Raw genomic sequence first — 69892 nt, forward strand, 5'->3', positions numbered from 1 at the left:
TAGGAATTCACATCTACCATCAACAAGACGCTCACAACTTGGTTCCAACATGCCACTGCATCCGCAAATTCGGAACATCTCCATGATTCATTTTGTTTATGGCAAATCTTACGTTCTACTCAGAGTATACTTGCCTTGTAAGGACCAAATCAAATGAATCTACATCACCTCCCAATATTCTACCAATATCATCTAAAATCACATATATCATGCGAGTATGGTTTTCAAAACCGAACTGGCCAGACATTCGAACCGAAAAAACTAGAAACCGGTTCCGTTTTTGTCAAAACCAGATTTTAACTAAAAATCGTTGATTTAGTCAATAAACCACTGATCCGGGCAATCAAACCGTTCGAACTGTTCAAGTATTTTAATCGTTTTTTATTTTTATAATTTTTTGTCAGAACAGGACCCGGGAATCGAACCCTAGGGTGTTGGAACGTGTCTTATTGTCAGACATCCCATGTCAAATCCGAATTCCTTTGGGACATAGAAAGCTGGACATTCACACGTATATTGCCAGCTGTTAGGTTTCAAAGGTGCAAATATCCATATTGTTTTCCTTCTACGCATTTATTTCATTTAACTTTTAACGAGCCAAAGTAAGTTGATCACGCTGACGCTATCACGCATCCACAAGCAATAGATCAAATCGTTAGCACACACTGACGCTGACGCCGAGCGGTAATAGGATCTGCTCCTCACAAACTGCACCCCGCACCAACCTCACAGGACATATCAGTCGTGCACCTTGAACACCTCCTACTTACGAATTTTTAATTCATGAGAGATGTTCCAGATGCACGGCTGATACGTTCTGTAAGGTCTGTGTAAGGCGTGCCTTGTAAGGAACAAATCCGACGAACAAGTACTTGACATGGGGATTGGTGCTTTCACGGATATTTTAGTCATTTGATTCAATGAGTCAACTCGTTGTCAGATTAGACCCGCAAATCTCTCTCCCAAGTCCCAAGTCACACCGAAACCGAACCCATCGCTGCCTTACTGTCGGAGATGGGCAACTGCAACGGCTTACCGTCCAACGGCGATCAACTCCAACCAGGCGGAGCAGCAAACTTGCATGCGCCACCCCCAACCAACAACGTCATTAACGTGCGCCCCGATGATAAACCTACGCCGCCTCCTTCCATCCTGCACCAAGGCCCACAGCAACCTCCGTCCTTCGTTCATCGTCCACTCTCAGGCACCGGCCGCGTCCTCGGCCGTCCGATGGAAGATGTACGGTCCACGTACATTTTCGGGCGCGAGATCGGCCGTGGTCAGTTCGGTGTCACCTACTTGGTCACACATAAGGAAACTAAACAGCAATACGCCTGTAAATCCATCGCCACTCGTAAGCTCGTCAATCGTGATGACATCGAGGACGTCCGCAGGGAGGTTCAGATCATGCACCACCTCACGGGGCATCGTAACATAGTGGAGCTGAAAGGGGCGTATGAGGACCGTCAGTCAGTGAATTTGGTGATGGAGCTATGTGAAGGTGGTGAGCTGTTCGATAGAATCATTGCCAAGGGTCATTACTCTGAACGAGCGGCTGCGGCGTTGTGTCGTCAGATCGTGACCGTGGTTCATAATTGCCACTCCATGGGGGTGATGCACCGGGATCTTAAACCTGAAAATTTTCTGTTTCTGAGTAAGGAGGAGGATTCCCCTTTGAAGGCCACAGATTTTGGGCTATCCGTTTTCTTTAAACCTGGTAATTTCTCCCCTTCTTTTCTCTCTATCGTAAGATCCACTTTTAGACTGCCTCTACGCATCCCCTCTCATGTTTTATGGATTTTATTGTAGCATTAAATTGCATATGTTTTATGCAAAACCCTGTTAAGATAATAATTAAAGCTACGGAGGTAAATGATGGTAGAGAGCAGAAGTGCTATTAAGCCTGGTTGAGAAAACCTACGGAAATATTATAGGACTTTATTCATTTATGTTCTTGACTCGTCTTATGAAAATAATGACGGAGTCGTTTCGATCTCGTAGCTCAATTAGCTGCTTGACTCGACTGATTATGGGATTTATACATATTATGGTACTCATATAACCTAATGTTTTACTATAATATTGAATTAGTGTAGCGACTTATAAAAAACGTAGCTAACTTGTCTGGTTGTCTTAATTCATCAATGCTTGGCATAAGTATTGAGCAAGTTTCCCTGCATGTTAAACAATATTTGGGATTATATCCCAATTGGACCTGCTAAGCCACTAAGGTGGTATCTGAAAACTGCTGAAATAGACGCTGAAAGTGGAATGCAGAAAAGATTCCAAATTTAGAAGTACCTTTTCAGCCTTCTAGTAACCTTCCACCTTGCTGAATGCTTAAGTACAATTGCACTCCTAGATTTAAGTTTTGGCGTTCAGCATCTATTTCAGTTGCTTTCAAAATACTACCTGAATGTACTATGCTAACCACTTTTCTATCAAAAGACTATAAAAGATTTGTCATCATACCTTTGATTTTTTTGTCAATGGGGCCACTTCAATTGACAAACCTTGGATCTAAGAATAGTTGATGCAGTAGCATCATTTAGAACCACCGAAGGTAATCCATATTCATGATTCAAAATGAGTCTTTAATGAAAGCAAGATAATGCTTTCCTGTTTCTTATAATGCTACTTACATGCATCTAGTTTCTTGTATATGCTGATCACTTAATTTCTGTTCTTTTAGTTTATTTCACGAATTGTTAGAGATGCCAAATGAAAATAGTGACACTTCATTCCATTTTAACTTTACATTCTTCATATGCTATGTCCACAAATGAATTTCAAGCATCCCAAGTTAACTATTAAGACATTTCATCTCGGGCTTAAAATATTATAAGCTATTATGATCCTTCCGGATGTTATGGAAAACCACTACTTTTTCTTTGCATGATTATTAGTGTTTCTAGTAGTTGCTTATTCTAAAAAATAAAAAATAAAAAAAGAAACTCATGATGCATTTCTAACCATTGCCATTTTTTTTACAATGTTTATGCGGTCCGCAGGGGAAGTATTCAGAGATCTTGTTGGAAGTGCATATTATGTAGCTCCAGAAGTGTTGCGACGAAACTATGGGGCTGAGGCTGATATTTGGAGTGCTGGAGTGATACTCTACATTCTTCTTAGTGGTGTCCCGCCTTTTTGGGGAGGTACCTACTCCATTCGTATTAATGAGGGAAAACATCCGTCATTTTCTGTTGATCCCATGCTTGCATCCTTGTGATTATTTGCAATCTCTTTGGTCTAAACCTTGTATTCCTTTTATTTTGTCTGGGGCGTGGAGCAAAAAAAATAGAATATTTAGAGGATCCATACTGGAACTATGGATTTAGAGCTCAGTTGTAAGAGAGGTCAATAATTAGGGTGGTTAGAAGTGTCCATTTAGGTTGGGCTATGTCCTTCACTTATCATGCCATGGCATGGGCCAACAAGTGAACGGCCACATGTACACTGAAAATAGGTTTGGTTAAGGATGATGAGTCTCTGGTCCTTTTATTCCTAAGTTTCAAATGCTAAATATCACCTAATTCTGAGTCAGGTGTTCTGATATTGTTTTTGATGACTTTTATTTTTTTATTGCAGAGAATGAGCAAGGTATTTTTGATGCTATTCTTCGAGGTCATATTGATTTCATGTCTGATCCTTGGCCTTCTATATCCAGTAGTGCTAAAGATCTTGTGAAGAAGATGCTAAAGCATGATCCAAAAGAGCGACTTTCTGCAGTGGAAGTTCTAAGTAAGTTTTAAGTCTTCAAAATCTGAAAGGATAAGCCAAATGTGTGTATTGGTTCAACTGTGGCCATGAGATGTCCAACATGCATACAATTCCCTGATAGCATATCTGTTATATAAATATTAATCTTTCTCAAATTACTATTACATTCATCATATAGTTAGAGGGAAGAAGCTGCCCTGTGGCACATGGAATGTCACACATGTGCTGATGGGTTGTGACCCACCATTAGATGGATCCCTGCTTAAAGTGATCTCTGAGGCAAAAGTTGGTGCGAGTTCGTGATCATAGCCATGTTATTTTTCACTTTCTTGTGGGTCATCTAAAAATGAATTGTCAAGAGGTGTCTCATTTTGAGGTTTCTAAAGCTAATACTCTAGTCCCTTGTTTTGGATTGGGAACTCATGTACTTTGGATTTGGTAAGGGCACAATATTCTTATCCAAGTGCAAGTAAGAAGGTTTGATAGGGGTTTATTCCATATAAAGGTCTCTTGATTGGATAGTTACAATAATCAAATCAGATAAGCTTTGGTTGTGTTCCCATTTTGACTCAACCTAAGTACCACATAGGTGATTTGACCTTAATGGATTTCGTTGGGCTGATTTAACTTCAGATGGTCATGCCACACTTTGAATTGGGTTAAGTGCATGGGGGTGTTGAGGAAAACGCCAAAAAGATGTTTCTTATATTTGGGGGTGTTTACATTCAGCTGTCCTATGTGACACCTACATGTTTGAATCTATAATAAAAAACTGTGCAGTTTGTTCTCATGTCATGATTTAAGTTCAAATAATGTAAGTCTCCTGGTTGGTCTCATTTTAAGTCTTAGTTTCACCTATATTTCACATGCACCATCTATTTGGGATGAGGGGTGGTTCTCCAAGTTTCTCCTTGAAGGTAATGTAATATGCATGTGCATACACACACACACACTAATACATTTCTTTATTTGAATTTAGTCTTATTGTTATTATTTTTGCATCTTTAAAATAAATATTAGCATATGCCTGTGAATATTCTGAAAATAATTCCTCTTTTATGTATTTTGGTTTTCTGAAAACGAGAAGCATAAAGTTTGACTGCCAGAAATTAAATGCAGGCCACCCATGGATCAGAGAAGATGGAGATGCATCTGACAAGCCAATTGATATTGCAGTTTTAACCAGAATGAAGCAGTTCAGGGCAATGAACAAACTCAAAAAAGTAGCTCTGAAGGTGATAGTAGATCCTTTTTATGCCTTTTCTGTTCAAAAGGACCTGGAACCTTCTATGAGCTTTTTCTTTGTGCCCCTCCTTCCTTTTTCTCTTCCAGGTTATTGCAGAAAATCTTTCTGAAGAGGAGATCATGGGGTTGAAAGAGATGTTCAAATCCATGGACACAGATAACAGTGGAACAATCACTTTTGAGGAATTGAAAGCGGGTCTTCCAAAACTTGGTAGCAAGCTTTCTGAGTCTGAAGTTAGACAGTTGATGGAGGCGGTAGGATCTCTTCAGTCTTTCCTTTTCAATTTATCTGGTGCTTCTGGCAGATGCTTGTCCTGTTTCTAGAACAACATAGAGAGAATATCATGTTAGACTTGAGGTCTAAAACCTAGCCTAAACCCTACTACCCAAATGAAAAGGTCAAACGATTTTATCTATTGATCTGACTATATGATAAGTTTGGTGGACTATAGCTGCAGAACTGCATTTGGACTCTGTTTTTGGTTGGTTGAATAAGCTCTTCTTTTGAAGTAGGTATTGCATTAGGAATATGTCATACTCTATTAAAGATGAATCACATTCAGAAGTTAGCCATGTAATATACAACGTAGATAGAAAAACTTAGTACATAACATGAGGGTTGTACATAGGCAGACAAATACACAAGAAATAGCAATATTTCAAGACGAAAGGACCTATGTAAAAAATTGGTCACTAGATCTCCCTGACACCATGAGTTTAAGAACTTTATACTTCATTTGAAGTTGTTTAGATGCTTTCTGATTGTGGCTCTTCCAGATATATCTATCCATATAGGACTGCATGTACAATTTGATTATTTGGTATGGTTAACAAAGTATTCTTGGCTCTTTCTCAGGCTGATGTGGATGGAAATGGAATCATTGACTATATTGAGTTTATAACAGCTACAATGCACATGAATAGAATGGAGAAGGAAGAGCATCTATATAAAGCCTTTGAGTATTTTGACAAAGACAAGAGCGGGTTCAGTTCTTTTCTCAAAACATTTATGTTTCTTCACTTTGTTATTATTACAGTGTTACATAAGTGTTTGTTAAATCATTTCTGGTGTTATTAGTGTTGTTTGTTTCTTGCCTATGCATGCATTTTTTATTTCTATTTTATTTATTGTCCTTTTAGGTACATTACAATGGAGGAATTGGAACAAGCCCTCACGAAGTACAATATGGGAGACATGAAAACCATAAAGGAAATAATTGCAGAAGTTGACACAGATCATGTATGGTTTGTTTACTTCAAATGTGTTTATTATTTTCAAATATATGTTAATGACCACGCATTCAGTATGCGGAAGCTATATAGGTACATGTTTTGTTTTAGATTCACTTTCCAAACATAAATTTTGAAAATATTAAAAGTAAAGAATTTACCAAAATAATAAAATTTTTAAATTAACTATCTTAATCTCCTATAATAAACTCTGATAAATCTCAGTGTACGAACATGTCTCCTCATAAAAACCCTCTCTCTTCGATAAAATCTCATAAAAACCCTCATAATAAAGTCTGATAAATCTCAATCTCCTATTAAAATCTATCATTACTCTTCTCTAATAAAACTCATTCTTAATTCTCCCCCCCCCTCCCTCTCTCTCTTCGATAGTCAATGTTTGTAACATCTCCCCTCCCCCCATTAAATCCACCAACCCTAGGGCAACCTTGAACATAGACCTTGGCTTGGAACCAAACTGATGTCAAAATCTTAATTTTCCAACCCAAACCTAATCAAAATTCTATATAACCTCATGCATTTGCATGGGTTTTCTTGCTAGTTATATAGTAAAGATGAATTAGCTCTCTGACTTCAACTAGGAAACATGATTATAGAGCTAGAGTGAGACCTACAGCACTCCAATATTTTGAATTAAATTTTATTTTTATCCCTTTTTCTGCATGGAGAGGCTTGCTTTGTGTTGGAAGGGAGTCTTTCTTGTCTGAGGGTTTTGCTTTAATATAAAAAGGTGATTTCCATGTGATAAAAAACCCAGCTGGGGAAAGAATAGGATGCTGATCTTTCTGAGGAGGTTGCAGTCTGAAAACCATAGGAACTATCAAATGCACAAATTACTATCTATTTACTATTTAGGCTAGTATTGCTGGTTAAATCACCATTGGTTTTGCTAGTTCGCGTGTAAAGAAAGTCCCAAAATTAATGGAAAAGTTGTGGAATAACATGCAAGAAAAAGCACTTGTTGGACAAATTATTCATGAGATGACAAGAAATAAGTTCTGCAACCATTTCTTTTAATATGTAAATCTCGCTTGTATTAGCTGGGTTTAATGGTGTTTAGATCTCTGTTATCTACTTCAGCCATGATATACACAAGTCAGAAATAACCCGAAAAGGTCTAATGGATGCCTTATCATTTAATAGTTCTAATTTGGTGATATTGTACTTTATTTATATTATCTCCTTTTCCCTCTTATGTTGCAGGATGGAAAGATTAACTATGACGAGTTTGTAGCCATGATGAAGAAAGGTAATCCCGAGTTGGTTACTAACAGACGCCGCAAATAAGTTAAAGTTTGGGTAGAAATTTTGCTAAGCTCACGTCAGTTGGCCTACATATTGTGTTTAAATTATTATGGCCACATGTTTTGCTGTATGATTTGTGGTTCCCTGCAGTCCAGTCCCTTTTGAAAGTTAGAGACCAGTCTTCTACATATCCATAGGATGGATTTATCCTTTTGTTTGGTGGTGAGGACAGGGAGAATTCAATGCCAGACTGGAAGATTTGAGTAAAATTCTAGCAAGGTAATGATCCCATACCTCATAACTGATAAAAAATGATCCCATACCTCATGAATTTTTGCTGTCTTCAACCGTGGGGCTGGTATAAGAAAACCAAAAAAGGGTTGTACAGTCCAATTTTATGATCCTTTTAAACTGTGCTAGAATTCATCCATGTATTTTGTACAATTACTGTTACTTTCTTTTGGTATAATCATTGTTTGTTGTTTCCTGGTTTCTTGTACTGGAAGTTGTCATATTTGTGTATGGGTGGTTCTACATGGCATGGCTAGAGCAGCAAATTGGAAACCCCACCGCATGCTTATTTCTTGTCCACGCCCCATTTTGCAGCAATCTCACTGATGGAGATCGAAGACAATCCAAGATTGTCAAACTCCATTTCTGAGGAGCAGCATACGTTAAATCTCAATAGCAGCTGAGTTCTAAAACAATGAACATGACATTGATAGAACAGAGCATAATGGCAGAAAAAACGATTTCAATGTAGCCCACTCCATATGACAAGGATGACGTTTTTCTAAGTATAGACTAGCCGTGAGGTTCACACGGTTTACTCAGCTTCACTATCCCACCATCCTGCTCATCCGTGGCACACATCATCACTGGCGGAGGCATGTTGCATCTCATCTGGTTGATCTAGAATATTCATTATTTACAAACAGTAAAGGATTCATATGGGTCCCAGTTAGAAAAATACTTGGCTCCTACCACGTTGGAGGATATCACCTCCTTATTTTTAGATTTAAACCCTAAACTTTAAATCTAAATCTTAAACCTGAAAGCATAAAATCTAAATTCTAAATCCTTAAATCTTAAAATCTAAAATCTGAACCCCTGAATCCTAAACTCTAAAATCATGCCGAAGAAGCTCTCAAACAGCCCAGACTTTTTTTTTTTTTCCAAACAGCCAAAGATTCCCAAATTCAAGAAAGGTTTGTCTGTTTGAAAAGGAAAAAAAGCCTTGGACTGTTTTGAAGTTTTATGTGCATGACAGATTAATATGGTAATGGGTAAATGAGTAATTTTACTTAAAAAGACAAATAAAGAACTAATTGGGGTTGCGTGTCATATATATGTAAGAATAAGAAGCTCCAAAACAGCCCAGGCCGTTTGTTACAAGGACCCAAGCTTTTCTATCAAGGAAAGAATTTTGGTGGGTTAGGAGGAATTCCAAGAGAATCATCATTGAAATGACTGCAAAGACTTGATCGAATGTCTGTGGAAGGAGATGGTAGATACTTTATTTGTTGAAAGATATTTCCATACCAGCTGATATTTTGTTTGTTTGTTTCCATTGTGCTCATAGAGTCTGTAATGAAGCTGCAAATTTTGCAATAGCCATGGGGGTTTCTCTGGATGATGACGAATGGTTTGGTTTCAGGCCTCCTTTCTCAGTAAATCCATGTTCTCAGAAAGGCTGCTGGTTTTCGGGGTATGACTGGTGTATGAGGCTTAAGGACTCTCTTAAATTAGCAGTCTGGAATTCTGGATATTTTACACGTAAAAACCTAGTATTAATGCCAATACTAACTATTGAAATTCATCAAAATTTACTTTGATTTTGATTGGTCGAACTCTCAGACATGAGAATGGGGCAAGTTTCAAAGTATCGATATGCCCAATACGCCGGTAGAGGCGTATCGGGCAGTATTGGTAGTTTTTTTTTTTTTTTCAAATCAAGTTCAGAAGGGCCATTTAAGGTTCATCCACCCCCTGGAGCAGTTAAAACCCTGATACACCCTCTGTAGGGGCATACCAGCTAATACGGGCCAATATGTATTGATACTTTTAACCTTGGAATTGAGATATAATATATTGATATCAGACAATCTCACGTTTGGGAGTTTGACCGATCAAATATAATACTAGACCCAAATTCATATTAAGGGTCTATTTGGGAGGGATGAAGCTTTGATTGAGTTTTTTTCTTTTTTTTTTGGCTGAAAGATGATTAATCTAGAATTTCCAGGTTTTTTCACCGAACATTGTTTATAGGTCATCCTGGTTGGGCATCTCTGAAAGCTCTGTCAAACACAAAAAGGCTTGGCTGTTCTTTCAAAGGTTTGTAACGAATTGGGATCTGCTCCTAGCAGAGCACGCCTCACACCGACCTCACAGCCACATCCCACCCTGCAATAAGAACATCTCTCCATGAATAATAATTACAAGTATAGGAGATGTTTTTGATGTACAGCCAAGATAGACTGTAAGGCCAGAGTGAGGCGTACTTTGTGAGGAGCATATCCGGGGTCGTTTGTAACAGCTAGTCTCTTGGAAGGATTTGGATTAACTGAACACTTTAGCTGTGTGATACCAATGATAATGCTCCACGTGTGTGATAAGAAACATAGGGCCCACAATGAGGGGTTGAATATTTGTTGGTCCTACTTATTTTATGACTGGTGTAGACAATAATAATGTTGGTAGATGGGAAAATTGAGACACTCGTATATAGTGGACAGAAAATGCTTTAGCTCTGAAAGCCATCATCATCATGATATAATATACTTATATGGTTGCTTCAATGTGAGTTACAAGCAGAGCATAAAAGAACCCTGTTAGCAATTATTGGGAACAATACCTGTTAATGGAAATTTGCTATAACTAGAGGAGCAGCATTCATTCAAGTTAGCATAATTTTTTACACCAATGTTGAGGAAAGTCCATTTTCCGTATAACATAAATTAGTAATCTTTGTTTTTTTTTCTTTGTTCCAAGGGGCTTCACAACGGGTAGTTCATCCCCAAAATCATAAACCCTCCAACCAAGGTGTAGGCAGGATTCTATCCCAAGTCTCCACTACAACAAGTAGGAGACCTTACCAACCAGCTGGTTGGCTCAATGCAATTAGGAATCCCCATTCAAATGGCTTATAGTAAGCTTTATTCATATGCAGCTTTACCCGTGTTTTTTTTTAGAAAATAATAAGCCTCATGAGCTATGATGTTTTCGGACATATCGATATCTTTTACAATGGCTACTTGGGTTTGGTCTATAAGATCCTCCAACCAAGGTTTCGGCAATTGTGGGAATTTGGCTTCGATCAGGGCTGATACGAAACCAAGATGGACGAATGGAGAAGATAATAACTTCTCTTGATATTCTATTGAATAGGCTACAACTCTATTTATAATAAAGATACATCGGCGACCCAAAGTAGGATACAATAAGGAAAAAAATAAGAGATAAGAAGATAAGATATGTACAGCTATATCTCCTAGTTTTGATAGAATACGCTAACACCCCCCCCCCCTCAAACTCAAGATGGTAATGTATCAATCATCTGGAGTTTGCCAACGAGAGCATGAAAGCGAAGAGGAGAGTGAGCTTTGGTGAATATATCTGCAGACTGATCCTGGGAAGGGACAAGAATAAGGCGAACAGTATCATCGAGCACATGATGACGAATAAAGTGACAATCAGTCTCAATATGCTTAGTGCGCTCATGAAACACAACATTGTGGGCAATCTGTATAGCGCTACGATTGTCACAGTGAAGAGGGGTTGCAGATGAATGAGTGATTCTCATGTCATGGAGTAACCATCGTAACCATAACAACTCGAAGGTGGTGTCAGCAAGAGCTTGATATTCAAATTCAGTACTGGAACAAGAGACAACCGTTTGCTTCTTACTATACCAAGATATAAGAGAATCTCCAAAAAAGAAGCAATAACTAGTAGTGGAGCGTCTATCAGTAGAATCACCGGCCCAATCAGCATCAGAATATGTGATCAAATGAAGAGAGGAAGAACTGGAGTAGTGAAGTCCATGAAACAAAGTGCCATTGACATAATGGATGATCCGAAGCACAGCATCATAATGAGTAGTGCGAGGGGCAGACATGAACTGACTCATAATATAGACAGCATATGCAATATCAAGACGAGTAACAGCAAGGTATACAAGACTGCCAACTAGTTGCCGATATAAGGTGCAGTCACTAAGAGGAGTATCATCAGTGACTAAAAAATGGGCATTAGGCTCAATTGGAGTGTTAACAGTCTTAGTATCAATGAGTCCTGCACGAGAAACAAGATCAATGGCATACTTGGCCTGAGACAGATAATATCCCGATTGGTCGAAAGAGACCCCAATGCCTAAAAAATAAGTTAGTTGACCAAGATCTTTCATTTCAAATTGTTTGCTAAGAAAGGTCTTAAGAGCGGAAATGCCCCGCAAATCATCGCCAGTAATGATCATGCCATCCACATAAAGGAGGAGAAGTGCATAACCCTGAGAGGTCTTTCGGATGAACAAGGCATGATCATAAGTTCTAGATTGAAAACCAAACTGACAAATAGTGGAGCTGAATTTGGAGAACCATGCTCGAGGCGCCTGCTTAAGTCCATATAGAGCCTTATGGAGACGACAAACCTGATTAGGGAGATGAGCATAACCAGGAGGGGGCTGCATATAAATTTCTTCAGAAAGATCACCATTGAGAAAAGCATTCTTAACATCCATCTGAAATAACTGCGAGTGCTTAGCTGCAGCAATCGCAATAAGTCTACGAACAAAAGTGAGACGGGCCACTTGGGCAAAAGTCTCCTCATAATCAATGTCATATTCCTATGTGAACCCTTTAGCTACCAATCTAGCTTTATACCTTTCAACTGAACCATCTACCCGAGTCTTGATTTTGTAGACCCATTGGCAACCAATCACGGATTTATCTGGAGGCTGGTCAACTAAATCCCAAGTATGAGTGCTTATAAGAGCTTGAATTTCTTCTGTCATTGCTTTCTGCCATAGAGGGTCAGTACTAGCCTCGCGATAGGTACAAGGCTCATATAAAGATACAATGGTAGAATAACAATGAAAATCACGAAGAATAATGGAAGGTTTAGTGACCCTACTAGAGCGATGAAGTGAAACATCAGAATGAGCAGGGTCGAATTCATTAGGAGGAATCAAGGGCTCGGAAGAAGGCAGAGATGGAGGATCCATAGCCAAGGTAGATGCATCAGGAGAGGTTACATGTTGTACAGTACTGTTAGAGCTGTCAGATGAAGAAGTAGTCGGACCTGCAAGTAAATCATTAGGAAAAAGCGAGATAGTAGGATCAGTAAAAAAATGTGAAGAGGTCATGGTAACTCGAAATGGGGAGAGGCTGGAGAACATTTTGTGTTCCCAAAAGGTAACATGACGAGATATGTGAAGTCGTTGGGAAAGAGGATCCCAACACCGATATCCTTTATGTTCAATACCATACCCGAGAAAACAACATAGACATGTTTTTTGTTCCAATTTTGGTATGTTCATGAGGTTGTAATAGAACAAAACAAGCACAACCAAATACACGAAGAGACTGATAATCAGGGCAATGGCCATATAATCGTTCATAAGGAGAAATGTTACCAATAACAGGAGAATGGATGCAATTGATGGTATAAACAGCAGTGATGGCTGCTTCTCCCAAAAAACATTCAGGATAAGAGGAAGAGATTAAAAGAGCTCGAACAGTGTCAAGAATATGCCTATGTTTTCGTTCTGCAAGCCCATTTTGTTGAGAGGTATCGGGACAAGATCTATGAATGATAGTTCTATTTTGTGAAAGAAATTGGATAAGGACAGAATCTCTATATTCCATGGCATTATCAGTGCAAAAAATCTTGATGATAGAGGAAAACTGAGTTTTGATCATGATGGCAAACTGAATATAAATTGCAGGTAATTCAGATTTATTACGCATGAGATAAATCCATGTATATCGAGAGAAACCATCAACAAATATCACAAAATAATACGAACCACCCATGGTATTATGAGGCGAAGGACCCCAAATATTAGAATGAATAAAATCAAAAGGTGCAGAAGAAACAGAATCACTTATATTAAAAGGCAAAGCATGATGTTTTGAAAGAGGACATGAAACACAATCAAAGTGTTGATTTAACAAGACCCAAACATCCATTAGAAATTAAAGATCCTAATTTAGAGGTAGAAATGTGACCAATGCAAGAATGCCAGACGCTAGAGGTGACAGCAGCAGCAAGAGATGGTAATTGAAGAGATGATAGCTCAAATAGTCTTCCAACCTTACGGCCTATCCTAATGATCTTCACTGTCCGTGGATCCTACACAGTACAACCACGACTTGAGAAATGTATTTCAAAACCAAGTTCACATAATTGTCCAACAAATATAAGATTTAAAGATAATTGATGTACCAAAAAGGTGTTAGGAAGTGACAAATGAGATGTTGAAACAATGTCTACACTTGAAAGTGAACAGTGATGAATTGGATGTCATATGATTGCAACAGGCAAAATCAAAATACCATGATGAGGTAGTATCTAGAGTGACGGGCAAGACTAATTTATAAGGCATACCAGAATCAGGCTGGAGCTAGTGAAGAAGAGCTTGAAGTTCTCTAAGAGAAAATTTTGGAGAGGTGTTATCAGAAGTATTCTTTGTGGCAGCAACTGCAGTAGAACTCAAAGCCGGAGAACCCATGGATGAGGACTTCTGTCCAGACGCCTTTTTGGCTTGCAAGCGGCGGCACTCAGAAATAGTGTGACCAGTCTTCTTGCAGTAATTGCAGAAAGTCCGTTTTGGAGATTTAGTTAAAGAAGTAGCAGACGTACCCGGAGTAGCAAGAACAACATCAGTAGATAATAAGGGTCGCTCATCTTGAAGTGTTTTTAGACGAGTCTCTTCAGAGAGCAAATCTTTGATCACAACTTCAAGAGAAGGCAATGGGCTACGATGAAGTAGAATACCACTAATAGGTTCATACTCATCCCTGAGAGTCATCAGAAGATGCCAAACACGTTGGCGATCGCGAAGCTTGGAATAAGTAGAAGCTGCAGAAGTACTATTCCATTCAGGTTCACACTGTGCTAACTAATCCCAAAGAACTTGTAATTCAGAGACATAACTATGAATGGTCTATCCAGGTTGTTGCTTCATACGATGAAGACGTCTATAGAGCTGAAATTGATGCACATCATCAGAAATAGAATAACGGGCTTGTAAGAAATCCCATACCTCTTTAGGAGAGTCATATATGTGAAATTCCAACTTGATGCTTGCAATACAAGTATTGAGAAACCATGTCAATATTTGATGATTTTTTCCATCCCATTTTTTTATTCGTTTAGCAAATTTATCTTCTGTTTCATCAGCAATTTTAGCAGGTTTGGGAATCTCACCGGTCACATATCACCATAGAAGACGTCCCTTGAGAAAACTGCACATCTCTTGGGACCATAAATCATAGTTTGAGCCATCGAAGATAACAGTGATGGGATGAGAGATATGTTGAGCAGCTTCAGATGAATTCATGAGGAGAAACACAAATCTTTGGAGCAACACAAATCACGAGAAAATACTAACCTTAAAAAAAAATTGCAGAATCCCTAATGTCTTCTTTGACGGGGCAGCCTCAATTCTGGTACACGCAGACGCTGACGAAGGTTCTGCACCTTCGTAACCTTCCTTTCTAATTCGCAGGCCACAAGATGTGAACCGCCGGTTTAAGCAGAAGAAAGGAACGCAGCACACCTTCAAGCGCATTGGGAAGCAGGTCTCGTGCGCGATGAGAATGAAGAGGAAATTCGACTGCGTCAACCAACAACACGACCGGATTTCTTCCAAGAGGAAATTCGATGACTATGGATCTGCTGACGAAGATTTCTATGACTTAGTCTCCGTAAGAATGAAGAGACTCGATTACCACCTAGCGGCAAAGCCGATGATGAATGAAGTCATAAGTCAATCATTCAACATATGGCAAAGCTATCTCTTAACAGCTTCATCTCCCTCAACCGGAGATTATTTTCTGTTGCGGCGACCAAAGAGAATTTCGGAAGTCATCACCTTCAGTGGTTTCTGTTGCCAGGAAAATCTCAGATTATGGTGCTTCTAGAACCGGAACTCCAAGGGTTGCAGCTCCAGTGGGAGCAGACTCTCGTTGAGTGCTCGATCCAGAACGACGTGGGGCTCCAGTTGGTTGGGCTGTCAAAGGATAAACCTCAGGCCTCAACCATCGATTGATAGAGGAAGCCATTGGACGCTGCTGCAGGACGGAAGAAACGAGAGAGGACGGACGGCAGTGAAAGTAGCGGGCGACTCGCAACCAGGGGCCCTATTGCGAACAAACTTTCTAAGAGTGTGCTCAGCATATTTCTCTCCTTCTGTAAAGTTCTCCAACACTCTTGTAGTTCTGGTTTCCTTGCTAACCCTGACTTCAGGGTTGATGCAGATATTGCGCACCAACTGAAATCCACAAATTCCTACAGCAACTCCAACCGCGACGAACAAAGGAGCAAATGCTCTAATACCATGATACGAAACCAAGATGGATGAATGGAGAAGATAATAACTTCTCTCGATATTCTATTGAATAGGCTACAACTCTATTTATAATAGAGATACATCAGCGACCCAAAGTAGGATACAATAAAGAAAGAAATAAGAGATAAGAAGATAAGATATATACAACTATATCTCCTAGTTTTGATAGAATACGCTAACAAGGGCACTGCCCGGTCAAGCAGCCCAGTCTTGCATTGAAAATATCTCATGGGGAGACATTCCCAATGCAAGGCTGCAAAAAGCGGTTGGAACGGTGTGGGCAAGGGCTTGCCCTGATGGAAGCCAATCTGCATGTGTACTGAATATTGGGGTATTCATTTTTGTTTTTTGGTGCAAAAAGATAGTAAGTTATATAATTATATTAGCTACAGAAACCTTACAAGACGGCCATTGCGGTAGTTCAACCAAATCCTCCCACAAAACAGACAATATTAGGAGGGGGACTATCTAGTCATCTACTAGAACATTGAGATACCGCATAGCTAGCTAAGGCATCTGCACTTCTGTTAGCTTCCCTAAAGCAGTGAATTAAAAGTGATATCTGCATAGATTTGATGCTGGACAGGTTAGTTTGTGCACTTAGGGAGGAAACTATTGGCCAGGCTAATTAAACTGAAACTATTCAAATCCGCAGGTCTTGTGGCATTTTGGGATCAGAACTATATTTGTCTTGCTCATTTCTTCGGGTATGGATTATGGAATCATTTTGTAAGCATATACAAGGCTCTAGAATTTTTGGTGGCCCCGGGAGTTCATCGATGTCTGGGATTAATATCGAAAGCTACAAGGTGTTACTGTACGTACCTCATCAAAGGCCAAAGGGGCATTCAAGGCATCGATCATTCTGGAATTATTCTATTTTGGATGTGGGCCAGAAGGTTCGGGTTTAAGGAAGTAAGCCCCTTACCCCTAGGACTGTCCAAGGCTTAGAGATCCAAATGCTCACCCGAACCGCATTCAACAGCAAATTATATTTCTCCATTAAATTGCGAATTGATGAAGGGAGTGGGTAAATTGTTCTTGGATTTTTGGTGGCAGTGGACTTCTCTGCGATATAATTCCATCTCAAGCTCCTTTATTCTTTCCTCAATGATCTCCAAGGATCTCTCATTCTAGATCTTAAGCTAGACATCCTCCAGAATCTTCTTGCAGCCTAAATTGTCGACGACCCCTTCAAACTTAAAGCATGCAGGTTAGAATGATAGGGGTATGATTCCCAACCTAGAGGCCGCTTTATTTATCATGAATGGTTCGGGAAACATCTCTTGCTATCCCTGGTAGAGGCACCAAAACTTTGTCCAGACATTCCCTGACCAGACTTCCTTCTTGCCTCCGGTTGGACCAGGTGAATTTCTATCCCTGCTAGTATATTTGGATGCCTCTTTCTCCTGCCCCCTGTTTCTCTCCCTTATTGGTTGGTTATCTTGTTAAATCCCTATTTCTCACCAAGTTGGACCAATCAAAATCTGTTCAAATTGGTAGCTAAAAATTTATATTTTCTTGACCTATTTTCTTGTTATAGTATTCATCAAATTTCAGTATTAGTACAAATAGTGATGGGTGGGGCTCAAAACATTCCAATGGAGAGAAATAGATTTTATATTGACAATATTAAAATGTTATTTATAATTATAATAAGTATTTAATTAATTATTGAATCTTATTACTTCACTTTTATTATTTGTCTTTCTCTATTATCTATTTTTTCACTTATTAGTATTTTAGATATTTTTACTCGTTTTATTTCAACATTTATGTTTTAACTTAATTGTTTTTCAAAAAAAATATTTAGCTCAACATTAAAATTTTAATACATTGATGAAAAATGAAATGTGTATATTTGGAAGGTGGATGGATAGATATAGAAATAGAAAGAGAGAGAGAGAGGGGGGGGGAAAGAAACGTTAGAATGATTAGATGGTTTATTGGGCATGTAAGAATGATTAAGAGATGTTTTAGGTGGGAGAGAGGGTTTAAAAGAAATTTTAAGAGAGGAGATGATTTAGGTGATTAGGTGATTAGATGGTTTTTTGGCTTGTTCCTGTGTCCGGAGCCTTCAAAACTTTCTTCCGGTGAGTACTTTCCTGAATCCACCTCTTTTCCTCAATGTCTAGCTTTGATAGCTCAGACGACTCTTCAAGTAGGACTGACATAGGTTCTACAAGCCGAGCCGTATCCCCCGACTGCCTCAGTGATCCTGAGGTGGAACTCGAGGACTATGAACCAGTAGGCCGAGCCGCTTCAGGCAGTTTGGCGTCTACCTCTCGCCGAGGTCGGATGCTAGACAGGTTTGGTCCCTCGACCATGACGCCTGAGGGGCTTCAATCTATACTTGCGTCTTACAATCTGTCTGGGGGGTATACATATTTTATTCCTTCGGGTAGCTTTCCTTGGGAACACGGTCCTAATGAGATCGTGATTTTTTGAGAGCAGCTCACTGCGGGGTTGCGACTTCCTTTCCACCCCCTTCTCGTCGAAGTCATAAACCACTTCGGTGTCACCATTGGCCAACTTCATCCGAACTCTATTCGGAACCTGGTGGGGACAGTCTCCCTTTTTTGCGAGCAGAATTTCCCTTTAGACTTAGAGATATTCTCTTCCATCTTGATGCTCAAGAGATAGGCAGGTTCTCTTCCTGGGGGAAGACGGGCGTATTACCTTTCTCCTCGCCCGAGCTTTAAGCTTCTGCACGATCTTCCTAATAAAGTCCCGGCATGGAAGTGGGACTACTTCGGTGTGCGAAGTGCACAAGGATGGCCCTTTCAGACCGGGTGGGGTGAGGCCGCTCCTGATTCAGGTGTTACTCTCGACAAAGAGACGATGAAGGGCCTCCGGCAATGGGCACGACAAGGTTTGAAGTGCCATTACTACTTAACGGAGGCCAAGCTTATTGCGGCCGGCCTGAGTTCGGGTAGGTTTCTAGTTCTACGGTTTCTTGTTGCTTTGTTCCTTTATTTTTTCTGATGTCGAACTCGTCTTCTGCAGGTGTGATGGACGCGGAGAGAACTTGTGGGGGGCGTCTGTTCCAAGGTATGAAGAGGAGGAAGCGGGTCGCCAAGCGAACTCGTACCGAGCTGCCCCCGGAAGAGGAGCCTCAAGTTCCAGACAACACGCCGGAGGATCTGCCCAGGGAGCTCGAGGTGACTCCACCGATGCATGAAGCTGCCGGGGCACCTTACGCTGAGACCACTTATACGAGCAGTCCTGCATACTCAAGTGCTCCTGCTCACTCTGGGTCCGCTCATACGTGGGCTGGGCCCTCGGGTTCGGGAGCTCAAGGGGAGTTCAGGAGCGTGTTGACGCCGAACTACTCTCTTCAGAAGAGTAGGGAGGCTACTTTCCCTGAGGAGATCGCGGCATGGACCGATCTTCCTTTGAACCAGGTCGCCTGCCGCGCCGTAACACATGCTATGGCGGTAAGTCAAATTTTGTCTGCCTTTTTCATTTTCTGTCACTTTTGCTGTCATTGTTCACTTGTTTCTTTTGGTAGGTGAATTCTTCATATCATGCTTTAGCAGCCCAAGTGGAGAGGAGCACGCGACAGGCGCGAGCTGCTGAGGTTGCCGCTCATGCTGCTGAAGAGGCTTTCCGTGCTGCAGAGGCGAATACCCGAGCTGCTGAGGCGGCCGCTTATGCTGTTGAAGAGGCTGCTCGCGTCACAATGGCCAGGCAGGCGAGGTCTCAGCGTGATGTCGAGGCCATGGGGGTCGTTGTCAAGCACATGGCAGACTTGAAGTTGGATTTGCAGCATCAAGTCGAATATCTTCAGGAGGACATCAGGGAGAAAACACAGATTTTTTCCCAAGGCATTGAAGACGCCAAGAAGAAGGTCGTTGAAGACTACATTGCCTCTCCGTGTTTTGACGATCTGATGGTGGATTCTTACAAGAGGGGGTTCAAACTGAATCAGTGGATGATCCGGAACACGTACCCCGATCTTGATGTTAGTGTCATATCCACTTCGCGTATAACTCAGGAGATGGCCAATGTTGCCGATGGCGAGCCGGACTCTGAAGGAGAGGCAGGGCCTTCGGGTGTTGTTGAAGTGCCTTCTGATGGCGAAGAAGTAGCTTCGGGCATGTAAAATTTTTTTTTTTTTGTAAGTGCCTTCTGATGGCCAATGTACTGTTTCTTGCAACGGAATAGATAATCTTTTTGCCCACGTGTTCCTTTTTCCCGAACTGTTTCTTTGTTGAGATGATAATATGCCACTTGTCCGGGTTATTATACTTACGCGACCTGTTTTGCCGCAAGTCTTTTGCAGCGAATTGGTTTTTTGCCGAGCTGATAATATGTCCAACTTTTCTTTGCTTGTTTACGCCGATGTTCCTCTTGGCTATGCATCGTGGCCCATAGGACTTGATTTCGTCCACTTCGCTTGGCGGTTTATAGGTAGTATCGCCTTAAGTTCACGATGTTCCACGCTCGAGGTACTTGTTTGCCTTCCAAGGTTTCGAGCTCGTATGCACCCCCGAGCGCTCTCTTTACTTTATAGAGCCCTTCCCGGTTTGGTCCAAGTTTGCCTCAACCGGGTTCGGGCACCATAATCTTACGAAGGACCAGGTCGTCAACTCGGAAGGTTCGTTGCTTTACTCTGGCATTGTAGTAGCGAGCTACCTGCTGCTGGTAGGCCGCTGTCCGGATATGCGCGAGGTCCCTTACCTCGTCCAGTAGATCAAGGTTGGTATGTAACTCATCTCCGTTTGTCCGATCATCGTACGTTTCTAGTCGCAATGTTGGTACTTCGATTTCCGTCGGGATCACTGCTTCAGTGCCGTAGGTGAGGTTGAAGGGGGTTTCTCCTGTGGCGGTTTTTTCTGTAGTTCGGTGAAACCACAAGACACTTGGTAGCTCTTCAGCCCACAGTCTCTTAGCTCGATCTAGACGTGCTTTCAGTCCGCGCAGGATGGCTCTGTTCATTACTTCCGTCTGACCATTTGCCTGCGGGTGCGCGACTGATGTGAAGTTTTTCCGAATCCCCATGTTCTGGCACCACTCTTGGAACTTGATATCCTCGAACTGTTTGCCGTTGTCGGAAATTAGTACCCGAGGTAACCCAAAATGACATACTATGTTCTTCCAAAAGAAGTTATGTATGTTCTGGGCCGTAACAGTTGCTAGAGGTTCGGCTTCTATCCACTTCATGAAGTAATCTACTACAACAACTAAGAATTTTCTTCCACCTATTGCTGGCGGGAATGGTCCCAGGAGGTCGATGCCCCATTGTGCAAAGGGCCATGGGCTGGCGAGGTATTTGAGGTTGGAAGCAGGCTGATGGTAGATATTGGCATGTTTCTGACACTTGTCACATTTTCTGACGAGCTCGACAGCTTCTGCCTTCATCGTTGGCCAGTAGTATCCTTGTCGAAGTGCTTTTTGGGCGAGTGCTATGCCCCCCAAGTGTCCGCCGCACAGGCCTTCATGAGTGTCGCAGAGTATGAACTCGACTTCGGCAGGTCGCAGGTAACGCAAGTAGGGGAGCGTGTAGGACCATCGATATAACCGTTCGTCTATTATGACATATTTGGCTGCCTGGCGCTGCACCCTCTTGGCCGCATTGCATTCTGCAGGGAGGGTTCTGTCTATCAGGAAGCTCGCGAGTGAGTCGATCCAGCTCGGCTCTGCTTCGATGACGGGAGCGACCTCCTCTGCCCCCCCAAGAATACTAGGCCGAGGTAAATCCTCTATGTACACGGTTCTCACGTTGTTGTGACTTGTGCTGGCTAACCGGGACAGAGCGTCGGTCTCAGTGTTCTCTGACCTCGGGATTTGCCTGATGAAGTGTGACTGGAAGTTGAGCAGGGCCTCTTTTACTTTCGCCAAATATGCAATCATGGAGAGTTCGCGTGCTTCATACTCGCCCGTAACTTGGTTGACTACGAGTTGGGAATCGCTACAGATGACCAAGTGCTTTGCCTTTACCTTTCGCGCTAAGTTCAGTCCGGCTATCAGTGCTTCGTACTCTGCCTCGTTGTTGGATGCCACGAACTCAAAGCGTAGTGCGTATTCTAATTTTGTGTCGTCCGGGCCGCATAAGACTATTCCAGCCCCGCTGCCTTGCTGGTTCGAGGAACCATCCACGTGAAGGATCCAGGGCTCCTCATCCCAGTTCGCGTTTCGCCTAACCAGGAGAGATGCCACACTGGCTGCAACTTCACGGGGTTCAGACTCTATTGGCTCAGGAGCTCTGGGTTCGCCCGAACTAGGGACCTTGGGCTCGACCTGTAGGGCTTCGTGGATGAAAGTGCACTCGGCGATAAAATCTGCCAGAGCTTGGGCCTTAATTGTGGTCCGGGGTTTGTACTGGAGATCGTACTCATTGAGTTTGATGGCCCATTTCGTCAGCCTACCGGAGACCTCGGGCTTCAGCAAAACTTGTCTTAGGGGTTTGTCGGTTAAGACAACGACAGTGTGAGCTTGGAAGTACGGGTGGAGTTTCCGAGCTGATATCACTAGTGCGTAGGCAATTTTTTCTATCTGCGGGTACCTTGTTTCTGCTCCCTACAGAATTTTACTAACATAATAGATGGGTCACTGGACCCGATCTACTTGCTTTACTAATACCGAACTGACCACTTCGTCGCTCACCGAGAGGTATAGTTCTAGGACTTCGCCCTCCTCGGGTCTGGCTAAGGTTGGTACGGTGGCGAGGTAAGTCTTTAGCTCGTTGAACGCAAGCTGGCAATCTCGGGTCCATTCAAACCCTTTGCCTTTGATTGCCTTGAAGAAAGGTAGGCAGCGGTCTACCGACTTGGACATGAAGCGGCTCAGAGCGGCTATGCGGCCGTTTAGCCTTTGAACTTCTTTTACTTTCCGAGGTGGTCTCATATCAAGGATGGCCTTTATTTGTCCGAGTTGGCCTCAATGTCGCGCCGGTTGACAATGTACCCTAGGAACTTACCTGAGGTGACACCGAATACACACTTGTTTGGGTTTAGTCTCATGTTATACTGACGCAGAATTTGGAAGACAGAATCCAAGTCTATTATTAATTCTCGCGAAAACTGTGTTTTGACGACCATGTCGTCTACATAACATTCGATTTTCGTGCAAATTAAAGGCCGAAAAAGTTTATTTACAAGTCTTTGAAAGGTCGCACCAACATTCTTTAGCCCGAAGGGCATGACCTTGTAACAGTACAGGCCGAACTCGGTAATGAAGCTGGTTTTTTCTTGGTCGGACTGGTCCATCTTAATATGGTTTTAGCCTGAGTAGGCGTCCAGGAAGCTTAGCAGCTCGTGTCCCGAGGTTGCGTCAACGAGGCGGTCAATTCGGGGTAGGGGGAAGCAGTCTTTTGGGCAAGCTCGGTTCAGATCGGTGTAGTCGACGCACATGCGTCACTTGCCGTTGGCTTTTTTCACCAGCACTAGGTTGGCTACCCAGCTCGGGTAATGAACTTCCCTTATGAAGTCCGCTGCGAGGAGCTTTTTGACTTCTTCGTCGACCGCCCTCCAGCGCTCTGGGGCTAAGTTGCGTTTCTTCTGTCTAATGGGTCTGACTACAGGGTCAGTGTTAAGTTTGTGAGTTATGAGGCCAGGGTCAATACCGGGCATATCTGTCGTGGACCATGCAAAAATATCTAAATTTTAGAGTAATAAACTCACAAGTTTAGATCGCAAAGGCTCCTTGACGGAGGCGCCGATCTATAGAGTTCGCGTCGAATCTGTAGCCGAGGTCGGGACTGCGACTGTTTCCTCAGTGGGCGAAGCTCGTTCCTCGCCCTGCTCCGCAGGTCGCTCTAGTTCGAGGTCGTCGGCTGCCTTGTTTTTTCCCTTTAGGGCGGCAACATAGCATTTGCGGGACTCGAGTTGGTCACCCCGCGCTACCCCCACCCCGAAGTCCGTTGGGAACTTCATTGCCAGATAATAGGTGGAGACCACTGCACGTAGAATATGCGTAATTGGTCGCCCTATTATGGCGTTGTATGGGGAGGGGGTCGCGACCACCAGGAAATCGTGGTTGAGTCTTACTGCGCACGGCCATGTGCCGACTTCCACAGGTACTGTTATTTTTCCCAAGGGCCTTCCTCTCCGCTGAAGCCTACCAGAGGAGTGTGAGCGGGTTCCAAATCGCTTTTCTACAACTGCAATTGGTCGAACTCCGATTTGAATAGTATGTCCGCTGAACTGCCTGAGTCGACTAGCACGCGCCGGACTTCGAAGTCGCTAATCCTTAGCTTTATGACGAGCGTGTCGTCGTGGGGGTAGTGAACACCTCGTGCGTCGTCTTCTATAAAAAAGATCGGTTCTTCCTTCTTCGGCCTCTTGGGAGGGTTCTGCTCCTCTCGGGCTGCTTCGCGAACTGACGTCCTTGCTGCCGCCGAAGTGCATCCTGCCACCACCGAACTGTCCACTATCACGTGGATGGTTCCCCGGACTGGCCTTTTCTTCTGGGGGAGGTCGCTGCAAGACTTCGGCCGGTCTATTGCTTGGCTCAGGGACATCCTTCCGGTGTTCCCCTTGCCGACCTGCTTTATTACCATTGTCGTAGTGTATAAAATTTCTTAAGCACCTACGACGGATGAGTCCTATCTCGTCGTGGAGATTATTACATTGCTCGGTGCTATGACCGTGATCTTTATGAAAACTACAATATAAATTTTTGTTCCTCTCATTGGGGTTGCTCTTCAGGCGAGGTGACCACTTTACGTAAGGCGCGTCCTTGATCGTCTTCAGAATCTCGGTCCGCCTTGTGTTCAATGGCGTGTAATCCGTCCGAACTGCTAAGGGAGCTCGGGACGGCTGGATCGGCTTCGCCTCTTGGTTATGGCCTCTTCTATCGCCGGGTTTGGAGGGTTGCTCGCCCTCTCTTTTTCTTTTTTCAACCCCGCCTTCGATTCTCTAGTTGATCTCTTCCTCTGTTCTCATAAACTTGTCCGCGAGCTTGAGGAAGTCGGCCACGGTTGCTGGCTAGCTGGCCACCATGTGCCATTTGAACTCTTTGTGCGTCACCCCTCTTTTGGTCGTGGCGAGTTGTACCGCGGGGTCTAACTGAGGGATCTGCAAACATGCTTCATTGAACCGTTTGATGTAGCTCCGGATGGGTCCTCCCTCTCTTTGGATTACCCTGAAGATACTTTCCTCGGTTTTGGGACACCTTTTACTGGTGACAAAGTGCGCAGTGAAGATCTGCATGAACTGGGGCCAGCTTTTTATTGACCCGGAAGCTAGGTTCCGGTACCAGGTGCGGACCACCCCTCTGAAGGTGGTGGTGAAGGCCACGCACATGCACGACTCGCTTGCCCTAGCGAGGTGCATTTGCGACTAAAACGCGTCGACGTGGTCGTTGGGGTCGAAGGACCCATCATACTTGTCCAGAGAAGGGAGTTTGAAATCTCTAGGCAAGGGGACTGCCAAAAGTTCTGCTGAAAGGGGGGGAAGGAACTGAGAGAATGGGAACGGTTTTTACCTCGCCCGAGCTCGTTTCTTCCTTGCCTCTGAGCTCAGGTAGCACGCGAGTAGTAGTTCGACGACTTCGTCGGCGTCTTCTTTGAGTGGGCCTAGGGCTGGCGCACTCGGGCTTGGAGCACCAAGGTGACTTTGTTGGCGAGGTTCTTGACCCACCCGCGAGCTGCGAGGCGGGGGTGATCTTTCTTTGCTTTCGGCCCGGGGATGAGGCCTGACTATTAGGGGGGTTTTGCGGTCGGGAAGCCTCTCCTTGGTGAGGTCGTCCACCTTGGGGGGAGGCCTTGACCGGCTTTGAAACAGGGTGTCGGGGGGGGGAGCGGCTGGTTCAAGGGTAGCTAAGGGAATTGTTGTTGATAATGGTGTTGGGAGAGGTGGTGCAACACCTGGTGTTGCTGGAGTTGGTGCTGTTGGAACTGCTGCATTTGGGCATGCATTGCCCGCATGCATTGCATCAGATCATCTATCTGGTTTTGGCAGGCTGCTAGTGGGATAGCAGTTGGTTCCGTGAAGTTCGTTTCGATGGGTAGTGGGAGAGGTGCCACCGCGTGTGGCACATTCGAGCTTGGGATCCCATCCACTGAAAGGGGGATGGTGAACTGCCCAATGCACACCGCCGGAGCATGAAGTTGCTCTCCGGTAGTGGCTATTTCGGTTCCACGTCCGGCACTGCTGAAGGAGGCCATTTCAGTGTTGGAGTTTTTGGAAGGAGGGTAGGTAGAAGAGATTTAGAGGGAGGTTTTTAGAAGCTTTTCCCACAGACAACACCAATTGATGGAGCGCAATCCGGCCGGTCTTAGCTGTCAATGAACTCGCCTCTGAGTTGGAGCGTCGGGGAGCCTGAAACGGGAAAGAAGAGAGCTCCGGGGGGGAATCCGGTGTGATAACTTCGAAGCTCAAGTCAGTAATCTCTCAATGGCAAAGTGTAGACCAGATAGCGCAAAGTTCACATACCTTGTTTGTTGGGGGGCATGGGGTTCTTATAATCACTTCGCGCACTCGCTTCGAGGCCCTTGTCAGGTCGGGTATGATTACTCTTGCGTCTGTCAATTCAGCCGTCGTCCTTTCTACTGGGACAAAACCGCCACTGCCTAACCGTCTCTCTAACTGGAGATGGCAGTGTCAGGTGACAGTGGCAGGTGGCCGTTTTAGAGTGCGACCGTCAAGCGTCAGATCCCAAGTCAGTCGGGTGCGGCGCCCTCGGGTACGGACTTCCTCAGTGTCAAGCATGGTACGACTTGTTTGGTTTTGGTGCCCAGAAGGTGATGCGGAGTGGTGAACGAGGCGAATTCTTGAGTTCGGAGGTATGTATAGGGCGGGCCAATTCGGCGAGGTGTATCCCAAACTGTTACAAGGTTGGCCAGTTCGGCGAGGTATATCCCGAACTGATAAGGTAGGCCAGTTCGGCGTGTATCCCGAATTGTTTACAAGGTCAGCCAGTTCGGCGAGGTGTATCCCGAACTGTTACAAGGTTGGCCAGTTTGGCGAGGTGTATTCCGAACTGTTACAAGGTAGTCCAGCTCGGATTGCTTTCTAGTTTGGGACCAAGGGTGAGTTCGGGCCCCCAGTAGGGAGTTCGGTCCGCTGGTGTCCCCTTGTTTGCGCTTTAGGCTTGCTTTTGTGCCGAACTATTGTTTTTGCCACGTGTCGCATAACTGTGAGGTCGGGCCAAATCTTCCTTCATCAAAACTGAACTGAATCAACCGATTGGCTGGTTACGGTTTTTTATCGATTTGGTTCTTCGACTTTTTAGTTTATTATATATATATATATATATATATATATAAAATACGTATATAATATGTACACTGATTGGTTCAGTTAATTACTAGTTTTTTAGTTGACTGAAAACCAACCGATCCTTTGGTTTTTCAAAATTATTAAACCGAAACTGAATTAATCGGTTCAATTAACCAATATTTTAATTCGGTTTCATCGGTTCATTTTGATTTTTTGGTTTTTTATGAGCACCTCTATTAGGAAGGGAGAATGGAAGGAGAGAGTTAAAGTGGAAGCAAGAAAGGGGAAAGGGAGAAAAAATAGCAAGGGTGACATGAATAACCTTGATAAGTGAAGGCCAAAAAACTAAACAGATTATTAATCTTGATATAAGAAGGGAAATAGTTTACAAATCAAAGTCTTCATTACCTATACATCACAAACCAACATTTAAAAATAATAATGTTAATAATAAGAATAATAAATTAATACAAAAACATTCAAGAAATGGAGGTAACTCGGACCGAATGATCAGCAGATCCAGTCAGAAAGATGGGCAATGTGGGATGCCAATCAACTGTTGTTATGGCTGCACTATGTGGAAGTGTTTTTAGATTACCAGTACGACCTTGGACCTGCAAAAGATAAGGAAAAAAAGAAAAAAGAAATTAACAAGGGGATTGATGATTAGGAAAAACCGCCTTGTGCTTCCGGTATGCTACACACAAACAGGGATTGAAGACCCACCAAGAGAGATCTCAAGCTGAAATTCAATCTTCAATCCAACAATTGTCTAGAAAAGGGTAAAAGAAAGTCAAGGGTGGTTCACCTGATAAATGGGTGATCTCACTGAACTGGTTGTTACAAGTAGTCTTCTCCCACTAGCATCCAATGCCATTTCATGTCTATAGATTTCAGCACTGTCAGGGTTGCAGAACCTACATATCAATTATGCCCAGGTTGCATGAGTTCCTTAAGATAGAAATGGGTTAGATGGACCACAAGAACAATCAGCATGAAGTGAAACAATTAGCAGTGTGCTGTTCCAATAATCCAGAATAAAAAAAGAAAAAAGAAAACTTTCTCAAGGAAGACATCTGCAGGTCTTTCAGCACCAGTTCTATCAATAAATTTACCTTACCTTTTTCAGAAAAAAAAAAACACTGGCCAACTGAAATCAGTATAATATTAACTAACAAATTATTGCATTTGAAAATAAGCTTTAAATGTCAGGCAGCACATGGAGATAGAATCATTGTGAAATATTATGTCCATTTATCAAAATCATCTCCATGCCTATACCAAGTTAAAGATGTTGCAATCTGCAGGATTTTAGAGACCATTGAATTATTCTACTATAAATTATAATTAGAAACGCATCCAACTCTTGTAATAAACAAAATAAGTTACTATATGTGGAGGAGGTGCAAATAGTTGATGTACCTGCTACAATCTCTTGACCAAAGAACTTGGCCTTGGTTCTGTAAGCTCCACTCAAATATCTGTAATGAATGACATACTTTAATAAACTTCTCCATGTTCACTTTAGCTAGGAAAGGAACTACCCACCACTGTGAAATTTTCAGATAAAAATTTACTGAAACACTGTTCCTGTTTTTGTTTTTTGTTTTGTTTTTTTAGGAAAAAAAAACACCATCCAAATATTTGGAATAGCTACACATTGAATGGTACAGGACAAAAAATACTTGCCTTTCCATCAGAACCCAAGCTGAAGATGCTTGTCTCATCAGGCCCAAAAAGGAGAGAGCTCATTGCAGAATCATGGGCAGGCCATCCTGTGATTTGTAGGCCAGCTGACATGTCTTCCACTTGTTAAGGATGACACACATGTATGAGGGACAGAAATGCATGTGCGTAACTGAAAGCTAAATCTTATTCAAAACCTAATGACAATAATCTAATTAAAGGATACCAAACATATGAATCATTCCATCGGTTGCAGAGGCTGCTAAAATCTTTCCATTGTGATTGAAGCAAAGAGAAGTAACTGCTGGATGATCTTTACCGAGAGGAAGGACTGTCTTCATGAAAGGCAAAATTTTGATAAAACTTAACTGATTTAGTTCAAACCAACCATCAAAATGTGAATCTCTTGGACAACCAAAACTCATACCATAGCCTTCCATGTTTTCATGTTCCAAACGGTTAATGAAGCAAACCCCATTTTATCAACATATCTTGAGCCACGGCTGCCAAAAACAATAGAACATAAGAATCTTGTGCAACCAAAAACAAAATAGAGAGGGATTGCAATAACTAAATGAATCAGAAACTTGTTAACCCAAAAAAAAAAAAAAAATCATAATGTTGATTATAATTTTCTCTATATCATCTTGTTCAGCTATGAAGTAGACTAACCAAGTGGTTGTAGGTTGGGAGTTTCTAATTTGATAGGGAGGGTAACAAGTGGGCTAGCTCTCTATTTTCACTTCTTTATTCTTTTCCTTTAATAAAATCTGACCAGTTACTAATCAAAAAGGAAAAGAAGAAAAGATTAACAAACATCCTCCAACATTGTTTTATCTAGAAGAAGCAGTTGTGGTCATTGGCATAGTTGTTAAGGGAGCAAGGTTTAGCTGAACATGATGGCTGTTCAGCAGGCTGTGGAACCAATGATAAAGCTCCACACCAGTATATAAATACATGGGGCCCGCACCTTTCACAGTAGGGCCCATGAATTTATTACTGGCGTGGAACCTCATCATTGGTTCCACAGCCTGCTGAACAACCATCCGTTCAGCTAATCCGAATTCTTGTTAAGGTGATGCCTAGGTAGGACTTTCTCTCATAAATCAGATCCTTAATTTCTTACCACGTACATCCTAGTATGATTTTATCCTTTTGCCCTATATCATTTGTACTAGTAGGATTTTGTCATGTTAAAAGCTAATAGCATCATGATTTTTTTTTTTGGAGAAAGGGTAACAATAATATTGATGGTGTAGCAAATTCTACAGAAAATCATTAAAACTTCAATATATGTAATTTTTCATTAATTTTACTTAACAAATATTAATCTCTGAAAAATCAGTTTCTCTGGTCACCAAGAAATGCTTGCTTCACTGGTAGTAAAGCAACCCCAGACTACTTGGGACAGCCTGATAGGAGGATGCTGTCATCACTTCACAATTATGGAAGAATGAGCTACAACTCAGACATTCCTCAAAATCACAATGGTATCTCACTATTTTCTTGCAAATGGTGACACATTCATAAGTAGAAATGGACAAAAGAAACCATTAAATGGAAGTAAAGTCACCAAATGTTTCAGATGTGTTTGTATGAATAAATTCTTAGACAAGGGAATTTCAATTTTCCTTAACACCCTGCTGATTTTACCAATCATCACTATTTTTAATGCCTAGTAGCTCCTTTTGCAAGCATTGGTATTGCCATCAAATCTTCAGAGGACAAATCCTCCCCAATATTCCCAAAATTTTCCTGGTAGAAAAACTCTCCTTAAATCATTCTCATTGAGACCAATACAAGGTGTTTAAGTTGGTGGTGTTAGTGAGTTCAGCTGTGATGATTTGGTAGTTCATTAAGTTTTTAATGTGGCAGTCTTGTTCTACAATTTTCTAATATAGTATCCACTCATCTAGTTCTAACTTTTCAGCAGTGTTGCATGGACGCACCTAAGTGGATGAAATATTGTATTGGTTGCAACTTGGGCATGCTCAGGTCGAGGCATTGTGCATTTATTAAAATTTGAATAGGCCCAGCCTGAGGGTCCGAGCCTGATGCTGTGTGTATATTTTTCACATCGGGTACCCAACTTGCACCCCTATGTAAACACACATGTCAAATTCTGGTTCCCATGTCCATATCCATGCAATACTGCTTTCCAAGACTTATGTTGCTGTTCTATGACAAGACAGATTATTTTCAAATGTTCTACCGTGGATTGGTTTGTCCAAGTTGACATAGAGATACTGTCTCAGGAGAGGTTGGACAAATTTGGATGTAAAATTCTTTTTCTCTTTTGACTGGTATATTTCAATGTTAAGAGGGGGAATATGACATATGTCTTACAGTGTTTCTTAAAAAAGGGCCATTACCCATGTTGGTTCCAGGCTTCCAGCTATCTATAGTCTTTAGAGTGGTGGAGTGGATATGGACCTAACTTTTGGCATTTTTGCACAAAGTGGCTGACCTCAGACTTGAACCATTATCATTCTTGTCAGCACAAGAATTTACCAATGTATTAAACAATGGCCCTTTTATAACATTTCGTAGAAGATACCGAGATTATATTTAACAGTAAAAGTCCAAGGTATCTGTTGCTCTTATATTAATTAGGTCCTTCGGTGGTTGCAGGTGCTATTAAGGAAAGTTCTCAATCAGGCAAACTAGAGGGTGGTGTGATGTGCATTGTATCTCAACTTTCTGTTTATATAAAGTTAAAAATTACCTACATTAACCAGATTATAACTTTAGCATTAATAAAACTGTTACAAGATCGTGTTTATATAAAGTTAAAAAGAACTTACTATAAAGATAGCTTCCCAGTTATTCAACTACTTAGAATTTTAGATGATTTGGGATAAAGATAAGAAGCAAAAGAGAATACCCTCTAGATGATGCAGCAGAGACAAATATTGGTTCCACGGGGCTGCATTTAAGATCCAAGACACTGCAATAAAAGAAAATGAAGATCAAGTCCAAAATAAGAATCTTCATCAAAGATAAGTGTGATGAGGACCTTGGATATGCTTCAGTTGTGTGAAGATCGCATACAACTCTCTTTGCATCAACATTCCATGCTTTAATGCCACCATCAGCTGTGCCTATGAATAGCTATCATCAAGAAGAGCAATTAAAATTGGAATGCATGATTCTAATATCACAACTATCTAAACACAATTTACGAATAATAAAAATTTCAAACATATTGTATTTAACATACCAAGCGGTCAGATTTGCACTCCCAGTCAAGTGACATAATCTCAGCTCCACAGTATATGGTTGCATTTCTAGATGTTGAGGATGATGAGTCATAAGTCCATATCCTTCATTAAAACAAAAAACAAGAAAAGGTAGCTTACTGATCAGACTGCAACGATCAACTAGGGAAATGCAATTCTGCAGCAAGAACTAATCAGATAGTCCTAAACTCAATCAGACTGCAAGAGGATTGCCTCTTGTTAGGTGGTATGAACTAGCCTAACAAGAGGCAATCCTCATTGTACATACATTCTTTTACTGCAGTTAATAAAGTTACACTGTTAACCCAAAAAAAAAGCAGCAGGTTGGAGTGGGGGTGGAGGGGATGTCACATTGTTTCTTCTGCAGTTCCAAAAGTAAATACCTGACTGTGCCATCCACAGATGCACTTGCAATATTGCTTCCAGAAGCAGAAAAGCGGCATCTACTAATTGGATTAGTATGGCCCAAAAAGGTTTCCTGAAAACCAATGTCTTTAGACAGATAAAACAAAAATAAAACTGCAAGTGAAGGAAGCATGAATTACAAATATGAGTAGTTTAAAGTTTCAAAAATGGGAAGAAACATTTCATATGACTTCATTATACCTGGAAGTCTACTTTGACCTCTGGGAAGTCTTCCTCTATCTGCATTTCTCCACCATTTTCTGTTGAAACCTCTCCAAATGGTTAATTAATTGAATAAACCAAGATTACAAAGAGATCAAAGTAAACAAATAGCTAAGAACATTACAATGATTTCTTTTTTTTGAAGAACATCAAGATGGTTTTCATTGCAGAATAATGCTTCTCAACGGCTTGGAACATATTATGACCTAGGGTATTATATTTCTTTTTTCTGTTCATTTAATCTCTGTTACTAGTTAAGAACAAAAAGAAAATAGCAACAGACCAGAATGGAAGCCACCTTGAGATGTTTGAAGGCTAGTTGTATCATCTCCAACAGGACGTTTTATTGAATTTGAGTAACGTTCTGATTCAGATGATGTCAGACCAGACAGAAGTTCGGTAAGGCCAGAAACATCCCTCTCCTGTTCCCCAACTCCCGGGTCTCGTAAACGGGAAGTAGCTACAGCACTAGTTTCAAGAAAACCCCTGGATGAAAGATCATTTTCTTCATTTACGGTCTTTACTGCAGTTCCATTTGAAGCTTGTGAATGTGAAGACCCATTCTTTTCAAGCAGGCTTCTTTCCATTGCTGATGAAGCAGTACTAAATGCAAGCAACATTGGTTTCATTCAGAAACTTGCATCATGTCAACTAGTAACAGTGATGAATATAGAACGAAAAAATACCCCCTTAATTGGCATAGTTGGGTCTCCTTTTCCTCCAATAAAGCCTGGAGTTGTGACAATTTAATGTTAAGTTGCTTAATGTCTTTCTTGAGACGCTTAACGGTATTCTTCTCAGTACTGATCCTTAATAGGACAGGGATGCGTGAATTCGTTAAGGAAACATTTTTTTGAAAATAATATATGCAATAAGATGAATTTGCAGAAGAACTGATTGACATCCTCTAGTAATAACTAGAGGTGGTAAAATGATAATTCTAGTGTTGCCAAAGTAAAACAGCCATTATAATCTAAAATTGCTGTGATCTAACTGATATACTTTGTTTAAAAATGTTGGAAAATGATAAACTATTTTGACATTATTTAACTGTAAAAATTATTGATCAAAAAACTTATTTAACTATAAAAAGGAATAATATATTTTTTATAGTAAAAGAAAAATTTTATTAAAAAGAAAAAAGAGAAGTACAAGAAAGGTGATAAGAAATCAGCAGAGAGAAGCAACGGCTCAACAATCAACACACCACAAAACCCCCACACAAACAAACCTACAAAACATTCACCCCAAAAACAAACAACATCCCATCAGAAGACAAAACACCATTCCACATATAAAGCTATCACACCTCTCCAATCACTAACATCAACCTACGCCTAGAACCCCAAGAAAGATGTTGCCAAGAGATTCCATAGAAAATCTCTCCAGCATGAATACTTAACTTATAATATCAATTAACTGGGGATAGATACATTCCACACCTCAACATCTATCAAAATCTGATCTTAAAATAGAAAGAATTACATACAATAGTAGGATAATAAAATCCATTTAGCAACAAACAACTATAGACGTCCAACAAAAGTTCCTTAACGTGTGATTGTTATATGGTCTTAAATCTAGAATACTGATTAAACTTTAAACATAATAAGTAAGCATCTTCCGAACAGAATAAAGTGAGAAAAAAAAAAAAAAAAAGATGTTCTACCAAAGGATATGAGTACCATTGAAGATCTCACTTAAGAAGTTTCTGAAAGAAAGATGCAAGGCATCGAACCACTCCCTTGAAAAAAAGACACGGAACTGAGGATCCAAGCTTGGGTTTTTTAGATATGGAATGGCTGCAAAGAACATCCCATGCTATAAAATAAGGGGAAGGTACATTCAAGCAATCACAAAGCAGGTAGTAATAATAAATAAATAAATAAATAAAAGTAACTATAAAAATAAGTAAATAACCACTTTATCCTTAGCAAGAGAGATAGAAAGATTATGTAAATCCAACTCATGAAGAGATTGAATGGTGACAGTAGCCTAAATCTAAATTAAGTAGATAAGTAAGAAAATGGAAGGATGGGAAGAAAAGACCCACTAAACCATGGAGTCCAGTCCTGGCCTCTTTGCAGCAAATCATTGCCATTAGCTCCAAAAAAGTCTACAACTTTGTCTCTCCTGCCTGATTTTATAGCATGAACAATATAGTACCGTAGAATTGAGACTTCTAACTTTGATAGTGTAGGATTGAGTACTATTTCATTGGATGAAGAGAAGCACTGCTTGAAAAAATTCAATAGACCCACTAATTTATCAGCTTGATACTTGGGCACGTATACTGAGAAGATCAAGTCTAGGATCTTGTCCACTTGAAACCCTTTTCCAATATCTGTTGACAACTCCGTCTCAAAAGCTTGTAGAGTACTTGTAAACCCTCTGAAGACAAGAAACTCCTTAACAAGCTCCTCTGCATAATGCATGTTCTCCATCTTGTCCTGTGAGAGATAAGCTGAGAGATATCTCAGGATCATAAAAATTGATCAATTGTGGTTGAATTGTTAAATTATAAGCACTTAAACAAGAGATTGTTTATGAAAATATGGCAAGTTATAAGGGTGTTTCAATCATTTTCAAAATTCAGCTTATCTATTACTTCAGTACATGTTTCATGATACACATGGGTTCTTAATATTTCCCCTAGTCAAAATATTTGCTAAATAATACATAAATCCAAGTGCTATACAAAAGAATGCTAAAATTCATTTTTTACATTAATTTATCTCCTTGTGAATTAACAATGAAAATACATAATGTTCAAACCTTACAGTTCCAATGGTCATTAGTCAAACATTTAACCAAGGAAGAGTAGGACGTCGAATTCAATCACTGGTGGGAACCACAAATCATCTCGACCATCACTAATGTCCCAATTCCATTGAAATCGGATAACCAAGTTGTAGTTGCAAGTTTGACTAAAGTGGGGGAATACAAGACTCAGCTGGTTGATTTAGATCTTAGCCAGAGTTGACATTCCAACATAAAACCAAGATCAAATTAACTAGAGTTACAACTTCCATGTCAGAATCATCTGCAACTAGCATGAAGCGAAGGAATAGATATTCCAAATATTAGAGATTAATACGGCAAGCTATAGTTGACAAATAGGCTGAACACAAAACCCCACCACAGGCTCCTGTGAGATAACTGATAGCAGAAAATCAAATTTGGGACGATAAATTACCGAAAAACGAACTAACGGATCTAGGGCAGTTTACTGTAGCGGAAACCTCATCAATCATAGAGGAGACCAGTATGGAAAAGAAAACACTAATAACAAACAACAACAACAATAGTACCTCTTTGAGAGTTAAGAAGAGGAGAAATCAGACATGGGCGAGGACAAGGAAGTAGTTCTTCGTTTCTGTTAGAGATTGCCGCTTAAACATCTGCCGTTTTCTTGTTAAGATGCACCGCTAACATAAGGCAGGTTTGAGCTTCAGAGTTGGCAAATAAGGATTGATGATTGATCTACTACAACGTAGAGCTCGCGTGGTCGGTGTCTGTCTCTAACCTCGTGGCTCTTTGTGACAGTTGATCTATTATATTTTCTTTTGAGCGGTGCCAACCCTCCATGTAGGCAGTTTAAGGGCTGTTTGGCATTGTTGCTATTTTTTAGAGCAACAGCGCCACATTATAAAAAATGGTGTTCTAAGCCACATTTTAGAAATCGGATGTCAAATTTAACATTTTCTGAAACTACAATTCATTAATGCCAATAGGACGGTGTTGTGACACTAATGTGGCATTGGATAATAGGTATCATTGTATCAAACAGAAAAAGTTATTATCCCAAGAAACGTCCAATCAATTTTTGAAAAAATAGTACTCCAAACCATACATTAGCATCAAAGCCAAACATATAGTTAATCGGCCACAGGGAATTGGGCGAGTAAATTTACATTCGCACCCCACATACACATTGTACCATGCATTGCAAATACCTGCAATGACACAACTAGGGCGCCCCACATTTACATTTCAACGTGCATTAAAAACATTTTCCGTACTTATCAGAAGATATTTTCATTACGAGAACATTTCCCGTAATGCGAATTCAAAATAGACCTATGACTCGATCCAAGGATATTAAAGTATCCATACAATGTGTATGGAATTTGGGCGTGTGAATCGTGGGAGTTGGGACGACCTAAATGTTAAATAGTAAATTCATGAATTTGGGGTTTCGGACAATTTTAAACGAGAATACTCCTGTTATTTGCATTTTTTGGGATGTGAATAAGAAATAGAAAGTTGAAGGAAGGTTTTTTCAAAAACAGCCTTCGGGTGCAAATACATAGAAAAAGAATGGAAACAAGTCAACAAGCCATTTCCTTGAATATAATATTTTTCGAGGGTAAAATGATTTTCATATTTGGCCTAAATTGGAAAAATCCGACCTAAACGTCTCACCTGGAAAACCTAACCCTTTTGGGCTCCCAATTAAATTACCACGTGAGAGATTCCTAGATTGTTTAGGCTCAGTTTGAAAAGAGTACAAATACAAATAACGTATTAGAAATACAAATAGAAGGTTGCATTTATACTCTTCCCAAACGAAGCTTTGGGGACTTCACTAAATGATCCCTATTTTGCTGTTCTGGTTAGAGTGAAGAAGAAAGCTAACCTAGGTTTCACTCTGTATTACCTATGTAGCCAATTTCCAATGTTCCCCGTATACCAATTCAGGTAACCATGGTTTGAATAACAGATGACTCTGCAGAGAACGTACCACCGTAGTTTTTAACCATCTGATTTATAAACCTGTTTGAACATTGAAAATACCAAGCAACTAACACTCAAAAATATATATGAAATTAGAGGTACAGACTACAGAATAGGTTGCCAAACAAAATGGTCAACTAGTCGAAGGGTGCAATATTGCAATGGATAATGAAATCTTCTTCCATCAACAAAACTAAATTTACAGCGAATCAGCTACTAACAAAGTGATATACATGCAGGAAAAGGAGCAGAAAAGAATATACCAAACAATCCCATTACACTGATGAATCAACCAATTTATTAGTTGATAACCGGCAGCTCGAACCAGGCTTGATTTTAGAGAGAAGTTGTATGAATTCAACCATCGAACAAAGAGAGGGTCATGCCATGCAATCGATATGCCTCTGAGAGCATAGACTACTAATAAGTATCTCTCACAAAAATAGGCACAAACACCAACTGATCAGTTGGTGAACACCCCTCCCCCAGATTGGAAATTTTGAACAACGGCATCTCTGATTGTTCAGAACTTCATATGCTTATGACCTGAGCTTTGGTTTGGCAAAGAATGCTGACAGTATGCTTTTACTGCGAACAGGGGCACGAATGATCTGATTATGACCTCGGTTGTCAATGGACCTGAATGCTGTCAATTGTTTAGATCCCTCTGAAGAACTATCCTGCAAAAAAGCTCAAGTTCGTAACTTTTCCAGTTGTCATCCTACTGGCATGTTTTAAAAGGATCTGCTTAAAGAGGCAATATGTTTGATAATGCAACACAGCATGGAAATCTCCCTCCCAGACATGCCACAACAAAAAAACAAAAAAGAAAAGAAAACCAAAAGAATAAATAGCTAGCACATAGGAAGCGGTGCAGGTTTCGTGTAGCTGATCCATATGGTTGGGACAAGGAAGCAGTGTATTGTTTGGCTTGCAGGCCTGGTTATGTGATAACTCTAACCCAAAAGTGTAGTTAAACCATTGAGATTATCCAGAAGGAAGAAATCCTATTTGAACATGTTCAATTGACCAGGTAGACTTTTGGATCATCCAGACATAAGAAATAAACAGCTTGTCAATTGAATTATCCTTGCTGCAGAAAATTAGTCATTGCCAATATGAAATTAAGCTCTTATTTGTCCACTAGACCATATTTATGTTGAACACCAACAAATCAACATCTTCATGGAGTATATGACGAAGCATGACCAATCCCTTTAACACCAACAGCTTAACCAATGTTTCATTCTGAAAGCAATTTCAATGAAATGTATACATCCAAAAAGAAAAGATCTTGCAAGTAACACTAAAGAAATCGCATTAATCAGAACTAATGGCCTGCTTCTTTGATCATTATAAGTTACTTTCCCAAGACAAATTGCAACATGGGGAAAATTACAAATTATCTAATACAAGAATATCATCCACATACAGATAAAGGGAGACAAGTGACAAAAAGGTAGGAGGAGAACAATGTAAAATATTTGCATCTTGAAAAAAAAAAAAAAAAAGAAAGAAAAGGATGAAAACTATGGACTTCTGAAATGGATGATCTAACAAGGGGGTAATTAGGTGGTGGCAACATTGGCACAATTACTTGATTGAAAAGTCTAGGGAGAAGAAGAGAAAGATTCAGAGTTTTCAGTTATAATGGTGGGGATAAATTGAAGCAATTGATTGATGTAAAGAAAGCATATGATACCTGTGAGAGAGACACCATAGTTTCCAATTATGATGGGACTCCATCAAGGCTCATAGCTTGGCCCTTATTTGTTTGGACTAGTCAGATGAATTAACTAAACATATACAGAAGGAGGTCAAATGGTGTATATTGTTTGCCTATGACATTGTTCTAATTGATGAAACTAGAGAGGGATTAGATTGGACTGGGTTTCTCCATTGCAACCTGGATGACCAGGGCTCAAATCTTGGAACAGCCTCCCTGTATGTTTAGGGGTAGGGCCGCATACATCTGTCCCTCCCCGGACCCCACATTGGCAGGAGCCTCATGCACTGGGCTGCCCTTTTAGAGAATGATTAGATGCAAAATTAGGTGTATGAGAAATGTATGATCAAAATAAGAGGTGCACATTTGGGGTCCTGAATGATAGGAGAATACCACTGGGGCTAAAAGGAAAAATTTATAAAATGGCTGCAAGGCCAGTAATGTTGTCTAGGTTGAAGTAGTGAGAAGTGACTTAAGGGCACACACTTAAGAATGGATTGCACTGAACAGAGTGGAATGGCAAACAGGATTGATGTGGCCAAGCCCATGAGAATTGGTATGAAATTGACTGAAAATAACAGCATGAGAATATTTCCAAGGGATTTTAGGGTGTAAAGGATGTGGTGTTTAGTACTAAAGCATAAACAACAAAGATTTCAAAATTTCTGGCCATCTAAGAAATAAAGAATATGCTGAATACAAATTTATGCAACAATAATCAAGAGTGTAATGGATGAAAAATAAGATTTAACAAAACAATTATAAGTTTAAGAATAGAAATGAAAATTAAGGCATTAGAAAATAAAAGGATACAATTGTTAAACAATTCACTAATTAACTTTTATTAAAATTGACTTCGAAAATCAAACTATAGGCAACTCGGTTATGAAGGAGAAAGTGAGAGAACTTGATTTTTTCTCATAGCAGAAGCACATCAGGGGAACCAGGCTAACCACCCCTTAGTAATTTACCCTCCCCTAGAGAATGGCTAGAGATGGACCTCACCTGGTATTTTGCCAAGTTTCTCCTCAGCTTCCTTGCTGGGGCTTTCTCCTTTGGGGAAGAATCAAGATTTCTACTTTTAGATTGTTCCTGAACTGAAGAACAATCATTTGTCTGTTTTTTACCACTAAATTATGTTTCTCTGACTTTGAAAAAAATTGTCATGCTCCTCATATGAGGATTATGACAGTATGACACTGCATCAGAGAGTCTCAGTCCATTTTTTGGCATCAAGTGCATGATAACTTCTATAGCACTCAAATAGACCTCTCACAGTGTCACTTTAGTTATTAACCTCGATGCCATCCATTAAGAGCTTAGAACTGGACTTTTCCCCTCCTCTAGCTTAATGAGAAACTCTGTATTTTTGTAACTTTTAACAGCAGGGGCCATTTTTTGTAAATGGTAAAATCTCGGGCTGACAAGATTGAGTTTGAGAGCAGCCATTTTGTACAAAAAATCTTGCCATAAGTTAGGTCTGTATCCAGTCCACCCCTCCCAAGACCACAGATAGCTGGCACTGATATTGGGTAATGACTTTCTCATCACTTTCTTCCAGCCATAGGCTTTTCTCTCCAACTGATCTTGTCTCTTTCCAGCACCACCTCAACTTATCAATTTTGACCTCTTGCATGGTTATTGCTTTGGATACTGGAAGAGCTCATGCTAAGGCAAAACCGCAATAGCTAATGCAAAGAAAGTTTTAACATGTATACTTTTCCAATTCTTCAAATCCCTTTGTGTTCTTCAATTTTCATCATGCTCTATTGTCAGGAGACAGGAGTGCAAGTTAGGTACCCAATTTGGATAATTCCACAGCATTGGGTCTATTCAAATTTAAAAAAAAAAAAAAATGACTGAACCCGATCCTGACCAAGTTGCACCCCTACCAATGGTTCTCCTAAGCTGCAAACCATTAAATGGTAAACACAAGCATTTCACTGGAACAAAATTTTTCTGTTCATGGTAGCATCCAATACTGAGTTACAAAGATGAACTAGAAGAAACCCATGTCATTAATAGGCTGTTGTTAAAAAGATGTCCATGTTACATTTAGTTTCTTTACTGAATTGGTTGTGGGTGAACATAAATAGCCTCATATTTAATTTATAATTTAAAAATTCAAAAAAATCCAAAAAATTCTAAAGAGATTGGGAAGCAATTTGAGGAGTCTCACGCGGACAACTGCATTTTAGAATAAATTACAGATCTCACAGAGCACAAACACAAGCACTTTGACTATCCTACCCTAAAACGTGCCTCGCCTGTGCGCTTAGGTGTGCCTTATAAATCACTGCTCTATACACTTCATGGATCAATACCCACAAAACCAAAAGGATACCTAGTCAAAACGATGAGCATAAGAGTTTCTTACCTTCGAAATGTTTGGGTTTAACTCATCCACATTAGGATGTCTCTTCTCACAAAATGGCAAATGCCCGTGTGACAGTGTCTTCAATAGTAGCTGAAATCAAGTCAGTTGCTACCTCTTTCTACAAAAATCTATATAAAGAAAATGGGACAAGAGGCCTTTTCCTCTAGAATTATCCTTCAAGAAACTGAGTTCAGATCAGAAGATGTTCCTTGAGAGACCTTTTTCAGAAGAAGAAATCAAATCTGCAATCTGGAGTCTAGAAGGGGACAAATCTCCTGGGCTGGATGGTTTGTCTAACTTGTTTTATATTAAATGTTGGGATTTCATAAAGTCTGATCTGTTAAAGGTGTTCCAGGACTTCCACAGAAATGCATCGTTACACAGAAGTCTTAACGCTACCTTCATCTCCTTGATCCCTAAAGTGGAAGGGGCCACAAATATTAGGGACTTTAGGCCCATCAGCCTTTTAAATAGCTTCTACAAGATTCTCGGAAAGGTGTTAGCAGTGAGAATGAAACAGGTGCTAAGTAGTTTTATTTCTAAAAATCAGTTTGCCTTTGTTCCGGGGAAACAAATGCTTGATTCTGTCTTGATTGCAAAGGAGCTTATAGACTCAAGGTTAAGGGAGGGTTCTCCGGGACTGGTTGTAAAGCTGGATATAGAAAAAGCATATGACCATGTAACTGGAGGTGTCTGGATCAGGTGCTGGAGAAAATGAACTTTGGACAGAAATGGAGAAATTGGATAAAAGTATATGTTTCTTCTCCCAAATTATCAGTGCTGATCAATGGCCAGTCAGTGAGGTTTTTTGATAGTTCGAGGGGTCTTAGACAGGAGGACCCACTCTCTCCTCTGCTCTTTATCTGTATATCAGAACTCCTAACCCAATTCTCCTTAAAGGCAGCAGCTAATGGCTTGTGGGATGGTTTTGAAATTGCTCTAGAAGCGGAAAAAGTCAATCTATTGCAGTTTGCTGACGATACTCTGTTTCCTTGATGCCTCTTCTGACTAGGTGGATGTTCTACTTGGTATACTTTGCTGGTTCGAAGAAGTATCAGGCCTTAAAGTTAATCTTCATAAAAGTAAGATAATCCCAGTGGGCCCCGTTCCTAATCTGGATCTTTTGCTAGGTTGATGGCCTGCCAGGTGGATTATCTGCCGGGTAAATACCTTGGCCTCCCACTAGGTGCCAAATGTTATTCTTCTGCTTTATGGGATCCAGTAATTGAGAGAGTTGGGAAAAAATTGGCATCCTGCAAAGCAAAATATCTATCTATAGAAGGGAGAGTGCCCTTATCAAGAGTACCCTTGCCAACCTCCCTACCTACTTCATGTCCATGTTTCCTATGCCATCTAAAATTGCAAAGAAACTTGAGAAGATGCAGAGAGATTTTATCTGAAGAGGGTAAGAAGAAGAGAAGAAGATGCACCTTGTGAAATGGGATCAAGTTTGTTTTCCTAAGGCAAAGGGTGGTTTAGATCTTAGAAGATTAAAGGTGGTTAATTCGGCCTTATTGAGTAAATGGTGTTGAAGATTTGCTGCAGAAAGATCTTCTTGGTGGAGGTCCCTAATTGCAACAAAATTTGGTGTGGATTGGGGTAATTGGAAGTCTCAGGATCCATACCCAACATGGGGTTGTTCGGTTTGGAAAGGTATTCTAAAATCTCTTCCGGTGATGTATGAGAGACTGAGGTATAAGGTGGGAAGTGGAAATAGGCTGAAATTCTAGAAAGATCCCTGGTGCATGGACAGACCTTTAGCTGAGGCGTTTCCCCTTGTTCCAATGTACAGTTGATCAAGAAATATCAGTGGCAGAGTATTATGTCATTTCAAACAACTCAGTAATCTGGAATCCTCAGTTCAGAAGAGAATTATTTGATTGGGAAATAGAAGGTGTGATGCAGCTTCTGCAGATTTCACAGGAGCAGACGATTGACATTGCAGGTGAAGATGAATGGAGCTGGTCCTGGAGTAAGGATGGCTGTTTCTCAGTCAAATCCCTTACTTTGAAGCTTAGTAGCAAGGGGGTTACTGAGTTCCCCTACCAGCAAGTATGGAAGTCTTGTGCTCCCTCAAAATCTATATTCCTTGTTTGGACTATGGTGCTGAACAAATCTCTCTCAAGACTCAACCTGGACAGAAGGGGTATTCAGCTCCCTTCTCTGATGTGCGGGTTGTGTGGCTTATTGCCCGAGTCCACAGACCATCTGTGCTTACATTGTCCTATCTCTTCAAAAGTCTGGTACCATTTCATAGGTGTGGCTGGTCTTAATTGGATCATGCCAAATTCAGTGAAAGACCTGCTGCTTTGCTGGAATCTCCAAGGTTCAAAGAAAAAAGGAAGTTTAATTTGGAGAACTATTCCTGCAGCAGTGATGTGGGTAATTTGGTCTGAAAGGAATAGAAGAATCTACAGCAACAAAGCTAAGAGCACTGAGGAGATAGTGCAGCAAGCGGTTAGCAAGCTGATTTCTTGGGTGTCTGTTACACCCGATTTTAAAGAGCTGAATGTTCCTGAATTAGTTAGGTCTTTATCCATTTGGGATCTGTAACATGTCCTGTAATCTGAGCAGCTACTTGTGGCTTGCTCTTCTATTGTACTGTGTTCTTTTTTATTCAATAAATTTATTACTTTACCATTCAAAAAAAAAAAAAGATAACACCATTTATTTACTGCTTTAGGTGGGGGCAAAATGTAGGTACTGCACATACTTTTACAGTTTGTCCTTATTCATGGGGCCACAATGCTAATGGTTTCTACAATACTTGGTCATAGATGGAATTGCATAATCAATAGCATGTATAGAGAAATCATAGCATGTCTCCTCAGGATAAACTTATTCCAGTCATAGAAACATGCAGATCATGTCCTACAAGTCTACAACCATACTTGACAATGCAAAAACTTGAAAATCCATTGATGATCAATATAAAGGCTTCTTCTAGGAAAGAATAAAATGTGACTCAAGATAGCCCTTTGGTATTTCGACCAAATATTCCACTGCAAAGCAGACAATAAACCAAACTTCAGTCACCCCCACAAAGGTGACAACTCTCACATGTCTTCTGCAGAATTAAGGGGAGAAAAAGCAATGGCTTTGGAATTATATTATATTTGCAAAAAGTTGTCCTGCACAAGCACTTGAAGAATCCAAAAAATTGTACTTCAGCAAGCACTTGAATCAAGATTTTGTCACTAATCTATTTTCTGAATAAAAGCATGCTAGACACGTATGATTTTGTCACAAATCAAGATTTTGGAACTCTTAAAGCTACTTTATTATTGCATTCTCAGCAACTGATTTGTTTTAACAAGTAGCATACTGATCTTGGGCAATTCCTTGAAGTCATCATGAATATTGCTCAATTCTATATGAAATAAAGAAAAAATGTGACCCAGAAAATATAAAAAGTTAAACCACAACCAAATGGATTATTTAGATCATGCATCCCTTAGAAGAATGTAGGGCACATCTGAGTTGCTTTAGTTATTGATTTTGGCATTACCCTCCTTGTGACACCAAATGTTTGCAGAACTGTACTAGAAGCAGAACTTCCACTAGAAAAGTGAAGACGAGCAGTTGAGGATTTTGATGAGACAGATTCTTCAGGATCTACAGGAACAAAAGATTGCAGCAAAAAAATAAAAATAATGGCTTAATAATGGACAAGCAGACAAATAGTGAAAAACATGTTTACAGCACTTGAACTTCACACACCCAATAGTTGGAATGTTCCAGAAGTTGATCCAGAAGCTTTTGGGCCTTCCATGCTGCATATAAAAAAGTTAAAACATTAAAGCTCTCAGATAGACAAATAAGCACCTACAAAATCCATTATTCTTATAAACTTAAATAGATTTCAAAAACCTACCCCATCAAAGCATGTTGAGTCCCATTCAAGGTGGACTTGGTTTCTGAGGCTAAATGCCAGGAAAGAGTTTTTGATGGAGGGGTGCCTGGTAAATGTGCACAAAAACTAACATTAAATAACAATTAACAAAGCCTCCTAAAATAGAAGATTTGAATGTGCCAAGACAAAAAAAAAACAACCTGAAGTGTGAAGACGGGATCTTGCTTGAAAATGCATTTGCCTGGCGTCTGCTGTTTGTATCTGTGGACTAAACTGCACTTTCTTGTTGACTGAATCTAGCTTGGAGTTGCAGCAAAGAAAATGTTACAATTTGTCCGATTCTTACAATACAACTTGCAAAAGAAGTCAATAACAGTAACAATCATACTCGGTAAAATGTAATGCTTGTGATGCCGTGGGATGAACGCCAACAATTGTTGCTGCCTAAGGCCTTCTTTATCCATGTATATTTGACAGGTAAGAAGTTGCTAAATTAACATACAAAGTCAGATCAGCTACTACAATTGAGATTTTTTCAGGAGTAAAATCATCAGTGAGTTCAGTATCAGGAAAGGAATTACCTGATCAAGACAGGAAACCTTTAGCTCCATTGTCGAGACTTCTAATGTTTGTTGTTCAAAGAGATCAGTTAACTTGTAAGCAACTGTACCAAGGTGATCAACAGCATTGACAAGAGCTCGTACTGCATAGTCTTTCAGGTTATCCAGCACCCTGTACAAATTTTCATCTTATTTTGAATACAATAAAAAGAAACAATGCATGATGATGTTAAGAAAAAAATTGCCATTAATGAACTGTTACAAATAAGAACATAAAACATTTCCCATGAAAATGAAACACCTATTTTGAGATTTTGAGATCAAATTACATGTAATATCCAATAGCAGCACTTGGGCCACTCTGCCAAAGTAAGAAACCTATGCCAATCTGTTAATTATGTAGTCTCATAAACCTTTAATGGATTATGGACTTTTTTAATACTTCAATGGCAAGGATAAATACAAGGAGAAAGGTATGGAGGACATAATTGAAAATATCTCCAAAATGGTTGCACTTCGTGTAAAAACCTTGGAGGTGTCTGCACTATATACAACAGATGACATTATCAGAAATTGGAGACAGGTTGCTGCTTCCTCATCAGGAAGAATGATCCTATCAATCTGTTCAAAGCCACCACCTCTAAGATGTTTCAAGTTGAATTTCGATGTATACAGCCTGGATAATCCAGATCCATCATGTATGGAAGGAGAAATCAGAGATTGTGATGGACAAATACTTGCATTATACTTGGGCCCGTAATATTTGGTGATTCAACAAGGGCTGAACTATGCACTGCTCTGCACAGGTTGACAAGGGAAAAATCATTAAATTACAGGAACCTTATTTTTAAAAGTGACTCAAAGGTTCTTAGAAGGTGGATGAAGGAAAGCCATTAAGGACCATGGCAGTATAGATACACTGTCAAGGAGATCAAAATGTAGGAATTGCAAACGAGGTCAATTGGGCATTGCAATCTACTAATGTATACTAACGGCTTAGTAGATGGTTCAGCAAAACAAGGGCCAACAACAAATTAGCTGTACTGGGGTCACTTATCCCAAGGGGGGGTGTAATTGAAAAGTCAAATGAACACATTTTCTTCTTCATGTTTAATAAAAATCTGAGCTGTTACCAATCAGAGAAGAAATCTCATAGAGTTGAACTACTTTCTATTGTTAGTATCCATAGAGTTGCTGCCTGTTGATAACCTTAATTTACAGAGCTCAAGTGTTTTCATTGACAAGTTTATACAAAGAAAGGGACTTCTTATTCACAATCTAGATCCATCATCATTTATGCATCATTATATACCATAAAAACTTTTTTTGTTTTCTTTTTCCTGATAGGGTGTCAGTATGTGATGGGCTTGAGTCTCTCTTGAGTTCTTTTTGGTTTGTTTAGTTGTAATAGGATTAGTAGCATGTTATTAGAGATCTTTTAGGAGTATAAAGTCCTTATCTGAGTGTCTTTTTGGGTTACACAAAAGCAGTTAGAAATTATTTTGGATTAGTTCTTGAGCAAAAGAGATCTGGAAAGGAAGATTTGAGGCCTTATTTTGAGTTTATAAGTAGAATCATTGTAATTGGAATTTTAGAATTGATTTAATGGAATAAAAAATTATTTTGAATGATCTACATCAATCATTCTGCATGTACATGCAGCAGATTGTATCCAAGGCCTGATATTCAACAAGGCCAGACTGGAAAATCTTATTGGAGATGAACAAACAATTGATATGAGAACATTGAAAAGATTTCTTAAAAATTTGCCAGATGCCTAGAAAAGGAAAACTAATATAAAATAAGATGTTACTACAGTTACTTCCCCATTGAGAATCAATCAAATGTGGAACCAATTACCAAAATCTTAAAAAAGCTGCCTCATAAAAGTTCAAGCTAAGAATTAAACAGGCTGTGGTAGCTAGTGTTGCAAAATAAAAAATGGTGGTTGTCCAAGATTGGGCAGCAATAATATGTTTTTTGATCAATAACTGCACAATTTATTAATGAAATAAAAAGAGCATTGTAAAAGAGAGAAGAGAGAGAAGATCTCATTCTCTCCCCACAACAAAACCCCTGACTTACAACCGTACCCAAAATAAAGTCTCTCTTCCCACCCATTGTTTGGATAAAACATCAGCTAATGAATTAGCACGTCTCTTAATCCAACTCGAAGAGACTTCCATCTCTCTTGTCAACCATCTGAATTTCTTCTTTTCATTGATGTACATGTACAATTTCAATTTTCCACTTTGTACACCCTCCATCAAGGCCAAAATTCCTGCTCTAAGGGAGCCTCCCTCCCCAACCGGTCCTGAATATAGAACAATTATCTTGCCCTTCTCATCTCTAAATACTCCACCAATACCTGAGCTTCCTGGGTTTCCAACACTACTACCATCAAAATTAAGTTTGATAAATCCTCTTTCCGGTGGAGACAATTGGTAACTAGAGACAGTCTTAGGTGAACGGCCACTTACTTCCACTTTCTGAGCATATCATCCATTGACACATTTGAAAAAGTTCCATGGATTTCAGCCAATGTTCCACTCTGATCATTATTGTTTCCATTATATCTTCCTTGCTTCTCTCCTCTAGAAAAATTCTAGAATTTCATTCTTCCCAAATTGTCCACACTGTTGCTGCTCTTAAACATCTCCACATGAGTCTTCCCCTTTTCTTTGGCCACACAGAGAAAGTTGGAGCAAAGAGGCTTTGAACATCCATCGGAGGATTCCACCTACACTCAAACAAGGAGAAAAACCATTCCCAAATAGAAACAATGAAAGAACAAAAGATAAGAAAGTGATAGCAACTCTCACCATTAGCCTTACATAGGGTACACCAATGAGGGGATAAGCACCAATTTGGTCATTTTCTTTGAAGCAAATTACAGGTATTCCATGGACAACTTCACAACTAAAAGCACCAATTCTAGGAGGAATACACTTGCACCATACCTCCTTAACAGGAAAAGAAGGAAAAGAGCTAGATAAGGCTTGAGACAATGCAGGAAAAAAAAAAAACAGAAGCACAAGAAAAAGAACCAGGAGTGCAAATCCAAATTTGGTTATCAAACTTAGAAGGATCAAGAAAGACTTCTTCCAACAGTTTAAGTAATGTAGCTGCTGAGAAAACTTTGGCGAAATGGATCTCTATTAACAACCATTTTAGGGGTTTCAGCCTTAAGCATTTTGTAGATCATTGGAAATCTATCTTATGGGATGAGGCTCTTGTGTTGTAATCTGTAGTCTGTGGGCTTTTTGTACTCGGATGCTGAGGAAATTCTCCCTCAGCAGCCTTACCTCTCTTTCTTTGTTTTAATAATACTCCACATTTCTCAACAAAAAAAAAAAAGTTCATGTAGTGTAAGTACATTCTAGAGTTCGGAGTCTCTTAAACCCCTCCGAAAGCCCAAGTCCCAATTAGAGCCATTACTTGAAATTGAAGGAACCAGAAATAGGTTCATTTTCAGAACAAGTGAGTGCAAAATGAGGGAAATTGTTCCTTCAACCAAACATGTTCCTGAATTTAATGGAATTACCATCACATAGATTGTATTTGATAAAAGGAATGAAAAGTGGTAATACTGCATTGATGTCCTTCCAAGGAGAAGCTCAATTTTCCTTAGCCCATGCTTCAGCATCCCAACCATTGTCCAAAAGCCATGAATGCTCACTATCACCTTTGCCCATAGTTTGTCCCAATCTTGTGGCATTCTTCACAGCCATTTCCCCAAGAGAGCTAAGTTCCTCCTTTGTATATTACCTAATCCCAACCCCCCCCCCCTACATTTTTACCTCCACTGACCACATCCCAACTAATCCTATAACCCCTCTTTCCTTCACCTAGACCTGAAAGTAAATCTCTCATCATCTTCTCTATCTTCCCGCTCACACCTATTGGAACCTTAAAAATTGGCATGTAATAGATAGGTAGGTTGGAGAGGGTTGATCTAATCAAAGTAATCCTGCCCCCCCAAAGATAAGTACCCTTTCTTCCAATTGGCAAGCCTCTTAGACAACCTCTCTACCACTAGATCCTAGAACCTCACTTCTTTTGGGTTAGCTCCAAGAGGTAACCCTAAGTAAGTCAAAGGCCAATGAGCAACATTACACACTAAAATGCTTCACTCTTCAATCTCCCCATCATCCATATTTACCCCAGCTATGCAACTCTTTTCAAGATTTTATTTTAAATTTGACAAACTTTTAAGTGGTTGCACCTACAATTTTAGGTTCCTTATCCTCTCTAACTTGTCGCCCTCACAAAATAAAATAGTATCATCTACAAAATAAAGATGGGTAATTGGTACATTGTCTCTTCCCACTCTCCAACCCCTTACTAGGCACCTCGAATCAGCTCTTAGGATAAGTCTACTTAAAACATCAACAATAAGGGTGAATAGAAAGAGAGAGAGGGGGTCACCCTGTCTAATTCCTAGCCTAACAGAGAAAAAATCCACCACTATGCCACTTTTTTATCAATAACAGGAATTCATTAGATTAGTAAAAAATTAGTTACAGAACTCCAGAGAGAGATAAAAAGGTTTATCTCTCTCCAAGAGGACAACAAAAAAAAAAAAAAAAACTTACAATACAGCCCAAAACATTTGGTCCCTTCCCACCCCTTGCTTTGCCAAAGCATCTACAAATGCATTTGTTGTTCTCTTCACTCACTGAAATTGGATTTCCAACCCCCTAGTTAGCTATTGAATTCCCTCCTCTCATTAGAAAATTTCCAAAGTCCACCACTATGCCATTAACTATCACTAAATAATGACAAGTCCTCAAACAGCTTCAAATGCATTTACACCACCTTTCTCCAAACCAATACTTCCTCAAAACCTCAATTAGAAAATGCCAATGAACCAAAACATAAGCTTTCTCCAAATCCAACTTGCAAATTACACCCTTTTTTTTAATCTTTTTATTTCCTCAACACACTCGCTAGCAATCAAGATTTGATCAGTAATTTGTCTTTCTTTCACAAAAGCCCTTTGATTTGATGAAACAATGAGAGGGAGAACTCTTCAGATTCTTAAATATAGGACCTTAGCAATTAATGGTGAAACCATTCTCTATTTTATCCCAACAATCCTGGTACAAATCAATGGTGAAACCATCTGTCCTTGGCGCCTTGGATTTGTCCATAGAGATCACTACTTCCTTAATCTCTTCCACTTTAAACGGCCTCTCTAACCACACTTTAGAATCCTTCAAGAGACTAGGCCAATCTAACCCTTCTATCCACAATCTTTCCTCTAAGAGTCTCCTGAAGATTGCTTAAAGTGATTCACAAAAGCCCTAGATATCTCCCTTGGATGAGTGATATCCACACCTAACTCCAATTTGGACACAAAACTCTTCCTTCTCCTACATTGGCTATAGCATGAAAATATTTTGTGTTTTATCACCCTCTTTCTAACTAACCTCTTCCTTATGTAGAATATCCTCCAATTGCTTCTTCAACGGCCACCTTAACTCTCTATCTCCCTCCTCAAAAAGACCTTGACTCTTTCATATCCAAACCTTTAATCTTGTCAACTACCTCCTGGTTTCTTCTATTCTCCCAAAATGCTCTAAATTCCACTCCTTGATCTTTGTCTTCAGCAATTGTAGTTTCCTACGAAATAGCACCCCTTTACATTTCTAGGCCTACCTTCTTCCCACCATTCTCTCACTTTCTGAATAAAGCCAGGATGACATAACTACATATTTTCAAACCTGAAAAGTGTGGGGCCAACACCTAGCAAATCCTCCTTATAAAGAGTGACCGGACAATGACCAGAAGTTACCCTAGGTAGAGCCCTTGATGCTAAATCACTCCAATGCTCCTCCCAATCCATCAAGGAGAGAAATCAATCCAACCTGGATGTATGTTATGTCTATTTGCGTTTTTCTGAAGAAAATATCTTGAATTAAATATTTTTCAAAAATAATTTATCAAAAAATATTTTTCAAATTATGAAAAAATACTTTCTAAAAATCTATAATATGCAATGGATTTTTTGAAAAATATGGGACCAAAATTCAGGAACTTTTGATTATATATTTTTAAAAATTAAAATATATTTATATTTTACATATGCATACATTTATTATATTATATACATATTTAGATATAAAATATACCGAATTTTCTACTTTGAACTTTTTAACAAAAATGCCTTAAATTGGCCAGTCGTTTAATGTATTATGTTGATTTGTATTATTTGTTCTTGGTTCTAAATTATACACGAAGATTTCTTATATTGCATCTATTTCATACACATATTTGTCAACTATGGTTAACACCTCAAATTGGGTTTATCAAGTTCAACTTTGATGGTTGTACTTTGGGTAATGCAGGGCCATCTGGGATTAGTGGTGTCTTTGGAAACCAATAAGGCTTTGTTCTTATAAGTTATTCCAATCCAATAGCATGTAGGGCCATCTAGGATTAGTGGTGTCTTTGGAAACCAATAAGGCTTTGTTCTTACAAGTTATTCCAATCCAATAGCAGCAAGAGAAAGCAACTCTTCAAGGATGGAGCTGCTTGCATTGGTACATGGGTTGAAAAGCCTGAAATTGGCTTTCCCTTAGGTTAGAATGGAATATTGATTAAAGGAACTTGTTATGTTGCAATTGGATGGGCATCTCTGACAAACAGATGAGTCTTGGAAGCTTAGACATCGTATAAGGGAAGTAAAGGTTTTACCAGCTAGCCTAAGTTGCTCATTGGATTTCTATAGTGGCTAATGGCTTAGAGTATTCATTTGTAAGAAGAGAAGTTGAGATGTTTACGCCTAGGGGCCAATGTTCAAAAAATCATAGCTATATCGTATATTTTCATGAACTATATCAATAAATAATAAGATTATTCCTATGTTTATATATCAGTTAAAAATTAAAAGTGTATATATCAAAAACTTATATATGCATACATACATACCTACACACACACATTTTTAATCCATATCTACTATATATTGTCCTTCATGCAATAGTGTTATCTACTTGTATACTAGAAGCATATGATGATAAAATTGAGGTTCGCTTAAAAGTCAATTAACCTCATTATCATCATTATCCATGCCTTATCCCAACTATATGGGGTCAGCTAAACTGAGCTTAACTTAAAAGTCAATTAACCTACATGTAGATATTAAATAACCTAAATAAATCTTATTCTGGTAAGGGCTTAAAACAAGTGACCCTTGAGAAAAAAATAGAAGAAACAAGGGAATGACAAAGTAGAGAATTGGGTCTAAATAAGATTTCAAACTGAAACCACAAGGTTTTTTAAGAAAAGGATTTAGGCATAAGATTCATGATTCATACATATATAAGTGTTCATAATTATTAAATAGCAACTATATCATTTCAAAAGTGATGGTAGGAAAAGAAAACTTACATTTGTTTCTGTTCACTATTAAGATAAGACTTCTCACAGTATTCAGCAGCAGAATAAAGTTGAGGTCTTAAGTTCTTCAGTTCCTGAAACAGTCACTAGCATAATGGTCAAACCAGAACTTAAGCAACAACCCTTTCAGTTCAAGTTATTTTAAGAAAACTAAAAAGAAAAAGAATCCATCAACACATTTGACTATGAGCTGATATTTGTTAGCGTGGTTGCAAATTGGTTTCTCTTGTATTGTGAGTTTATTCGGGATCTATCGCAACCTCAGTTGTTTGGCTTTCTTAACCAAAAATCACTTAAACAAGAATTTCTGATTTTTCATAATCCAGTTCAATTTAAAATTAGTCCCATTCAATCTTCAATTGCAGCATTTAAACTTTTATAACTAACTTGTATCTTAACTGCAATCAAAAGAAATGCAACATATGCAATCAGTCAAGATACCATAATAACCTATTGCTCAAAAAATAAGTATTGCATACTTTCATCATTCAAAAAGAATGTGAAAAAGGGAATAGAAATCAAGCTGCACATGAAAGTTAAGTCAGTCTGGTTTTGTATAATAGTCGAGTTTTGAGTCAAAATTATTTTACCCTTCTGTATCATCCTTTCCCCTTCTTTTCTTAAATAAAATTTTGTGTTTCTGATTAAAAAAAAAAAAAAAAAAAGTATGGTTGGGAGAAAATATGAAACATGCAACATATATGATTCAAAAACAAAAGACGCCAAACTAAAAACTCCAGATTAAAAGACTGGAATGAAATTGAATGCATCACCGTATCTTTAAATTAAATAAAAGTGGGCAAAAACAATATGCCATTCACGATAGCGTGAGATTACAAATATGAACAGCTAATGAAGAAACCAAAATAAAATTCAAGTAGACATTCATAAAAAAAATGAAAAAGGAAAAGTAGCTAAGAAATCAAAACAAATAGAAAAAATAGATCGAAGTCAAATAACAGCAAAAAGAGTCAAAATCACGGAAACCGAAAAGATCTAAACCACAAACCAAGGCAATGTCATCAAGAAGAAGTAAATCCGATCTTAGAGCGGAGAGGGAGGAAGGAGCGAGAACCTTTACCTGCAAAGCCTTTACGAAGCTCTTGCTTCTCTCCATGGAAACCTCGTCGAAGGTCATGGCCGGATGTCGAAATTGATGCATTTTGGACGTCTCCGCCGATGATATTTACAGTAGAAAGAATGTAGATACCCTGGCGAGGAGAAATTAATACTGATTTATGGTTAGTGAGTGAGATCATGCGTTTAGGTTTTGGTGGGAAAGCCAACTAAAAGCTAAAGCACACGGAGTGGAGAGGAAGCAATTCCAGAGAATGCGTGTTATTGGATTTACTGTCGTTTAAGAGAAAATGACGGGGTATTTAATGATAGTTATCTGTGGTAGTTGAGAATTGAGACCCTTCTGGCTTCTGTCCTTCACTGTCTTCTCGGACGGTGGTTTCGTCCGTTCAGATTAGAATTTAGAGAGGTGGGGCCGTGGGGGAAAGGGAAGGAAAGGAAACGGCCGGCATTGCTTTTGAGTTTTGAGTTTTTGGGAGACGATAATATGTGACGAAGCTCCATCACTATGAAGTTTCATTTCTTCATGGTTCATGCAATTCATGATGCCAGCTGGTGCCATCATCAAGACCATTACTTAACTTGACTAAGGAGAATCCATATATCTAACGGTATAGATCATTGGACAAAATGCAGTTATTGGATTGGTTCAGTTGAAAGATAAACAAAAGGAGATTCCATTTCCTCGATTCCTGTACGGTATTCGATTCAAGGTCTTGTGGGGCTGGCCCTGGCCCGAAAATGTGTCAAAATCTAGCCAATAACAACCCAATGATGTAGATCGCGTCCGTACGATGGCCTGACCCGCACTTCAACGTACGAGTCGCGTCATATGTGGAATCAAGCTTCAGGGTCCCATCCATCGCCCAAAAAAAAGCTTCACGTCCCAACCATGACGCTGATCGAATGATGCAGACTGTAATGCGCTTGGCTGGCAGACTGGTTCTTGGTTCTCGTTTAAGGTTGGGTGCAATGATCATGGACCGGGTTTTTACAGTGTATTAACGACCATTAGGGCTGTCTGGGCCCGCCGCAACTCACACCCGGGGTCGGACTACAGTCCTAGAAGAAAACAGGCTGCCCAGGCCCGGGTTGAAATTATCAATCCTAGTCGGATCTCCCTCCCACTCTGTCCATTGAATCCGGTCCGAGTTCAAATCAGCCCCCACAAGGGGGCGACATCATCGTGAAGTGTTCCCAACACACGGCCGGGCTGATTTGAATTCGTACGGTTCCATCATGTGAGATATTTCTAATGTACGGATGCAATGGATTATTGGGATCAAATCTCTATGATTTCTCATTTGGGGATATCCCGCTCTATCCTTCACGGCGTGATCTTCAGTCAAACAAGCCCCCACCCCCAATGCGTGAAGGTAGAGCAGAAAGGCAAATGCTATCATGAATCCCCATCAACATAAAGCTGATCTCGTAGTCACACACTCCAACCCCATATAAACTTGATAAATTGCTTGCATGTAACGTCACTCCGTAGATAGTTAAAATCGAAAAACTAACTCATCGAAACCAAATGAAAATTCGGTTAATCAAATTGGTCGGTTAGATATTTAAAAAAATTAAAGGTGACAATTTGGTTTGGGTTAACCAAAATAGAAAATTGGCCGTTAATTGAAGCGATTGATATATATATATTTGTGTATATTATATATATTTTATATTTTTTATACATTACAAATTAATAAATATACATTATATATAAATATATATTTTTAATATAATATATAATATATTATTTATTATTTAAAAGATAATATCTTATATATAAATATATATATTTAGTGTTTTATTATATATTTTTATAATATATATTACAAATAAAAAAAGCTAACGAACCAACAAATCGAACCAATGGTTAACCAAATCAGTCAACCAATTGATCGATCAGCTTCGGTTCAGTTTCAAAAATAAGCCCACGGTACCGAACTGTGAGCAACCCTACTCCTTGTGATCGGATCTGCTCCCTAGAGTGTTCCCCCCACCACGTAAGCTTGAATTTTTTACCCATGACAATTCCTTTTTCTTTTTCTTTTTTTTTTTTTTTGTTTGAGGGGGGTAAAATAAGGAGGAGCTAAACAAGATGGGTGTTGGCCCAGAAGTCACCCTTACAAATGAAATCTAAATCATTGAGGAGGAGGTGAGTCTGGATATCTCTTGCACATGGATCTTGTAGATCTTCTTGTACATCAAATGAGAGGGTGCCAAATCAGCACCACAATATGGGCAAAACTTGCATGCCAAAGTGACAATAATAGACGTTTCAAAATGTCCCTTCATCCCATTTGTAATATATTAAAATTTACATTAAATTTTAAATCAAATAAAAACAAGAGATAAAGGTTTGAAGGCTTTCTTCTTGAGAATATTTAACACCATCGGCAAGGAAAAACCAACTAAATCACACCGGAAATATTACTATAAGGCTTTGACTTTTGACTGAGGATCTCTCTACTTTTTTTATTCTTTTCCCTTTATTTGTGTTCAAGATGTGGAAATTATCAAGGGGAGGAGTAACTTAGGTTTTGTAATACATTTGACTCAACTCAAAAAATTGGGAGTTTCAATGAGTATTGATGAATGTGCGATTTGTACTCTCCCAGCTGGAAGGTAGCTTGGACATCAATCTAGCACATGGCCGGTTGAATTGCAAGAAGAACAGTATTAGAGGTCCCGGGGTGCTTTATCCGATGTGGGCACTCCAATGCTTAAGTTAGCAAAGAGTGTTATAGTGAGTTGGTTTGCTTGTAAGTATGAGAGTATGAGAGTTGAATCACGTGTACCTTATGAGGCTAGAGGTGATGCCCTTATATGGGCGAGTTGTTGTAGGCCTCACGAAAAATAACTGAGATCCCCAACCCACATAACCAGGAGTCTGTTTCACACCTAGAGATGGACTTCGTGTGAGCTGATAAGGCTTATTGAGTCTGTTCGATCTGAGCGGGATAAGGATAAGGCTCGCTGACGTGCGGTGTGATCCTGAAAAGATCGGAGACGACTGGCTAGCTTCTAGAAGAGGGTTACATGGCACCTTGGTAGATCGAGACACCACAAGCTACGCAGACCTCGGTCTTAGCCAAGGTGTTCGAGGTGCCCGAGCTAACCTAGCCTGCTAAGTTGTCATCTAATCATTAGGTTGCTCCACGTGTCTGTGTACTAAAGAGTCAGGCCAAATTGTCCCTCATCAATTGCCCCCACTCTCATGCCTGAGGTTCCCAATTTGGGGCAAGAGTTCACGACAAGTCTGGGCGAATTTGGCCTGGTCTCTGGTTTGGTCGAGATCCGACCTACAGGCCAAATCTGGTCGACCCAACTAGCTTAACCGTAGGGCAAGATCACATCTCGGGAACGCATAGATGCCACGCAGACTATAAACTGCGCAGATGTAAAAAAATGTGCTTAACCAAGCTCAACCTCGAAATTCGAGCGATTGCCCTCCTGGGAGCCGTTAAATCTAATCGATCTGAACCATTCATGATCAGTTATACCAGCTATAGATAGGGCCCTTGAGGACACAATTTTCTTCGTCCCATTTGAGCTCTCGTGCAATTGGAGATCATGGAGCGTGCATCATTGGTGTAGACAGGTTGGTCATCGAGGTTGGTTATCCTTTTCGGTGAGTCATCTTCCCTTGCTAGTTTATTTCATTCTTTTTCTTCAGTATGTTGAGTAATAGTGGGTCTAGCAAAGAGAGGGCAGAGTCTGATTAGGCCGAGGAGGGCACCTCGATTCAAGACCAGCGAGGTTCCCATGAAAGGGCCTCAACTTCTCTTCACCCAGCTTCTCGTTGACCCTCTAGGCCTAAAGAACTAGACCACTTTAGTCCTACTCGGTTGTACGCCGAAGCTGTCTCTAATCTAGTAGCTCGATATAGGATTCCGGATCCTTTTGGTTATTCACTACCATTTCTGGCCTTCCCCTTGGAGAACGACAAGGACGAGGTCACAGTCTTCAAGGAGGTTTTGAAGGCCAGACTTCAATTCCCACTTCATGCATTTCTTCCCGAGGTCCTCAACTTTTTCAAAATTAGTCTTAGCCAACTGCACCTGAACCCCCCCCCCCGCCCCCCGAACTGTGGTCAGTACTATCTCCCTTTTTCACCAACTCGACCTCCCTCTAGACATTAAAATTTCCGCCACCCTTGTTCAAATCAAACAAAACCCCGCCAGTAAATCGGGCTGCTTTAGCTATTACTTGTCCTACCGGTCTGGGTACAAGCTTCTTCACAAGTTCCCATCTAAGGTCCTGGCCTGGAAGAGCAAGTACTTCTTTGTCACCCTAGGCACGGGGTGGCCTTTCCAGATGCACCAGAGGAAGGGGAACAAGGACATCGGGGAAGATCTAAGTGAGTAAATGGAGGCCAGGATGCAAGACCTGGTGGAATTTGAACTGCAACTGGATGACTACTTGTCTGAGGTGAAGTTAATCCAGGCCAGGCTTAGTCCTCCGGATAGGTCATCACCTCGGGTCTGGGTACTTTATCTTGTGCTTCTTTACTTTATGTTGACTTGGCTAACTTTCGACTTTCTTCTATAGGCAATATGGAAGATATTTCAGCAATGGGGCTTCTCACCGACATGAAGAAGAAGAAGAGGAAGAGGAAGTTGTCCCGTAGAGACTCATCTTGGGCGCCAACTGCTTAGGTCGTTGCCCCCACCATGGCCAAGGAGGTTTCGGTCATAAACTTGGTTCAAAAAGACCAGGAGAAATGATCGCCACACTAGCCCGAGGTGATCTGGTCACCCGAGGTGCGCCCTCAACGTCCCGAAGGCAGTTCTATAGGTGAAGTCCCAGAGGAGAGCCAAAGCATCATGGATATCCGAATCTGTCTCGTTTAAAGCAAGGAGGTTGCCTTCCCCGAATCTCCAAGTTCACTAAATCAAGCCTGCTGAAATGTGTGCAAAAACGATGCATTGTGCCATGGTGGTAAGTTCTTGAGCCCATTACTGTGTTACTACCGAGGTGCTCTTTGGTACTTAGTGAATTTCCCTTCTCCCTATAGATCAATTCCATGGGGCACGCTTTCGTAAAGCAGTCAGAGCAGAATTTCGTGAAGGTTAATGAGGATGAGGCGGTAGCCTTTGAGTACAAGTCCAGGGTTGGTGAGCTCATCGACAAGTTGAAGGATGAGCTTATGTCTGTTAGGAAGCGCAATGAAGAGCTAGATCTCAGCCATACACAACTCAGGAAGGATCTTGATGAGAAAGAGGTCCCCTTCACCAAGCATGAGTCCATCCTCATTGACGCGATCAAAGAGGCCAAGATCCATGCCATCAAAGAGTACAAGGCCTCGCTAGAGTTTCATAAGTAGAGGCAGGACCTCAGCATCGCGGCCTTCCGTAAGGGTTTCAAGCTTTGTCGGATGGTCATGAGGTCAATGTACCCTAAGCTTGACCTCGGACTTGTCACTTCTTTCGCCTGCACCAAGGAGATGACTGAGAAGGTCAACAAGGACCCGGACTCTGATAAGGAGGAAGGCGACAAGAATGATGAGGCAACTAGGCATAGTATGGAATATAACCCAAACTGCCTATGTGTCAACAAAGCATAATAGAAAATATATTCAAGCTGCCCATATGCCGAAGCGATTGGGCTTTATCGTGGTGCCAAGGTCATTACTAGATCGGCGTAGGGGCCCTTAGGCTTAGAGCAACTTGATACCCGCTCCTTGGTACATAATTTAGCCAACGTGCACTCCTCACAGGGAGGCTTGACTAGGTTGCCAAAGCGGGTGGTCTTCTATACTTAGAAAAAATTTTTGATGTTGCGGATGCTTGACTCCCGAGTTCATAAATAGTACTTAGGTTGTCAACGTTACAAGCGCAGGGTACCTTCCTCCCCTCCAACGTCTTGAACTTGTACGTCCCTTCACCAAACACCGTCATACTCTATGAGGACCTTCCTACTTTGGTTCCAACTTACCATGACTTTCTAGAGTACAAGGTTGTTGAATCATAAGTGGTCCACAACTCGTCATCATTGGCCTCCTCATCATATGCCTCTAATCGCAAGGTCGATACTTTAATATTTGCAAGGATGACAGCCTTCGTACCATACATCAAGTTGAATGGGGTCTCTCAGGTTGCTATTTTGATTGTAGTCTGGTAGGCCCAAAGGACACTGTGTAGCTTGTCTACCCACAAAGCTCGGGAGAGCCGAGCTTTGAGTTCGTGGAGGATTGCCCTATTCGTCACCTCAACTTGGTCGTTTTCCTGTGGATGCACTACCGAAGTGAAATTCTATTGGATCCCCATCTCGGAACACCAGTTCTAGAATTTTGTGTCTTTGAACTGCTTCCCGTTGTCGGATTTCAGGAGTTCTGCATACTATGTTCTTCCAAAAAAAAATTGTACAATCCAGGCTGTGATTGTCACTAATGACTCAGCCTCCACCCACTTCGTAAAGCAGTCAATCGCTATGACCAAGAAACCTTCTCTGCCCGATCGCCAGTGGGAAGGGCCCAAGGATGTCTGTTCCACACTAGGCAAAAGGCAATGGGCTAGTCAAGTACTTGAGATTAGCAGCGGGTTGGTGAAATATGTTGGCATGCCTCTGGCAGTTATCACATTTCTAGATGAGCTCGAGTGCATCCACCTTTATCGTAGGCCATTAGTAGCCTTGCCTTAGTGCCTTTTGGGCGAGCGCCCTACCCCCCAAGTGTCCTCCACAAAGACCATCATGGATCTCGTGTAGCACCTAGCTTGCCTCTGAATGTTGCAAGCAACGCAGGTAGGGGAGCGTGAATGATCTCCTATACAGTTGTTCGCCAATAAGGACATAGCAAGCTAACTAACGCTCTACCCTCTGAGCTGCGTTATGATCCGTTGGTAGGGTTCTGTGGAACAGATAATCAACAAGCATATCCATCTAACTCAGTTCTGCTATCAACACGGGAGTGACTCTTCTGCCACCCTCGCAATGCTAGGTCACGATAGGTCTTCAACATATACCGTCCTTTTTGTAACTTGCACTAGATATCTTTGAAAGTGCATCAACCTCTGTGTTCTCTATCCTTGGTACTTATTGGATGAACTAAGAATGGAAGCCAGATAGAAACTCTCTCACCTTGGCCAAAAAGGCCAACATGGTGGGCTCCCAGGCCTCATACTCTCAATTCACCTGATTCACAACTAGCTGAGAATCACTACACATCACGACATGCTTCATGCTGACCTCCCTCGCTAAAGTTAGCCCGAATATTAATGCCTTATACTCCATTTCATTGTTTGACGCCTCGAACGCAAATCAAAGAGTGTACTACAGCTTCACATCGCTAGGTCCATAGAGTATAAGTCTGGCTCCGCTTCCTCGTTGATTAGATGAGTCATTGACGTAAAGGATCCAGGGCTCCTTGTCCTAGGCCAGGGTTTCCCTGACTAGAATGGGTGTCGCACTGGTTGACTCCTCTGACTTGTCAACAGGCTCAATCACCTTAGGGGCCGACATGCTAAATGTAAACTCAGCTACAAAATCGGCCAAGACTTGCGCTTCGATTGCTGGGCATGGCTTGAACCAGATGTCATATTTGCTCAACTCGATTGCCCACTTTGTTAGTCGTCCCGAAACCTTGGGCTTCTAAAGGACATACCTCAAAAGTCGATCAGTTAAGACTATAATGGTATAAGCTTGGAAGTAGGGATGTAGCATTCGAGCTACTAAGACTAAGGTGAAGGCCAGCTTCTCGATGTCAGGGTACCTGGTCTCAAGTGCATGCAAAACCTTACTTATATAATAGACGAGTCTTAGGACCTAGTCTACTTCTCTTACTAACATTGAGCTCACTACCTCATCACTCGTAGAGAGGTAGAGTTTTAGCTCGTCTCCTGGCTCAAGATGGGTTAGCATAGGTGGTGAACTTAAGTATTTTTTGAGCTCATCAAATGTGAGTTGGCACTCCTCGGACCACTCGAAGTACTCTTACCTCTGTTATTGTCCTAAGTGGACTAATATCTAAGATTGCCTAGATTTTGTCCAAGTTGGTTTCGATGCCATGTCGGTGCACCATATAACCAATAAATTTTCCCAACGTGACCCCAAAAACACATTTGTTTAGGTTGAGCTTCATGTTATACTTTCTTAAGATTTGAAAAGCACAATTTAAATCATCAATAAGAGAATTTGAAAATTGGGTCTTCACAACCATGTCATCAACATAACATTTAACTTTATTGCCTATCAAAGGTGCAAAAACTTTATTTATAAGGTATTTGAAGGTGGCTCCAGTGTTTTTCAGTTCAAAGGGCATAACTTTATAACAATATAGCCCGAGTTCAGTTACAAAGTCCATCTTTTCCTGGTCGTCTAGGTCCATTCGGATTTTATTGTAACTAGAGTAGGCATCCGTGAAGCTTAGTAACTTGTGCCCCGAGGTCATGTCTACTAGGCAGTCTATCATTAGGAGCGGGAAACTGTCCTTTGGACAGGCTCTATTGAGGTTGGTGTAGTCGACACACATGCGCCACTTTCCATTAGCTTTCTTCATGAGCATAGGGTTGGCTACCCAGTTCGGGTATTAGACCTCCCTAACAAAGTCTACTGCAAGGAGCTTCTCGACCTCCTCATCTATTACCCTCCACCACTCTAGGGCTAGGTTTCTCTTTCTCTACCTGACTAGCCTAACTAAAGGGTCCACTCTAGGGCTATGAGTAATTACTGATGGGTCTATGTCGGGCATTTCTGTTGTCTACTATGAAAAAACATCTAAATTATTAAATAAAAAAACTTACCAGTGTAGACCAAAGTGGTTCCTTTAGGCAAACTTTGATCTGAATAGTCTTTGTGAGCTCGGTATCAAAGACCAAGACTAGGACTATATCCTCCATCGGTTGAGCTCGCCCATCTATGTGCTTGGGGGCGATTCCAACTCGATGTCATCTGCCAGCTTTTCTTTGCCCTTCAATGATGTGATGTAGCACTTCCAGGATTCCAACTGGTCACCCCGTATGACCCCTACTCCATACCTCATTGGAAATTTCATCGACATGTAGTAGGTCGACACCACTGCACGAAGTGCATGCAAGATGGCATGACCCAAAATTGCTTTATAGGGGAACAGGGTGGTAACCACCAAGAAGGTGTGCTCGAATCAAACTATATTGGGCTCTGATCCTACTGAAACTAGTACCTTGATCCTTCCAAGGAGCTTCACCACATCTCCGCTGAAGCCGACGAGGGGTATGTTTACTGGCTACAAGTCTTTCTACTCCAACTGCATCTTCTTAAAGGCCTCCAAGAATAGGATGTCCACCGAATTCCTTGAGTCGACTAGAACCCGCTTTACCTCGAAGTCATTGATGACCATTTCAACGACAAGGGAGTCATCATGTGGATACTAGATCCCGTAAGCATCATCCTCGATGAAGTAAATGACTTCCTCTAACCAAGGATGCTTCGGTGGGTTCTCGTCTTTGTGCTCAAGCTCTCTGACAGCATTCTTTCCCGTTGTTGTGCTGCACCCTGCTACTATAAAACCTCCTATGATCATGTTAATCATGCAGCAGATCGGCCTCTTCGATGTTGGCGGATCCCGAGGTGGCTAGTCACGATCTTGCCACCTACTTGATTCTAGTGTGTCTCTGGGATGGTCAGCAAGTTGGGCATTTCTTTCATCGCATTTGATATATTGCCTGAGGTAGCTGCGACGGATCAACTCCTCAATCTCATTCTTCAAGATCCAACATCTTTTTGTACCATGGCCGATGTCACGATCAAAGTGAAAGTACTTGTTCGGGTTGCAGTTGGCGGGGTCACCTCTCATCCCAGGCGGCCATTTCACGTACTCAATTGTTTTTTATTTGCATCAAAACCTTGCCCCTTTTGGCATTCAGGGTAATGTAACTATGGGTCTAGACTAGTGGGGTTCTAGATCGCCAGCCTGATTTGGAACTCCGACATGGTGATCTATTCTTCCTTGGCGATCTGTTTCATCTATTGCGGGGTGACCAGCTTCTCTTTGGTGACTTGCTTCTTTGTCATTGCTTGTTGCTCCCCAATTCTTCCTCTAGTCGCTTTCTCTTCCCAGCCAGTTGTAGCTCTAACCAGGATCCCAGCGCCTCCTCCACTTTTGTAAACTTGTCCTCTATAGTGAGGAATGTCTCCATGTAGGTTGGAGGGTTCAATTCAATCTACCATCGCAAGTCAAGGTGGCGAACACCACTCACCACCATAGTGAGTTGTACTACTGGGTCGAGGTTGGGAATCTGGAGGCACTCGAGGTTGAACCGCTTGATGTAGTTGTGAAGTGGCTCGTCAGGTCATTGGACAACATTCGGGAGGTAGGTTGCGGGCTTGGGGCACCTTTTGTTGGTAGCAAAGTGCATCGTGAAGAGGTCCACAAACTGACTCCAATTCTTTATCAAGCCCGCTGGCAGTCCTGAATACCACATCCAAGTTGTTTTTCTAAACATGGTTGAAAAAGCCATGCAAAGGCTCGCATCATTTTCCCCATGAAGCTGCATCAGGGCCAAGAAATTGTAGATGTGGTTAACGAGGTCGGCCGTACCATCATATGGTTCTAGGGGTGGGGCTTTAAAGTCCATAGGTCATGGGGCCATCAATATCTCCAGTGCTAAAGGTGAGGGCTGGGTCAGGTTTGGTACTGTTGGTTACACGACAACCAAGTTGACCTCACCTTTCTTCTCCTTCTTAGACTCCTTGGTGTTGGTGGGGGAGCAAGGTGGCTCTTTCCAACACTGCGATGTGAATGTCTATGGCATCTTTTCTTTGACACCTCAGTGATGCTATTGCCTTCAATCCCTACCGATGTTGTGGCTCTATTGTTCTCTTCTACCGTGAACATCTTTTCTTCGACACCTCAGTGGTGCTATTGTTGAAAACTTTTTCCATTGTCAACTATTGTTCAAGGTTTGAAAATTGTTTATGATGTTAAAAGTTAAATCTGGGAAGAAAAATGATGGGGATCTTGGTAATAGGAACTTGAGGTGTGGAGTAGGGCCCTTTATCTCTACAAAAATTCTTCGAATGGTATAATTTTGAACTCCAATGTCTATGGTAGCCATAACAGGCCTCACCATTCGAACAAGTATTAAGCGCAACATTTTTTGCTTCATACTTCCATCAGTGGTATTTAGTGCTCAAGCATGCAGTTTTCTGTTGGTTCATTTCAAATATGTTCAAGGCAATTCCTTGTAGAAAGCTTTGAATGAAAGAAGAAGAAACCCTTATCTCTTTTTTTTTTATTGGTGTATATTTCATCTAGATCAATGGTATGCAATGTTTAGGCATGCAGTTTTCTATTGATTTGTCTCATACACATTCATTTGGAAAAGCTTTCAACAAAAGAGGAAGAGAAAATTTTAATAAGATTTTAATGTACATTTTAATAAGGCAAAAAATAGAATGGGAGTTAGGGCATGTTCGTTTGCTTTGAAGTCTAACATCTAAACGTGCAATAATTACATTAAGAGGTATATTGGTATTGGTGAACTTTTCTTTCCTTTGAACTCTAAATGCCCAGAATATTGTTCTGAATTCTGAAAATTATCAAATATCCATTTTGACCCCATATATGAGAGTTTTTGTTTGTCTTTTGGGGATATCATTGGAAAACAAAAAGTTATATGATTGCATTTTAAGAGATAAGAGATAAGAGGAAACAAATAACCATTTTTCTCTTAGGCTATGCTTGGTTTGGAGGAAAATGTAGGGAAAGGAAAGGAAAGGTAGGGAGACCTTTACAACTCTTGTATTGATTTCCCTATCTTTCCCTTCATTTCCCTACCTTTTCCTTCAAACCAAACATAGCCTTAAAGTTAAAAGATTCCTCTTAAGAGATGAGAGTTAGGAGGAAACTAAAGGCCCTTAATTCCACTCGCACATACAACATTCGTCCATGTTATGGTACCGACGTGGCACTCTCTGATTTGATTTACAGGAAGATGTATAGGGATCAATGTGCAGGAGATCTGGACTCGTAGGAAGTGATGAAAGGAAGAGAATTTAGAGGGAAGGAGAGATCCTGATGAGTCATCCAATCCGTCACTTGATTTGCTTCTCTAGAAGAATGGGAGTAAGTTACACCACAATCCAGAAGGTCAGTCAGCTTTGCGCACTCATTGATGATGGTCTTTAATCTCCAAGGGACATCGACTTGCTTCTTTAGACAAGAAATCACTAGGAGTGAATCACCCTCAATGTTGATAGAGTAGTTTTTGAAGTTCAAAGCCACACAGTGAGCTTCCCATGCAGCCCAAGCTTCAATAACATTAATTGTGGAGACTCTAATATAAACGGCTTTGGCATCAAGAACTTATCTGTGACAATTCTACACACACCTATCCACATAACATTGTAGCCACGCATGGGGAACATCTCACCCTCTTACATGTTACTATGCATGGGGAGATGTTCCTAATGCACGGAGGTAGTGTTTTGTGGGTAGACATGGGTAGAGTTCTTATGGATAGGAGATCCAGAGTCCCCCCACAACCCCATAGCAAATTGCAGTTGTGCATTGGGAACATCTCCCCATGAATGACAATGGTGTTGAAGCGCTCGATGGTGAGCCAATCCGAGTTCTCACTCCCCACTCTCACTGTACCATGTAGGTTTTGCATTGCAGAACTTTAATGTAGCAGTAGGGGTTTTCATTACATGATCTAGACCATCAAATCAAACCCGATCAAACTGAAATTGGTTGTATTTGTGGACCAGAATGGCCTATAATGTATTAGAACTTTAATGTGAGCCAATCCGAGTTCTCACTCCCCACTCTCACTGTACCAGGTAGGTTTTGCATTGCAGAACTTTAATGTAGCAGTAGGGGTTTTCATTACATGATCTAGACCATCAAATCAAACCCGATCAAACTGAAATTGGTTGTATTTGTGGACCAGAATGGCCTATAATGTATTAGAAACCACATCAAAGTGTAATAAGATCGTTTGGTTTGGTCTAAGAAATTCTCAAATCATATTTTAGTAGTTTAGTATGAGATATTGCACCAGTCCGAATCATGAACACCATATTACTCTTAAATAAACAAATAAAAATTCTCTCATCTCCCTCCTCTACTATCAAGATTTGGGACTTAGGATTAGGGGTGTGAGAATTGGGTTATGTAAGGCGGTATCGGGAATGAGAAATTTCTGTGTTTTCTTATTGAGATATGGCAGTATTTATAATTACAAGAGAGGTGGTCAGTCGCAGTGTAACAACCCATCTAACCGACCAAACTACAAGTGGGCCATGTGGCCAAACCACACGTGAGCCCAAACTCTAATCCTAACACCCCCTTCAAGTTGGAGCATCAAAAAGCATCAAGACACCTAACTTGGAGGGAGATGATGAAAATTTTCTACGGGAAGAACCTTTGTGAGGAGATCAACTGGTTGAGAAGAACTCGATAAGTGATGAGTCTGTAAGTAGCCATTTTACACTTGTTCACGAACGAAATAAAAGTCAATTTCAATGTGTTTCATTCTTTCATGGCAAACCAGATTGGTTTATATGTGAAGTGCTACCTTGCTGTCACAATGCAATTGCATAGGTGATGAAAGTTGAATGGTGAGATCAGCTAAGAGGCATCAAAGCCAAACTAATTCAGTTGTGACGGAGGCCATTGCAGGTATTCCACTTCGGCTGAGGAGCGAGAAGTAGTTGGCTACTTCTTGGTTTTCCAAGATAGAGGAGACGAGTCGAGTAAGGTGATGTAGCTAGTGGTTGATTATCGGGTGATGGGGCAACTAACCCAATCAAAATCAGAGTATCCATTAAGAACCAGGATGCTATTGCTCAAAAGAGATATGCCATGCGATGGAGTGCCTTTGAGATACCGAACAATGCATAAGGTAGCATCAAAGTGCTCTTGACGAGGTGCATGCATATGTTGACTAAGACAATTTACAACAAATGAGAGACCAGGCCTAGTTATTGTGAGGTAAACTAAACGGCCCATCAGTCTTCGATATGACGATGGATCAAACAGAATGGGGTTGGAAGTGTCATCAAAATGGCATTGGGCCTCCATAGGTGTTGGTGATGGTTTGCAGTCTTACATCCCAATATCAAGGAGAATGTCAATGATGTATTTATGTTCACTGAGAAATATGCATTGAACAGAACGGTGGACTTCAAGTCCCAAAAACTATTTTGGGGGGCCAAGATCTTTGATTTTGAACCTGTCGTCCATGATCTTCTTGAGAGATGTGATTCACGTAGAATCATTTCCAGCAAGGAGAACATCATCAACATATATAAGTGTGGCTATGAAGTAGCCATCCGATGTCAATGTAAAGAGAGAATAGTCAGCATGTAATTGCTTGAAGCCCAAAGAGAGAAGGGATTGAGTAAACTTTTCAAACCACATGCAGGATGCTTGTTTGAGGCCATAGAGGGGTTTTTGCAATTTGCAAACTCTGTTTTCTCCTTAACGAGCAAATCCTTGAGGAATGGTCATGTATACTTCCTCATGAAGGTCACTATGTAGAAAAGCATTATTAACGTCGAATTGATGAGTTTCCCAATTTTTTATTGCAACTATTGCCAATAGATATCGCACTGTGATTAATTTTGCTACTAGGGAAAATGTGTCATGGTAATCCAATCCTTCAACCTGGGTATAACCCTTAGCCACTAGACGAGCTTTAAACCTTTAGATAGAGCCATCTGCTTTGTATTTAATTTTATACACCCATTTTGAACCAATTGGGCACTTTCTTGGGGGTAGGTCCAGATGAATCCAAGTACTATTGCATTTTAGGGCTGAGATTTCATCTATCATGGCTTGGCACCATCAGGGATCCCTGTTGGCTTGAGTGAAAGTGGCTGGTTCAGATTCTATCTATGGAGAGATAGCCTAGGTCTGATCTGCCAAAGATGGTGGTAGGTTGATGACATAGTCTTCGAGGTGAGAGGGGTTCCTGGTTGAGCGCTTGGGCCAGGTAGTAAGATGGGCTATGTTTGGTCAATTGTGGGTTGGACCTTCGTTTGTGGAGGTGATGGAATAGTTGTGTTATCAAATGTGATGTTAGGGGATGGATGGGAGATTGTTGGTTATTGAAATGGAATTGAGACTCATAAAATATGATGTCTCGTGCAGTAAACAGTTGGTGTGACTCAAGGTTATATAATTTGTATCCATTTTGGCCATAAGGATATCCAATAAAGGCACATTGAATGGTTCTACTAACAAATTTATCATGAGGTTTTGGGAGAACCTACGCATAGAATAGACACCCAAAAGATTTCATATGATCATAACAGGGTGGTTTTTGGAACAAGACTTCATATGGTGACTTGTTTTAGAGCAAAGGGGTTGGTAAGAAGTTGATAATGTAGACCACAGTTTGTAAGCACTCACCCCAAAATGATATAGGCATGTGGGCATGGAAGCGGAGGGCTTTGGCAACTTCTAGTAAGTGGTGATGTTTC

At 40.6% G+C, this 69892-nt stretch overlaps 3 protein-coding genes across 7 annotated transcripts; 1 reads left to right on the plus strand and 2 right to left on the minus strand.

The window, feature by feature from the left end:
* The first annotated feature begins 790 nt into the window (after positions 1–790).
* LOC148879733 (calcium-dependent protein kinase 1-like) lies at positions 791–7960 on the plus strand. Its single transcript, XM_088961386.1, has 8 exons — positions 791–1717; positions 3012–3155; positions 3589–3741; positions 4840–4955; positions 5053–5220; positions 5822–5949; positions 6106–6205; positions 7420–7960. Exons 1-8 carry the CDS (start codon positions 1015–1017, stop codon positions 7501–7503), a joined length of 1596 nt encoding a protein of 531 aa, XP_088817512.1. The 5' UTR covers positions 791–1014; the 3' UTR covers positions 7504–7960.
* Positions 7961–27532: 19572 nt separating this feature from the next.
* On the minus strand, positions 27533–36476 carry LOC148879734 (uncharacterized). 4 transcript variants are annotated; one of them, XM_088961390.1, is made up of 16 exons: positions 36065–36476; positions 34807–35203; positions 34433–34555; positions 33440–33581; positions 33052–33356; positions 32733–32791; positions 32510–32604; positions 32108–32210; positions 31904–31998; positions 31772–31834; positions 29315–29390; positions 29114–29222; positions 28891–29003; positions 28624–28682; positions 28010–28118; positions 27533–27815 (listed from the first exon to the last, which is right to left on the minus strand). In XM_088961390.1, the coding sequence occupies exons 2-16, from the start codon at positions 35195–35197 to the stop codon at positions 27681–27683; spliced, it is 1977 nt and encodes a 658-aa protein (XP_088817516.1). In that variant the 5' UTR covers positions 35198–35203; positions 36065–36476; the 3' UTR covers positions 27533–27680. The 4 variants fall into 4 exon arrangements, with proteins under 4 accessions (XP_088817516.1, XP_088817514.1, XP_088817515.1 ...); XM_088961388.1 differs by having other exon boundaries at positions 33037–33356; XM_088961389.1 differs by having other exon boundaries at positions 34807–35217; positions 36065–36282.
* Positions 36477–37547: 1071 nt separating this feature from the next.
* Positions 37548–54959, minus strand: ABIL1 (ABI-1-like 1). 2 transcript variants are annotated; one of them, XM_088961392.1, is made up of 9 exons: positions 54492–54959; positions 53402–53484; positions 46028–46178; positions 45835–45934; positions 45647–45736; positions 45468–45552; positions 45314–45366; positions 45102–45208; positions 37548–38170 (listed from the first exon to the last, which is right to left on the minus strand). In XM_088961392.1, exons 1-9 carry the CDS (start codon positions 54570–54572, stop codon positions 38030–38032), a joined length of 891 nt encoding a protein of 296 aa, XP_088817518.1. In that variant the 5' UTR covers positions 54573–54959; the 3' UTR covers positions 37548–38029. The 2 variants fall into 2 exon arrangements, with proteins under 2 accessions (XP_088817518.1, XP_088817517.1); XM_088961391.1 differs by having other exon boundaries at positions 45647–45742; positions 54492–54917.
* Positions 54960–69892: the final 14933 nt, after the last annotated feature.

This window comes from Nelumbo lutea, chromosome 1 (assembly GCF_056320005.1).
Source record: "Nelumbo lutea isolate HS-2025 chromosome 1, American lotus-T2T, whole genome shotgun sequence".
Classification (NCBI taxonomy): domain Eukaryota; kingdom Viridiplantae; phylum Streptophyta; class Magnoliopsida; order Proteales; family Nelumbonaceae; genus Nelumbo; species Nelumbo lutea.

Bases quoted from the DNA above. Each gene is read 5' to 3' on its own strand.
- LOC148879734 (XM_088961388.1), bottom strand. From the start codon at position 35,197: ATGGAGAACATGCATTATGCAGAGGAGCTTGTTAAGGAGTTTCTTGTC. The intron at 32,211-32,509 runs GTATTTACTTTT...GTTTTAATGAAG, and splicing joins TCTGTGGATGGCACAGTCAG to GATATGGACTTATGACTCAT. The intron at 28,683-28,890 runs GCAAGTATTTTT...CATTCATTACAG, and splicing joins GCTTGGGTTCTGATGGAAAG to ATATTTGAGTGGAGCTTACA.
- ABIL1 (XM_088961391.1), bottom strand. From the start codon at position 54,572: ATGCATCAATTTCGACATCCGGCCATGACCTTCGACGAGGTTTCCATG. The intron at 45,553-45,646 runs GTTGTTTTTTTT...CACATTTACCAG, and splicing joins ATCCCGTCTTCACACTTCAG to GCACCCCTCCATCAAAAACT. The intron at 45,367-45,467 runs GTAGGTTTTTGA...TTTTATATGCAG, and splicing joins ACTCAACATGCTTTGATGGG to CATGGAAGGCCCAAAAGCTT.
- LOC148879733 (XM_088961386.1), top strand. From the start codon at position 1,015: ATGGGCAACTGCAACGGCTTACCGTCCAACGGCGATCAACTCCAACCA. The intron at 3,742-4,839 runs GTAAGTTTTAAG...AATTAAATGCAG, and splicing joins TTCTGCAGTGGAAGTTCTAA to GCCACCCATGGATCAGAGAA. The intron at 4,956-5,052 runs GTGATAGTAGAT...TTTCTCTTCCAG, and splicing joins TCAAAAAAGTAGCTCTGAAG to GTTATTGCAGAAAATCTTTC.